The sequence below is a fragment of the Acomys minous genome, assembly GCF_964271855.1.
Source record: "Acomys minous genome assembly, chromosome: 6".
NCBI classification, from domain to species: Eukaryota; Metazoa; Chordata; class Mammalia; order Rodentia; family Muridae; genus Acomys; species Acomys minous.
In genome coordinates this window covers 40,211,555-40,278,031 of record NC_140487.1, presented here as the reverse complement: position 1 = coordinate 40,278,031, position 66,477 = coordinate 40,211,555, and the positions used below count along the sequence as shown (strand labels likewise).

At 46.8% G+C, this 66,477-nt stretch overlaps 1 protein-coding gene across 1 annotated transcript; it reads left to right on the top strand.

The window, feature by feature from the left end:
- Nucleotides 1–27,958: 27,958 nt before the first annotated feature.
- On the top strand, nucleotides 27,959–44,295 carry XRCC2 (X-ray repair cross complementing 2). Its single transcript, XM_084784984.1, has 3 exons — nucleotides 27,959–28,122; nucleotides 36,280–36,361; nucleotides 43,361–44,295. The coding sequence occupies exons 1-3, from the start codon at nucleotides 28,084–28,086 to the stop codon at nucleotides 44,065–44,067; spliced, it is 828 nt and encodes a 275-aa protein (XP_084641110.1). The 5' UTR covers nucleotides 27,959–28,083; the 3' UTR covers nucleotides 44,068–44,295.
- The last annotated feature ends 22,182 nt before the right edge of the window (nucleotides 44,296–66,477 follow it).

Genomic DNA, 66,477 nt, shown 5'->3' with positions numbered 1-66,477 from the left:
AAAAGTTTGATCTAGAGATCAAACTCAGGTCTTAGAAGGCAAGTGTTTTGCCAACTGAGTCATCTCATGTTGCGAGCGAGAAGGTAGACATACAGTTAGTAGAGCCAAAAGTTCTATCTTATTATGCTGAGGGTCATCGCACAAGGCTCACACTCTAAATTCCTACCTACGGTCCTAATCCTATCTCCCCAAGGCTGCTCACCTATGTGATGTATCTTAGCTCGAAGGTCAGGTCTGGTCTCTAACAGAAATCTCTGATTGAGGGTCAGGATTGTGGGGGAGGCTCTCCAGCAGCAGGGCAGATCAAGATGACATCTCTCCAAATGTGCAGAACAGAGCATCGCTCTTGGTCTCTGCGTATACACTGTCCAGTGGGGCCATGGGGTTCTAGGACTGTGCTTGGTTATCTTGAGTGAGTGATGTCTCTGAGTTCTGGTTATCAGGTGCAGCCTCGGGGGTAGTGGGGATCCTGACTAAGCTATTTTTACACGGATAAAAGGCATTCTTTTTTTTTTTTTTTTTTTTTTTTTTTTTTTTTACTGTGCTCATTACGTCCCACCAGTGGTTCTCAACCTTCCTAACGCCAAGACCCTTTAGTACAGTCCCTTGTGTTGTGGTACTGCTTCCGTAACTATCCAGTGGTTTTTAAGCAACCCCCATGAAAGGGTCAGGCCACCATAAAGGGGTCGCGACCCACAGGTTGAGAATCTCAGCTCTAGCCCCCCCTCTTCAGGGTCACCAGCTTTGTTTGTATTTTCAGTCTGGTCTTGCTTACGCTCCTGCTGTGACATATGGTTGTACAACCCCGGGACCCGGAAGAAGTGAAAGACAAGCTCCATCCCACCTGATGAAGAGCCTGATTACTTTATTCTTTGCATAAAGAGAAATTTGCTTCAGGGAACAAACACATAACTGGTGGAAATGGGATTGCCCTTCCACCCCGCGGCTGCTCGGCTGCTCAGGCTAATCTGCTGAGTGTTTCTTTCATCTCCATTGTTCACGTTAACTGTGCAGTTTGTGGGTCGCCCATCTTTTCCCTTTATCCACACTGGCCATCTGCCTCACTCCTCAGTCATTTAGAAAGTACTTTAACAACATCTTTGCCAATAAAAAAAAAATAAACAGCAAGTGGCATTGCTCTTTCTAAAAGCCTACATCTTGTTTACCATGTTTATCTTACAGGAATAAAATTTTAATAGGACCTGAGTTATACAACTTCTGAAAGTGGCAGAACCACTCCAAAAGTAGAAACAATTGGAAAAACGACAAAATGTAAGGAAATTTTCTTCGATGGTACTGAAGGGGATTATAACACCATAAAAAAAAAGTACAGGGCTAGGCTGGGGAGATGGCTGAGGTTTGTGCCTGCCGCACACACATGAGGACCTGACTTAGACCCCAAGAACCTACCAGAAAAGTACTGAGCACGATGCTCCCAACACTGGGGAGACAGGCAGGAACTCCACCTCTTGGGTAGTGACCAAGGAAGGCACTGAGGTTGACCTCTGGCCTGCACAAGCATGTGCACACAGAATTAAAATCTGGAGTACAAACCATAAAAGCAATGTCATGTCTGACTTTAAGGTCACTGTTTTTCCAGAGTGTCTTCTAATTCCTACTGAGGGTCACCAAAGGTCAAAAAGCTGAGAGGATGTTTTGACAGTCTCATTGAACCTACAATGAGAAGAAGCCTGAAAAATCCAAGCCTTTATTTATGCACTCAGCCAATGTTTTATTTATTTATTGTTATGTAAGTGTGCATGATGGGGGTTGCACATGGCACGACTCACCTGTGGAGGTCAAAGGACAACTTTGTGGCATCCATTCTCTCCTGCCACCTTTATGTAGGTTCCAGGGATTGAACTCAGGACGCCAGGCTTTCAGGACAGTCACCTGCCCCCAGTGAGCCATCTCCAAGGCCTTCAACCAGTATTTACTGCACAGCTGTTACATTCTAGACACTGCTAGGCAGGGGATTCAGGGGGAAAGGGGAGGGGTATTGTACTGCTTGGCTCACAAAACTCAGTAATAGTGCTCAACCTCAGTCATTTGTACCGGATGTACTCAGTCGAACATCCCTGTGTTGCTGAAGAGTTTCCCTAGAGAACCCCCCCCCCCAAGGGCAGTGGGCATGGAAGGTACCATTTCCAAAGTCATGCTGTCTTCCCTCTAGCCATGGAGGACTGGCAACCTGCTGATGTAATAAAAAAGGAAACCGTTGCCCCATGGGATAGCAAGGGAGGCTATAGGCAATGGTTTTGCCCATTCATTTGGCACAGTGGTATGGAAACAAAGCCAGGTTATTTTCTGAGATCACACAAATGGCCTCTAGCCCAGTTGCTAACATTGTCTCTCTTCTCATAAACTGGCCTTCTACCATCTGCATGATTCTTCGGCACCACTGTCTTCCAGGCTCTTACCAGAACAGCCCTTCCGCTTATGGCACTTAGCCACTTTTCCAGTCCACAGTTCCAAAGTCTCCCACATCCCACAAAGGCGGCAAGGTCAGGCTCCTCAGAGCAGCGGCCCATTCTCTGCCATGAACTGCTGTGTGTATTATGGTCATTTTCCTGTTGCCGTGATAAAAACACATGACCAAGAGCCACGTACGAAATAAAGAGTGTATTTTGGCCATCACATGCAGAGAGGCCCACAGCCAAACATTAGGTGGAACTCAGTGAGTCCCGGGGAAGAGGGGGAGGAAGGCTTGTAGGAGCCAGGAGGGGTCAAGGACACCGCGAGAAAACTCACAGAATCAACAAACTTGTTCTCATAGTGGATCACTGAGACTGAACAGGGCCATCAGGGAGTCTACAGGGGTCCAGCCTAGGCTCTCTGCATATATGTTATGTTGTGTAGCTTGATGTTTTTGTGGGACTCCTAACCGAGGGGGGCAGGGACTGTTTCTGGTGCTCTTTGCCTGTTTTGGGGCGCCTTTTTCCTGCTACTGGGGTTGCTGCATCCAGCCTTACTATGAGGGGAGGTGCCTAGTCTTGTTGAAACTTGATATGCCATGTTTGGCTGATGTCCCTGAGAGGCCTGCATGTTTCTGAAGGGAAATTGACAAGGGGATGGGGAGGGGTGGGGGGCGGGGTGGGGGAGGGACTGGGAGGAGAGGAGGGATGGGAAACTGCTGCTGGGATATATTATATGAGAAAATAAGTTAATAAAAATATTTTGTAAAAGGGAGCCCATCACAGTAAGGCAGATATGGTGGAAGGAGTGGGCAGCTGAAAGATCACACCTCAGGCACAAAACAGGGACTCTCAAGTCTCCGCCTCCAGTGACGTATTTCCTCCAGCCAAACCTTCTAACTGCCCAGCCCCCCAAACAACACCAGCCGCTAGAGACCATCAAACCATGGCAATGACTAAGCCGTGGTCTCCGATCTTAAGAAAACCAGATCCTGCCGGGCAGGGCAGCGGTAGCACACACCTTTAATTCCAGAGGGAGGCAGAGGCAGGCAGCTCTCTGTGAGTTCGAGGCCTGCCTGGTCTACAGGACGAGCTCCAGGACAGCCAAGGCTACACAGAGAACAAAAACAAAAACAAAACAAAAAGTCAACAAACAAACAAACAAACAAAACAGATCCTAAAGGAAAGAAGCCCATTTAGTTCCTGGTTCTAGATGCTGGACTCCCAAGACAGGGCAAGCACTTTGGCAAGGCTGTGTACTGCACCAAGGGCAGCAGAAAAGCAGAAGGCCAAGCAGCTGTTCTCCAACAGGACAAAGGTCATGGAGTGACCTCACTTTATAACAACTCACTTCTCAGCACCTGATGCAACCCAGGGGAGGGGGGGCCCTCTGCTCCCTCTGAACAAGCCAATCTCATTGGAAAGGTCCCACCCTCAACACCGCCCACAGTGGCCATCCACTGTCTGCAAGCACTCCAAAGGGGCACATCCTACTCAGAGCCAAGCAGGAGCAGAATGAAAGCTGGTCATGGTGGGGTGTGCTTGTCATACGGGACTCTGGAGGCAGAGACACAGCATCAGTTTAAGACCATAGTCGACTACATAGGGATGTCCAAGCTGGCCTCCGAGTCAGTCATCAGGAAAGCATAACTTTTCTTTTTTCACTTTTCCAAGTACGCTTTCCTTAAGACTTTGTGCTCCCTGCCTCCAATATTCCAGGCTTCCTTATTTTCCCCCTAAAGCTTCCCTGCCTGCCGTGTGGCTTCTTGTTCACCTTGTGTCTGACCTCCATGACAAGTTGTGGCCTTTTCCTCTCTCTCTCCTCGACGGCCCTCCTCAGCATCACTGCTGAAGCTTTACAGCTTGCTCGCTCCAAGGTTTTTCTTTTAAATGCTGGTAAAATGGCCCCTGTGCTTCTGACAACAACAGTAAAAACGCAACAAGTACATTAGCTTCCTTTTCTGTTGCTGTGGTAAAACAACAGGACCTAAAGCAACTGTGGAAGGAACTGTTTATTTTGGCTTATGGTTCCGGAGTGAGAATCCTTAACAGCAAAGGAGGCATGGCGGCAGATGGCTGGAGTGGAGAGCAAGCTGAGAGACCACATCTTCAGTTCCAAACTCAAAGCAGAGGAGTGGTGGGGAAAACCTGCTCTGTCCCAGTGACGTATTTCCTCTAGCCAGGAAATCTCTTAATAGTGCCCCAACCAAGGCCCAGGTATTGAGATATGTGAGTTCAGATACGCGGGGGACAGTTCCCATCCTGACTACCTCAGCAAGCAGCAAGCGTTTCCAAGTGGTGAGTAAGACACTGAGAGAAATTCCTAAGTTCAGCACAGAACTTTCTAGCTAATACTTGAGACTCAGAATAACAAAGAAGATGCTCTCAAACTGTGGAAGGCTTCCACATCTCAAAGTGAAAGTTTAAAGGCATACAAGAAAAACAGTGCACCCCAGAGGCCTGGCGTATTGAGTGACTGCTTAATAATAAATGCTGCCTATCTGATTTCAAGTGCTAAAAGTCAGGCTTCTGGAAGCTGAGTGCGCCCGCCAAGAGGGACTCTTATAAAGACCCTGGCATGGGCCAAAGGACTGTAGCCATCTATCTAAGCAATAAAAAGGAAGAAAAACAGCCTCAGGAAAATGGCTGTTAGGCCTCCTCGAGAATGACCTGTGTTTCTCTAAGGTTCTGGTTTTTGAAACCTTCCAAACCACTCTATCTTCTTTTCCAAGCACAAGGGCACTCTCTCCACTCCTTCCCTGAATCCATGACTTACGGTCAAGCCACACACAAGGCACAGAGTGGTCCCCACACAGAGCTAAGAAGCCCCAGGTGGGTCAGTCAGTCATTACAGTCTGATAGAGTCCGTGCAGAGGTGGAGATCGGTTAGAACAAATACAGTTGCTATAGCATCCCTACTGCTACTCACAGAGCAGGTTCGGAGAAGGGGACATGACTCAAGGTGTCACAGTCACTGTGAGGGAGGACAGCTCTGGGGGACAGACATGGACCATGGTGCTGTGCGTGTACCTCAGAGGTCCTCCAGCCTTCTCTGAACAGACTGCACCCAAAGTGCCCGGCTCTGAATGTATTGATCTGTCACGATTGTCCCTTAGACCTGTGTCTGTATAGGCTCCAAGTTACTGAAGGACAGAAAGCAGTTTCCAATCTTGTTTAAAGCCCCAGGTGGCCAAAGAGGTCCTACACATGACAGGCTAACGTTAGTTGATACTTGTCTCCTTGGTGTGACAAAACAGCTAGACAAAGAAACAGTGTTTAAGTCAGGGTCACTGTTGCTGTCATGAAACATGATGACCAAGAGCAGGTTGGGAAGGGAAGGGTTTATCTGACTTACGCTTCCCAAATCACAGTCCCTTGATGGAAATAATAACAGGAACTCCAACAGGACAGGAACCTGGAGGCAGGAGCTGATGCAGAGCCCAGGGAGGGGTCCTGCTTACTGGCTTGCTCCTCATGGCTTGCTCAGTCTGCTTGCTTATAGAAGCCAGGACCACCAGGCCAAGTGTGCCACCACCCGCCATGGGTTGGACCCTCCCACATCAATCACTAATTAAGAAAATACCTACAGCCGGATCTTATGGAGACATTTTCTCAATTCTCTCTTTTTCTCTATGACTCTAACTTGTTCCAGTTGACACAAGAGTAACCAGCACACTTAGGAAGGGAGGTTTATTTTGGCTACAGTTCCAGAGTGCAGTCTGTCAGAGAAGAGACGGTATTGTAGGCTTTGGCCTTTTTAAAAAAAAAAAAACTACTTTATTTGGAGTTCTTTAAAGCCTACACCTCTCTTCCAACCCAGCTACTCTAGCTAGGAGAGAAAGAAGGTTAGAAGGGACAGGGGAAGTAGACCTTTCTTAGACTCCGTTCCTTGGGGCAATTCCACTTTTCTTCATCAGGATTCCAGCAGACGGGTTAAACAGCAAACCAGAAATTCAGCAAAAGCCACCGCAACTGCAGCCGCCCAAGCCCAGGACCTCGAAGCATCCTCTGGAACATTTCCCTATACAGCATCTTGAAGTGAAGCGCTGAACAGGCAAGCAATGCAAAGCAATGAAAAAAGTGAGTGTTCTGCATTATTTGGACTATTTATACTCTCCTGGAGTCCATACAGGGCGTTTTACAACTGGCAAAGATCATGCCTCCGCATGTCTATCGGACAAACATCATGCACCCTCTCACAAGTCTGTTTCCAGGGGACAAACACCACAGGCCCTCACGCAAAGTCTGTTTTATCATATCCCACAATTGGGATCCAAACAAAAAACATATTTACATCCACTACAAGGCATGACGGCAGGAACCCGAGCCATCTGTCCACACACTGCATAGTCAAGAAGCAGAAAGACACGAAGGCTGGTGGGCAGTCTGCGTTCTCCTTTCTGTTCAGTTTGGGACCCCTGTGCCATGCAGCGGTGATGCCCACCACTTTAGTTAAGCTAATCTAGATAAGCCCTTACAGGCTAGAGCCTGTCTTGTTGACAATCGACTCGTGCAGGCCGCTGGCGAGAGCTAGCCACCCTCTCCTTTGTATAAGCAGAAAGTAAAACTTTGCTTTAGGTACAACGTGGTCTCTTCCTCAAAAGCTGGTACCAGAGTGACAGCAAAGGAAGCCCTCTATCTAGTTAAGTTTCTTGCAACCTCCTTGCTCCTTAGGACATAGCACATCCCAAGTCCCACCTGGCCCTCCCAGCATCAAGGAGCTCATCTGGCTGCTCCCAATGACACCTTATTGGCATGTGCCAGGCTAGCCAGAGGTTTGGTCTGCAGGGCCTGTGTGATGCAGAGGGTGGGGCACTCGGCTACCTAGGAAGAACAGCCAAAAACATCTCCGGCCACCTTGGGCTGAGAAGGGAACCCCAAGAGCAGAGGTTCTCAACAGGCCATATAAAACTCTAGCAAAGAAATCCATAGCCCTGGAAGCTGGCTGACTACTACACAGAAAGGCTGAGACTTTTACCCCTACACCTGTGTGGGTGTTTGAAGAAGAAACGGCCCCTATGGTACAAATAGTCTAGCTACCAGGGCACAGCGCTATTCGAAAGGATTAAAAATATTAGGAGGTATAGCCTTGTTGGAGGAAGGGCATCACTTGGGGTGAGCTTTGAGGTCTCAAAAGGCCACATCAGGCCCAGAGTCTCTCTTTCTTCCTGCCGTCTGCAGATCCGGATGTAGACCTCTCAGCTACCTCTCCAGCACCATGTCTGCCTGCGTGCCTCCATGCTCCCTACTCTAATGATAATGGACTAAATCTGTGAAACTGTAAGCCAGCCCCAACTAAATGCTTTCTTTTACAAGGGTGGCCATGGGGGCTGGAGAGATGGCTCATCAGTTAAGAGCACTGGCTGCTCTCCCAGAGGTCCTGAGTTCAACTCCCAGCAACCACATGGTGGCCCACCACCGTCTATAATATGATCGGATGCCCTCTTCTGGTATGCAGGTGTACATGAAGATAGAGCACTTATACACATACATAAAATAATTAATTAAGTCTCTTTTTTTTTAAGGGTTGTCATGGTCATGGTGTCTCTTCTCAGCAATAGGACAATGGCTAAGCCACTCTGTGCCCTTGACTTCAGAGGGCTCCATATCACTTCCTCGTGACAATATACCTAGGCCCCTGCCAAGCTGCAATCTCATCAGGGCATCAGTAGCGAGGGCAGGGCACAATCCCTCAGTGAGGAAGCTGGGCACAGATCCTAAGTGAACTTACACTGGGATAGCTGTGTGATAAAACCACTGTGCACAGCCAGACATGCCTGGGGAACGTGCTGCCAAAGAAGCTGTTTTGCTCTTGGGCGGTGCTTATAGAGGAGGCTGCATTGACCCATGGGTAACTGGGAGCAGAGGCACCTTCTGTTCCAGTTCTGCCCTGAGTCTGCATGAAATGTTTCATTTATTCTCTCACAGACACAGCCAAGCCTGCACTAGCAGGGGGGCTGAACTCTGAAGTATCCTTAGGCACTTTTCTTATGCTGCGGCAGCAAAATTCTTACACAAAGCTTTACCGTGCAATTTTCCCCACATCTAGGCCACATGGTATACACTGTATATCCAGCCCATCACTGAGAGATCATGCTGTGAGTGCCTTTATGAGGAAACCTGAATGTTACAAAGTAATCTCTTCAGAAGCCATGGGCTATCCATTGAAGATCTCAGAGCCAGGGTATGGGATACCTCTTTCTATGAGCTACTGGTTGAGGAGGGCCCAGGTGCACCCACAACAACGTAGGCTATTGCTGTTGCTCATGGTTGTCCACAAGAACTCCATGTTGACGTCATAACACGTCAAGCTGAACCTGACATGAAAACTACCTCTTTCTTGCCAACTTTTATTGTGCTGGAAGGGGCCATGAAGGCCACCAGGGAAAGGGGGGCAGGTAGTCACCAATGCTACCATCCAGATGCAAACAGTGAGTGTTAAACCCAACCTGCCAGGCATGATGTGCCAACAAGGGGACATAGTGGCATGAAGGTTATGGGGACAATGAACTAATTTTTTTTTTATTTGAGGCCTGCCTGCCAGGCTCCAGGAATATCTAGATTAGGTCAATTGAAGTGTGGAGACCCACCATAAATTTAGGTGGCACTGTGCCATGGCCTGGGGTCCTGAACTGAATAAAAAGGGGCAAGTGCACCAAGCGCCAGCACTCATTTCTCTCCGCTTCCTGACGTTGCGTACAACGTGATCGGTTCCCTCACGCTCTTGTCACCGTTCCTCGTCTGTCACCTGGAGCCCTGCGTCCAAACAAATGCCTCCTTCCTTCACTTTCTTTTGTCAGGTATTTGTCACAGCCACAAGACAAGTAACTGATAAGGTGAGGTATCTAAACTACTCAAAGGATCAGAACAGAATGGTGCCCAGCAAGGGGTGGGTGGGTCTAAGGGAAATAGGAAGTTATTAATTAATAATTATGACGTCTCAATTGTGCAAAGAATGGCTGTGTAATGCTGTCCTAGCAGGTAATGCTGAGTAGTATTTTACATTATAATAAGAGGCTAGACCTCATGTTAAATATTTTTACCCCATTGGAGTATAAGGTCTCACGTAACCCAAGCTGGCCTTAAGCTCTTTATACCGTCGGGTAACTTTGACTTTGATATTCTTGTTCCCACCTTCAAAATACTAGGATTACAGGCATTGCATCACCACACCCAGGTCACAATAGAATCATATGTGTGTGTGTGCATATGTGTGTGTGTGTGTGTGTGTATGTATGTATGTAAGTATGTATGCATGTATGTACATACAGTGCATTATTTGTCTTTTGCATATGTATAGGTATGGAATACGCATGTGTGAATGTGTTTATATGTTAGAGTTTGGCCACCTGGGCCCTGGCACGTGTGTGGAGGTCAGTCAGTGGACAACCTCTGGTGCTCATCTTTACCATTTACAGTTTTTTGGGGCAGGCTCTCTTTTGGTATTCACTGCTGTGTGCACCAGGCAAGCTGTCCCAGGAGTTTCTGGAGATTCTTCTGTCTCAGGCTCCCATTTCCCCATAAGATTACAGATGGGCACTGCCACCTCTGGCTTTATGTGGGTGCTGAGGATTTGAACTCAGGTCCTCACGTTTGTGCATGCAAGTGATTTGCCCCCTGAGCCAGGCCTACAACAAAAATTTAAATATTTAAATTATAATTTTTTCTTCAGCTTAATTTTGAAGTTTCTGTTCCTAGTTGAGATCTGTTGAAATTGAGAAGATTTTGTCCTGAAAGAGATTATGGTTTCATGAGAGACACATATATGGGATTTTTTTAAAAAATTATTATTTTATTTTATTTTATGTGCATTAGTGTAAAGGTGTCAGATCGCTTGGAACTGGAGTTACAGACCGTTGTGAGCTGCCATGTGGATGCTGGGAATTGAAGCCAGGACCTTACGAAGAACAGACAGTGCTCTTAACCACTGAGCCATCTCCATAGCCCCATATATGGGATTTTTTTTAAACACAAAGCAGACCACCTCTTCAAGCAGTGATGAAACTGACAGCTGCCAGTGCTGGCATGGCGTTCCACGGCTCATGATCCTCATGCAGGCCTGTCACTTCACTTCTCAGTTTGCAGCTGACAGCCTTTGGATGGGCATTCTGGGCGGATGCCTGAGGACATTTAAAAATAGTGCAGTGCTGAGCAGAAGCTAAGTACATTGCCAGAATTCCTATGTTGATCAATTATTTATCCATCACAGATGCTAAGATCAAACAAGAAAAGAAGTTACCTATTTCAACTTGACAGGAGGTCAGGGGAGACTAGCAGGAACTTCAAACTTTCAAGCCTAACATGAGCCAAATGGGTAAAAAACGAGTTTCCTGGTTCTGTTATGAGGTTTCTAAACAAGGAGAATAATAGTCTTTTGCCACCAATGGTTAAAATGTATAATGTGTATAAGGATTTTATAATTTATATGGAAGGAATGCTTTAGTCATTTAACAGGAGCATCATCAGGAGTCTCCAACACAGCCATAAATGCACCATGGCCTCCGTCACACGTGCCCGACTTCTGTTTAGTACAAAGGATGAAAAATACACTAAACTGTCGCTATAAGCAGCATCTTCATATTCCTAAACTCCCTATATTTACATGCACACTTTTGGAATGCGGTTGATTTGTTTGTTTGTTTGTTTCATTGGGTGTTCCTAAAGCTTTGTTTTTATATTTTAATCAACAAAGCTGGAGTTTCAGGCAGTTATGAGTTGCCCCACATGCATGCTGAGAACTGAACTCATGTCCCTTGCAAAAGCCATGCTCAGTGTTAAGCCCTGAATCATCTTACATTGTTTCAGACAGCATTTCCTGTTGCTCAGGCCGGCCACAAAGTTGCTATATATCTGAGGCTAACCTTGAACTACTGATCCGCTTGTCACTTGCTCTCAAGCTCTGGCACTGCAGGTGAGTGGCACCACACCCAAGTCCTTTGTTTTTATTCTTGGCTTCTCGAGTCAGGGTTGGTTTCTACAGCACAGGCTGACCTCCAACTTGTTGTGTAGCTGTGGAGAGCCTAGCTTCTCTCGCCTCCGTGTCGCTAGTGCTGGAATCACCGTGCTCCTTATGTGTCTACATTATTCTACGCTTTATTTGTCATATGTGTGTGATGGACATGTGTGTGTACATGTTAGGATGGGTGTGGGCACACACATGGGGGAGCAAGTGCAAAGTAGGCCCAAGTCTGCTGTTGAGAACAATCCTCAAGTGTTCTACCTTGTTTATTAAGCTAGAGCCCCAATCAAACCCAGAACTTCATGATAAACTTTACCTAGGGAGCAGTTTTATGGGCCAATCACAAGGATGGCCCAGTGGTTAAAAATATTAGCTGCTCTGGCAGAGGACCTGGGTTCTATTTCTAGCATGCACATGGCAGCTCACACCCATCTGGAACTCCAGTCCTGAGGGATTTGATGCCCTCTTCTGGCTTCATGGTACACATACATAAAGGCAAAATACCCACACATATAAACTAAAACTAAAGAGTAAAAATTAAAAATAAAGGGGCTGGAGAGATAGCTCAGGGGTTAAGAGCACTGGCCGCTCTCCCAGAGGTCCTGAGTTTAATTCCCAGCATCCACCTGGTAGCTCACAACCACCTATAATGAGACCTAGTGTCCTCTTCTGGTGTGCCCTCTCTTCCAGCATGCAGCCATACATGCAAATAGAGCATACATACACATAGGATACATACGTAAATAAATCTTTTTATTAGGCTGTGGTGGTGCAAGCCTTTAATCCCATCACTCAGGAAGCAGAGGCAGGCAGATCCTCATGAATTCCAGGCCAGCCTGGTCTATAAAGCTTGTCCAAGATAGCCAGGGCTATTACACAGAGAAACCCTGTCTCGAAAAGCTTAAATAAAGAAATAAATATTTTTAATTAAAAATAAATAATAAAAACAAATTGCATTCAAAGAAAAACTTAGAAAACAGCACAAAGCAATCCCATATATCAAGCACCCAGTTTCATTTATTAATATCTTTGTATGGTATATTTGTTGCATTTAATTCACAAATATTAATACCTTTTCCTTGAGACAAAGTCTTACAACGCAGCTTAAACTGGCCAGGCCCCTGCCTGAGGCCCCTGTGTGCACTGCCACACCTACCTCGTTATTGTTACCAAAGTCTGTTCTTTATTCTGAGTCCCCTGGCTTCCTCCTAATGGCTCTGTGTCTGTTACAGGCTGCTAGCCAACAAATCATGACAAATTGTGTTATATAGTCTCCTCCGTCTTCTCTTGGCTGTGATGCATACAAAGACTTTGCCCCATTTTTGTGTTTGTTTGTTTTGAGATAGGTTTTGTGGTACTTGCAATGTAGCTTAGAGCAGGTCTCAGGGTCACCGAGTGGTGAAAGCTGAGGCTACAGGAGCACACTATTCCTGTCCAGATTTCCCTCTACAGAGAGTCTGCACAGCACTGCCAGGTGTTTTGTAGGATGACCCTTCCCTGGAATGTGTCTGAGTTTTGTCTCATGATTAGACTGGGGTCATGAGCATGGAGAAGCAGCCCATTGAGGTTGCTCTGAATTCCCAGCCCATCTCATCAAGGATCCACACATCAGCATGGCTTCCTGCCATGACCCTGGTGATGATCCCTGTAGACGCTGGTTTTTAAACTATATTTTATTTGGGGTTTTGAAGCGTCTACCTCTCTTCCACCAACCCCTTAACCTGGGTATGAGAAAGAAGGTTAGTAGACAGAGGGGGTACAGATCCCTTTACTTCTCCTGGCTGTTTGGGGTCAGTTGGGCTCTTTGGGGGCAATACCCATCTCTGTCAACAGCAAACACAACAAGCAGTCTCCTCCAAGCTGCTGCATTGAAGTGTTTCTTTCCTATCTCCAAGCTGCCACACTGTTCAGTCCTTCTTTGGTCTCTCTGAATGGCTACCCACCACACACCACCACCACACATCACGCCTTCTCTCTCTGTGCTCTCCTATTTATCTCCCTCAGAGTCCTAGACCACGCCCTTCCCCATGCCACTCAAGGCAGGCCGTTACCTGGCAAAGATCACGCCCTGGAGGAGACAATTATCATCTGTAGACATACTAAAGCCCCAACGAAAATCACACACTTGGGATTAAAACAAAAACATATTTATATAACATAACTGAGTTTACAAAGAAACCAAACTTCCATTACAGAGCAACCACTGCTTTTCAGGTGTGGTAGTTTACATGGGACAGTCCCACATGGGCTCTTGTAAACACTCTGTCCCTAGTTGGTAGCACTGTTTGAGAACATTATGGAACCTTTAGGACATGCAGCACTTTGGTGGAGGAAGTATGACAATAAAACAGGCTTGAAGGGTGCATAGTCAAGTGCCACTTCCTGTGCTCTCTGCTTCCTAAGTGGATGAAAATGTGATCACCCACCTTCCTGGTGCTGCTTTCATGCAATGTCTTCCCCAGAATGATGAACAAAGTAATCTTCTTATCTTCTATGAAATGCCTCTGGTCATTGTCTTTTTTTTTTTTTTTTTAACAGCCACAGAATAGGAATTAATACAGCAGGTTTCCTCTGTAATGTGGCTCGCTCTTCATTCATTCTGCACTGAGCTCTTTGGAAGGAAATCATGATGTGCACCACACACAGAAGCAGAAGGGAGCTACTCCCAACTCATGTAAGAACCTACATTAACTGTAGAAAGCCTTCTGTGAGGATTTGTCAATCACTGCAATTATTCATTTATTCAGCCATGTATATTTATTTTACCCTTTGGGCCATAATCCAGCACACACGTGCTGATCAAGTCATCCAAGCTCTGGCACTTGGGGCCATGTTGACTGGCTCCTGGGTGCTGCTGCTGTACCTCCATCAATGTGAAGCTTTGGTTGTTGGGGTTTTTTTTCTGCTTTGTTTTGCTTTGTTTGCTTTGTTTTACATGATTCATCATATTTTATCACCAGAAGATGCTCTGGGCTCCTTTTTCATACTTCCTGGTATAGTCTATAAATCACACTAGACTGGTTTTCATCTTTATTATACACATACATCATAATGTCAAAAAAAAATCCTGAATCACAGTTCTAAGGGCTTGCCAGTAAGTTGTTAAACAGGAAATGAGACTTTAGCTCCAGAAGGGGCTGGGTCTTTCACTAACCTTCAGGCCAAGTTATAGCATATGCAAGCAGCCAGATAAAGGCAGTGACCATGTGGAATGTGTATGTGTATACTGAGGGAGTTGGTTTTGGTTTGTTTGTTTGGTTGGTTGGTTGGTTGGTTGGTTTTGAGACAGGCTTTTACAAAGTAACCCAGACTGATCTGGCACTCACGGAGATCTACTTGCCTCTGCTTCATGAGCATTGAGATGAAAGGTGCACCCTATGGTACCCAGCCTGAGTTTTTTTTCCCACATTGTATACATCTATTGACACATTATACTGTATGTACCATGTATAATGTGTATAACATGTATAATCTGTTAAAGTTATTTTTATAAAACTGTGTTTGTTTCTCTTAGCTTATTTCTTAACCTGGATATCACAGAAATAATTGAGACTCTTTTATAACACAAGGCTTCACAAGACAATCTGAGCAGTTCAGTCTGTTGTTAACCTTCTGTGCTATTGTGTCTCACTCTCAGCAAACATCCCAGTGATGCTTGCACTTTGTAGCTTTTCTCAGCTCCAGCTCTGTCCTCCTCTTCCTTGGACCTCTCCTGGCCCACTCCTCTGGGTTCCCTCCCTGACTCCTCCTCCCCTGGCTGGCAGGAAGTCCAGCTCTATTCCCTCCCCTGCTCACTGATTGGCTGTAAGCTGCTTTATTGCCATAACAGGGGAAGAACTGGGGAGCAGAGTTTACACAACATTTAGACAGGAAATCAGAATTCAAACTACACAATAACATAATGCCTGCCATAATCACTATGTATAAGTTAAAAACAAAACATATATGTGTGTATATGTATTGTTTATTTTAAGATTATATTCATCTGTTGTTTTATTTATTACGTATGTATGTTAAGGGCATATGTAAATGTGTGAACACGAGCGTGGGCTTCAGAGATCAAATGTAGTTCTTTAGGAGCAAGGGTCCCACCCGATTACCAGCCTACTAACCTATGGATTGTTTGGTTGTAAACTTTTGGGGCTTTGATCTTTGTAGACAGTATCTACACAGTGTATAGCCAAGGATGAACTCCTATACCCTCCTACCTTTACCTCCCAAGTCTGAGACTAAAGAGGCATACTCTACCATACTTAGCCTAAATGTTTCCTTTAGTTTTGACTGACAATTAAAAGCAAAGCAAGTTTATGTTGGCTGCTCGCGTGAGAGCTGAGGCTCAGACACTGATTACCTCTGGGCTTCTGCAGTGCTGATTTCTGTCTCAGACTCGCTTCCGGCGAAGCCACGCCCCTTATCCTGAGCTGTTTCAGGGCGTGGTCACAGTCGCTCGTCTCAGGGCTCAGTGTTCCTGGGGCTGCACGCTGCTGATGAGTATTTGTTTCACTCAACAACGCTGCTTCTGTTTTCAGCTGCATGCATCGATCCACCTTCTACAGCGGGTGCTAGACCATATTCAGATGCACAGTCGCCACAAAATAGTAAGCAAGCCAATCAACAATTTAGGGGCATTTGGCTTCACATTTCTAAATTACGTTTATTCATTCATTCATTCACTGCTTGTTTGTCTGTTTGTATGTTTGCATGTCAGAGGACACCTTGGAGGAGTTAGTCCTCTCTGTCCACCGTGTGGGTTCAATGTATCAAACTTAGATCTTTGGGCTGGGCTGCAGGTGCCTTTGACCACCCGAACTATCTTGTCACACCCTATATTTCTTTTTATCTTTTTGTTGTTGTTGTTGTTGTTGTTCACATAAAATGTCTAATACATACCACGTGCATCCATGTGCGCGCACATGTGTGTGTATGTGTGGGTGTGCATGTGTACATGTGTGTGGGTGGTATGAATGAGAATGGTCCCCACATACTCATTTGTTTGAACATTTGGTCCCCAGTTGGTATAACTTGGGGAGATTAGGAGGTGTGGCCTTGTGCGAGGAGCTGTGTCCCTGGGAATGGACTTGGAGGTATCAAAAGACCCATGTCCCTCCCAGTGTGCTTCCTGCCTCCTGCGTGAGGATCAGGATGTGAGCTCCCAGCTGTTCCTGCCACCACACCTTTGCTCTGCCACCGTGGACTCTAAGCCCAACAGATGCTTTCTTTTATAAGTTGTCTCGGTCATGCTGTTTTGTCCTAACAATAGAGAAGTAATTAAGGTTGAGAGAAGCATGTATGGAGGTCAGCGGACAACTTTTGAGATGTTTTAGATATCAACTTAAGTCCCGTTATCTGCTGAGCCATTTCACTGGCCCCCACTCATCTCTAATCACATACAGTTTTTTAGGATACAAAATATTCTGTAGGCGCTTTTTTTTTTTTTTTTTTTGGCTTTTTGAGTCAGGGTCTCTCTGTGTAGCCTTGGCTGTCCTAGACTTAATTTGTAGACCAGGCTGGCCTCTAACTCACAGCGATCCACCAGCCTCTGCCTCCCGAGTGCTGGGATTAAAGGCGTGCACCACCACGCCCAGCCCCAGGCGCTATTTTTTTAATTTTAGTTATTTTGATTTTTTTTAACTTATTTATTTATTGTATATGAGTGCTTTGTCTGCAGAAGAGGGCATCAGGTCACATTATAGATGGTCGTGAGCTGCCATGTGGTTGCTGGGAATTGAACTCAGAACCCCTGGTACAGCACTCTTAACCACTGAGCCATCTCTCCAGCCTGGGGCTATTTCTTATTATCTATTTGAATTTAATTTCTTATGCCTCTTCCTTCCTCCTCCACCCCAATCCCTTCCAACACCCAACACAAGGTAGGGGAGAAGTTTAATGGGAAGAAGGGGCGGAGTCCTCTTTGGCTACTTCCTGCTGTTTAGGGTCATCCGGGTTCTTTGGATCAATACCAATCTCCATTTCGGGATATCTCTAAATTCTTCTTGTCACAGTACATCAATAGCAAGCGGGAGCTGCGGGGGAAGGCACCAGCAGCCTCCTTCTTTCTCCAAGCCTCCAGGCTTTCTCTAGGCCTCGCACTTATTTCCTCCCCCAGAGTCCTCAGAATTAAACTATCTGCAACCGGCAAAGAGCCCCTCGCAAAGGCAGCAAGAGGCAAATAGTTGGCTGCTGTGGACAATCCCGTATCCCACACCTGGGATTAAAACAAAAACATGTTTACGTGACATAACTGAGAAACCAACACTTCCATAACAATATCCCGTTATTTTAGTCACACACACCCGCAAAACCCTATGTCCCTGATTCTCTGTGGCTTTTGCAAGGTCATGTGCTCCAGAGTCACGTGTCCAAGCATCACTTTGTTAAGGGCCGCGTTTTTTGATTTGGTCATATCCATTGAACAGCAAGGTGGATCCATTCAGACCCTGGTGAACAGAATGGCTATGGACAGGGTTACTCCTGTCCTTCCACGTCAGAACCTGTGGGCTAGCCTGAGGCTGCCTCTTTCCTCCTGCCTTGGAGTTTCTCACCAAGCCATCCAGTGGTCATCTTCTTCAGAGCCTCTCAGTCACTGTGGCCTGTGCCACCCCCAGGAGATGACGTTCACAATGAATGTGAGCTGCACTCAGAATCACAGCCTTCAAGCCCATTGGATCATCTTGAAGGGTTATCATTTCTTTCTTGCTGGCCGTTCCTCCTTTTCCTAAAGCAGATCTCATATTTACACAATATAAAAATGAGTTTTTAATTTTGATTCATGTTTTATTATGTAATCTATCCTTGCATGCATACCTCGACAAATGAGCTCATTTGTCTTGTATGTAACTACTAAGTGATGAGTCTTATTAAGGTGAAAGGTGAGTCATCACTACAAGGATTTCTCCAGATCAGAGCCGCCACCATTGCAGTGGAGATAGCCCAGAGCCACAGCACTGAGCCTAACACCACCTCCATCACCCCCTGCTGCCTAGGCAAAAGCCGTGGTGTCCTGCCTGGGAGACAGCAATAGTAGTCTGCCCCAAAGCCGTTGCAGTCTATCCCCAAGCTGCGGCAGCCCACCTCCAAGCTGTGGTGACCTGCTGCTATCCCCTGTTCCCAGCCCTGTGACATGATACTGCTCACCCTTACCCCCCGTCCTTCAGCCCCACTACCCCAAGAGCTATGTCTAGCTCTTGAGCAACGGGCCACTAAAATTTAAGTGGCTTGCTGTCAGTCCTCCTTTCTGCCTCAGGGCAGTTAGTCCCTTCCCCGAGCCTCCTCTCCCCACCCCCTACCCAACCCCCAACCCATCCCCACCCGCGCCCAGGGACTGTGGAGAAGGGAGACAAAATTGTGGTGGCTCCTGTCAGCTCCTCAGCGGGAGCTGTCCGTGGTGACTATTCCTGCCTCAGCCGACTGTTACTGCTGCCTCCGTAGGAGCTGTCCATGGTGACCGTTCCTGCTGTAGCCGACTGCCTTCACAGGGGACTCTAAATTTCGGGTACGTTGTAAACTTTATTACCCCTCAAGGCAGAAAAATGGCCAGACCTCTGCCTGAGAAAGCTCCAGCAGCCCAGCTCCGCCCCACCTCTCTAATTGCCATCTCCACCCCCTCAGTAGGACTCATCCCAGATTATGCTAATTTGGGATGAGAAATCTAGACAAAAATTAACCAAACCTAGCCGGGCGATGGTGGTGCACGCATTTAATGCCGGCATTTGGGAGGCAGAGGCAGGCAAATCGCTGTGAGTTCGAGGCCAGCCTGGTCTACAAAGTGAGTCCAGGACAGCCAGGGCTGCACAGAGGAAACCCTGTCTTGAAAAACAAAACAAAACAAAACAAAAATTTACCAATCCCTGAGATTTCCCCAGCTCAGGTTTGAAATCCCACCAATCCACACTCTGGAAATCCCTGCCCCCTCCCCAGAAAGCTCCACCCCCTAAGAAACCCTATATAAAGGCTGTGTCTGCCCAGTTCCCTGCTGCCTTCTCCTGGGAGCAGAAGCATCCACTCCTGCATTCTTTCCCTCCTCTCCTGGATTCATCCCTCCAATAAATCTCTTTTAAGAGGTTTACTGCCTGCTGTGACTCTCTTGTCAGAAGAGGAAGAGAAATGAAGGAGTGGAGCTCAGGCTCTAAGGCTCCTCAGCTCCTCAGGTGTTTGGGGCAACCCTGCCCTGGCAGCCTCATTGTCTCTATTGAGGAAGCTGCCTCTCAGAGCTGTGAGGTTCCAGGGCTCCTGTGCCTCAGGGACACTGTCCCACCTCAGGGCTGAAATACCTTCCCAGCCCTCAGAGTTGGAGACACCCTTCCACCTGAGTACCAGAAGGCAGGCCACTCTCACAACAACAGTCACTAGCAGAACACATCTGTGATTCCACTTACTATTGGGAGCTGAGGCAGGAGGACTGCTAGGAACTGGAGATCAGCCTTGGCACCTGAGCTGTGGGATGAGGCCCTACTGTGACCAAGTACAAGATTGGGTTACAAAGCTGGACAAATGGGACCAAAAGGTAATGTGAAGTCCCAGTCAGCATGGGCTGCACAGTGAGAGCTTATCCAATGATAAATAAGTAAAGTAAGCAAGCAATTGGAGACGTTACAGCAGAGTTCTAGCTGGGAATACTGAAAGAATGTTGAGCCAGAGAACAACTATTTGGGGACCCCAGGAGAATACTTTAGGAAAGCCATCATCCACAGAGGCTAAAGTGACTGGGCAAGAGTGGCAAAATGCTACCTAAAGTATTGCCCTAAAATACGCTCACTATTATATAGAGAGAAATATTAACTACCTTGAAGAAATCCAAGTCAGCATCAGAAGTGGGAGGCAGGGCAAAAAAATCAAGACCACATGTCTCCTCATGGGGTGCCCTGGAGGCTTTCCTCCCACAGATGCAGCCTCACTAAATCTGTCAGGGTGATGGATGGGTAAGAATGGCCCCATGGGCTCATACATTTAATGCTCAGTCATCAGAGAGTGGTACTACTTGAGAAGGACTAGGAGGTGTGGCCTTGTTGAAGGAAGTGTGTCACTAGGGGGCGGGATTTGAGGTTTCAAATGCCCATGCCTGACCCACATCTTTATCTTCCTGCTGCCTGCAGATCTGGATATAGAACTCTCAGCTACTTTTCTTTTCTTTTCTTTCTTTCTTTCTTTCTTTTCTGTTTTTGTTTTTCAAGACTGGGTTTCTCTGTGTAGCCTTGGCTGTCCTGGACTCACTTTGTAGACCAGGCTGGCCTCGAATTCACAGCAATCCACCTCATGTGCCACCACACCAGGCTTTGTAGACCAGGCTGGCCTTGAACTCACAGCAATCTGCCTGCCTCTGCCTCCCGAGTGCTGGGATTAGGGATGTGTGCCACCACACTCGGCTCTCAGCTACCTTTCTGGCACCATGTCTGCCCATGTGCCACCATTCTCCCTGCCATGGTGATAATGGGCTAAGCCTCTGAAACTCTAAGACAGCTCCACTTAACTGCTTTCTTCTATGTGACTTGCTTGGGTTGTGCTGTCTCTTCACTGCTATGAACACAGACTAAGACAGTCAGGCTAACCTCAAAGGAGGCACATTGTGAAATATCACTCACCAATATTTGTGCAAAGCATCTAGGTCATGGGAAAAAAACCCTGTAAGATGGAAGGCGACTGAAGTGATGACACACCTAAAGTGAATGCATGATCTCCCGTCTGATTCTTGGAGATGACTCAGTGGGTAAAAGGCTAGTGGAGGCCTCAGTTCTCCTACAGTAAGGCAGTGTTGGAGCTTAAAGAATCTCTGGGAGCTGTGGACCAGCCAGGCATACACAGCAGTGGTAACAAAAAGACCTGTGTCAAAGTGGAAGGTAAGGACACACATATTGTAGCATACAAGTCCACACTCACATGAACAACATGTATGTGCACACCGACTTTTTTTTTAAAAAAAGGTAATAGTGGGAAAGTTTTCTATAAGCATGTAGTTAACATTTTAATTGCTCTGTAATTATTTGTGTATTTGTATTCGTGTGCAAGGAGTACGCATCCAAGCCACTGTGCACAAGTGGTTGAAGGCAGGAGAGAGAGAGAAGGATAGAGGGGAAAGAAGGAGTCATTATCCTTAGACGACTTCCTGCTGATTAGAGGCATCGAGTTCCTTGGGGCAAGTTTGATCTTTGTAGTAAGGATGTCTAATTTCTTCTTCTCAACCACTTGACAAACCGCAACAAACCACAACAGCAGCAAACAGCAGCAGCAGCAGGAGGTGCAGCAGCCTCCGCAGCCTCTCTCAGGGCTTGCGCATTTATACACCCTCTCAAGAGTCCCCAGAATTCCAAATGTCATTCGCTTGCAGAAACTATCTGCAGCTGACAAAATCACACCCCTGCCAGAGCACAAGGCAAATCATAGTCAGCTGTTGAGAACAGTCTCATCTGGGATTAAAAACAAAAACATAAACAAAAACAAACACATTCCCATAACATTTCTGTGTTTTAAAAGAAACCAAAAATTCTCACTACTTAGGTGTGAAATTTAAATATTTTGTCAGTGTTTTCTAAATTTTATAAGAGGAAACTCTAAGTGTGGTGGTGCACAACTTTAGTCTACTCAGGAGGTAGTAGAGTTTGAGGCCAGCCTGCTGTACAGAAAGAGTTCCAGGACAGTCAGGTCTACACAGAAAAACTTTGTCTCAAAAAAGAAAAAGAAACAAACAAAGATTATGAGAGGAAGTCTTTGATTCAAGGAAATATATACTGACAACTTTAGAGATTTCCCCCTGCCTAAGGATATTTTCATTAGTATGAGAAGATGATTCCAAGTTAATTTATTCAAATTCATGAGAAAGGAATGAAAGGTCAACCCAAAGCTTTGCCTAAGGTGTCACCGAATGTTAGGTGTTAGCTGTTTATTAACAATTAAACTTTATTAAACAACCCAACTAGCATATACAAGAAGGAAAAAAAGGTTAAAGGGACAGAAGAGTAAACCTTCTGGAATCCGTTTTTCAGGATGGGTCCTTAGGTGTCTCTGTCCCTCCAGCTGGTCTGGTCCCTTCCTCTCTCCGCATGCCCAGCTCACCTCTTCTCCCTTCGAGGGTCAATTAGGAAAACAATAGCCACGGTGGGGTTCCCAGGTCGGCTTCCTGAATTCCAAGCCCAGGAAGGCTCCAAACAGTCTGTCACAAGGTATTCATGGCTTGCCCCAAGGGTAAAGCCTCCTAAGACTGCTTCCACCTGTGACAAAGCTTAATCTTTCCCACAGTTAGGCTTTATATCTGTAAGATTCGAAGCAATCAGATCAACAGGAGCGGTGCTATAGGGGCAAGATGATCCTGGAATTAGCCAGAAGATTTGCTATCAACTCAGCCCTCCCTCTGTGAATCTGGGCTTGGTGACAAACATCTGGGATGCCAAAATAAAAATGTCTCCCAAAGGTTCTAGCACTTGCACATTTGGCTTCCAGTTTGGCTGCACTGTTTGATGGAGAGAGCAGTGGGATGGAGGTGGGACTTGGGGTCTAAAAGCCTTACAACTTTTTTTATGATTTATTTATTCTCATTTTACGTGCATTGGTATTTTGCCTGTGTTGCATGTACGTATGTGAGGGTGTCAGATGCCTTGGAACTGGAGTCGCCACAGACGGCTGTGAGCTGCCATGTGGGTGCTGGGAACTGAACCCAGGTCCCCTGGAAGAGCAGTGAGTGCTCTTAACTACAGATCCGTCTCCAGCCCCCCAAACTCTTCACGTCTTAAGAGCACTTGTTGCTCTTGCAAGGGATCCAGGTGTGATTCTCACCACCCTGTATGGTGGTTCACAAACATCTGTAACCCCAGTTCCATGGATCCAATGGCACACACAGTATGCGTACACACACACAGGCAAAACATTTATACATACACAGTAGCATAATAACAAAAAAACAAACAAAGCCCACACTCTGCTTCTTGCTTATTTCGAGACCTGGGTCCTCAGCTTCCTGGTCCAGCTGCCACGCCTTTGATCCAGCATCACGGACAGGAGCTCTCTGGGATCAGGAGTAAGCTCTTTCTCCTGTAAGTTTCCTTGGCCACGGTGTTTTATCACAGCAATAGAAAAGCAATACGACTTCATTTTCTCCTCTGTGAAGTGAGACATTTGGACTTACATTTGGATGGCAGCTGCCATTTTTGAAAGTGAACCATATGCCAGACACTGTGTCTTTTGTCTCTGCCCTTCCTGCCTGGGTATTCAGAGTTTCTGTTTTATTTTGTTTTGTTTTGTTTAATTTTAAAAAGTATCCCATGTATGATGTGTGGGCATTGCCATCCTCCAGACAGCACACCTTTGTGGAGTTGGTTCTCTTCTTCTGTCTTTATGTGGTTTCTGGAGAATGACCTCAGGTCCCTGGGCTTGCAGTGCAGGTGTCCCCCCAGCCAAAGCCACTTCAATGGCTTATTTTTATGGGTCACCCTCGTTTTGTGACAATACTATATCTCCAAGAATGTCAGCTCTCATACAATTTCACCTCTGAGGAGAACTCAGATCTAGTGGGGTGTCATCATAAAAGCCTATAGTGTCTCTCTATTCAGGAGGCAAGGACAGCAAGGTCATCATAGACTGAGGCCATCCTGGGCTACAAAGTAAGACCCTGTCTCAAAACCAAGCAAACATGCCGGGCATGGTGGCACTCCCTTTTAATCCCAGCACCCAGGGAGGCAGAGGCAGGTGGATCGCTGTGAGTTCGAGGCCAGCCTAGTCTACAAAATGAGTCTAGGACAGCCAAGGCTAGATGGAGAAACCCTGTCTCAAAAAAACTAGAAAACAAACCAAAACAAACAAAAAACCAAGCAAGCACATCTTCAGTCTACCTCGCTGCTGACCTTGGCCTCCTAACATGCTGCCTTGCTTCCAGACAAGTCAAAGGGGCAAAGGCTTTTGCAAGTCTGTAGTCTGTGATTACTTCCATTTTGCTTTGTTTTGTTTTCTGAGTCGGGACCTTGTTATGTGGCCCTGTTTGTCTACCTGAGCTTCTCATTGGTTAACTCTAAACCTGCCTTATTCTGGACTTTCCTCTATGTGACTCAGAAAGTCCCATTGTTCCAGAGCTATTAAATTATTTGTGTGTGCACGAGTGTTTTACCTCTGTGTATGTCTGTGCTCACAGAGCCCAGAAGCTGCTGAACACCCTGGAACTGTAGTTACAGTTGTGAGCTGCCGTGTGAGAGCTGGGAATGGAATCCAGGTTCTCAGGAAGTGCAGTGTATGCTCTTAAGTGCTATCCCAGCACATTTATTATTAAATTAAACAAAAGTGACATATTCTGTAACTTGCCACCAAGCCCACTGTGATGTATTTATGGAGCAGCCTTATATTGACTATGAAAACCATAAGCCCATGCTATTCCACAGGCCTCTAATGAAAATGGAAAGAGAGACAGATGAAGCATATGACCTAGGCTTTTCTGACCTGGAAGTTGTTTTGTCATCTTGATGCTGATGGCCAGAGCTACTGCAGTCACACACCACCTAGCTCCGGGGACACAGTCTGAGGAATGTATGATAAGATTTTGTTGCTGTGTAAATACCAGTGTCTTCACGCAAGCTCAAGAGAGGAGAAAAGATGTGCAATGGGATAGTACGTGTATGAAATAGTACCACGGATGACAAGGGCAGTGGGAAGGCCTCCTAGGGAAATAACTTCTGCCACACTGCAGTAGCCTAACACTTTAGGTCTTTCTTAACTTACTAAATGGACCAAGAATGGCCTGGAAGGTCTGGAGAGATGGCTCAGTCATTAAGACAGAATGTTGCTCTTTCAGAGAACTGAGGGGTTCAATTCCCAGCACACACGGCGGCTTATAGCCATCTGTATATCTAGCGCCAGTGCATCCAATGCCCTTTTGTGGCTTCTGCAAACATCAGACATGCATGTCGTGCAGAGACATACATGCAGGCAAACACTCATACAAATAAAATTTAAGATTTTTTTTTAAAAAAGAGAGTAATCTTTTTCCCCCTCTCCCTTCCTTTTAAAATGATTGTTACATCCGTGTGTGTGTGTGTGTGTGTGTGTGTGTGTGTGTGTGTGTGCGCGCGCGCACGCGCGCGCTTGTGCACATGCACCACGGCACACATGTCGAGGTCAGAGGACAACTCTTGGAACTGGTTCTCTCCTTTTACCAGGTGAGTCCTGAGATTGAACTCAGGTCATCAACCCTTACACTTCGCCCCCCTCCCCCATACCGTGCAATTGGTTGGTTGGTTTTGGTTTTCGGCTTTCAAGACAGGGTTCCTCTGTGTAGCTTTGGCTGTCCTGGACTCATTTGTAAACCAGGCTGGCCTCGAACTCACAGAGATCCACCTGCCTCTGCCTCCACGAATGCTGGGGGCCTGACTCATCAGGCCCCCTTCTAAATTTGTTTTAGCAAGTGTCTGGCATTATTGTCCAGAATTGTTTTGGTTTTTTCCTCAAACTTCCAAATGCTAGGATTACATATATATGCCACGATGCCCAGGCATTAGGCCAATATGCAAACACACACACACACACACACACACACACACACACCCCTACCTACCTATCCACCTCTCTCCCCAGAGCTTCTGTATATTAAGACATGTCTCCTTCCTTCACATCAAGGCTTTCCAAGCAGCTGTTTGTACATGTGGTATTTCCTTCCAGTTTAGTGTTATTCTGTCAACCCGTTACAGTATCATCGTAAAGTAACAGGGGCTAAAGTTGTGCTCATTCTGCTTGTACTGTGTGTGCAGGACAACAGCACCTGCTCCACAGGACTCAGGAGTGGGTCGGGTCGGTATCTAGAGCGCTTAGGACAGCAACTGGCATCTAGGAGGCACCCTCAGGTCTCTGTTAGGGCCCCTCCTGCTGTGATGAACCACCATGACCAAAAGCAACTTGAGAAGAAAGCAGTTCATTTCATTCACTCTTCCGGGTAGCAGTCCATCACTGAAAGCCCTTGAAGGCAGGAACTCAAGCAGGGCAGGAACCTGGAGGCAGGCGCTGATGCAGGAGCCATGGAGAGTGCTGCTCACAGGCTTGCTCCCCATGCCTTGCTCAGCCTGCTTTCTTATAGAACCCAAGACCACCAACCCAGGTGGCTCCACCCACAATGGGCTGAGCCCTCCCCCATCAATCACTAATAAAGAAATGCCCTAGCCAGGTGGTGGTAACACTGTGCTGCACTCAAGAGGCAGAGGCTAGAGGATCTCTTGAGTTTGAGGTCAGCATGCTCAACAGAATGAGTTCCAGGACAGCCAGGACTCCAAAGAGAAATCCTGTCTCATAAAACCAAAACAGGAAGAGAGAGAGAGACAGACAGACAGACAGACAGACAGACAGACAGAAATGTCCTATAGCCAGATCTCATGGAGGTGTTTTCTCAGTTGTCAGGTTTACATGAAACTAGCCAGCACAGATAAGTAGCTTATTACACAGCTTCAAGAATATGACAAGAAGCAGTGGTGGCGCACGCCTTTAATCCCAGCACTCGGGAGGCAGAGGCAGGCGGAACACTGTGAGTTCGAGGCCAGCCTGGTCTACAAAACGAGTCCAGGACAGCCAAGGCTACACAGGGAAACCCTGTCTCAAACAAAACGAAACGAAACAACAACAACAAGTATGACAAGAGACACCTGCTAGAAAGTGAAGTGAATTTTCAGACGAGTCCCAGTTACTGACCTAACAGGTTGTAAAGTCCAGTCAGGCGTCTCTCCTGTGGCATGTTCCTAGAAAATACAAATCTGAAGTGTGGTAAATAGTGCATCTATACAGATATTACATTCATGGATACTGTGTACATAAGATTTGTACTTGTGGATATACAAAGTATAAATATTCTATATTATTTAATCAATGAGCATTTGACAGCAATAATAATAAAATTATTCTATGCCCCACTCCCTCCTTGGCCCAAGAACTTACCAAAATGACTGCCTAACCAGCATGCATTAAAGGTGTTGCTACCTAGAACCACATACAGAGTGTGGCTGGCCTGTACTTCTAGCACTCCAAGAAAAAACAAGAGAGGGGGCAAGGGAGAGAGGGAGAGAGAGCAAAATTGTGTTCTCCTGTGCTCAAACGACCATCCTGCCTCAGCCTGACACGTTGTTGAGGGCAATCAGGCACCAGCAGCCCAAATTAGTAAACTTTCATCCTAGTGTTTTTGAGACACTATCTCATGCTATACCCCGAGGCTAATCTCGGACTCTGCATGATCCTCCTGCCTCAGCCTCCCAGAGTGAGAAGATCAGAAGGCTACAACATCATGGTAGGAAAATGTACTTTTAATAGTTTTTAAAAACAAGTAGGCACCGAAAATGGTGGCACAGGAGTTTAATCCCAGCACTCAGGAGGAAGAGGCAAGAGTATCTCTGTGAGTTTGAGGTCAGCCTGGTCTACAAAGTGAGTTCCAGAACAGTCAGGAACACATGGGAAGTCTGTCTGTGGAAAATAAAAATAAAATTTAATTTAATTATCAGGTACACGTTGTTGACTTTGCCTAATAAAAACAAGTCGAGGCTAATAACAGAGAAGAAAACGAAAGGACTATAGGAGGCGCGTGAGACCACCGTCACCAAGAGGGCGCCGCAGCTTTACTGCGCATGCTCCAGGCCTCTGCGGCGCAGAGCCCGCACAGTGCGCACGCGCACACGGGGCCCGCAGGTCTGACTGAGTGCTCTCTGTTGCGCTACTGCTAAATGGCGTTGCTGGCGGGAAAGTTGAACCCGAGGAGCTGGCAGGGCGATGTGCAGCGACTTTCGCAGGGCCGAATCCGGGACGGAGGTGAGAGCCGCGGGGCAGCGGGAAGGCTGGACACCACAAGGGGAGGTCGCGTGGCGGCCCTGGCGCCCAGGGCCACCGTGGGGACCGCGCGACACTCGCCAGGGAACCTGTCAGCGTTGGCGAGCTGGGCTGCAGGGGCTGAGGAAAGAAAGGGAGGGCCGCCTGCTGAGGCTTCCGTAGACGTTTTATGGACTAGGTGATAGTTAGGTACCTGCTTGTGGCATCCGACCCTCTCCCAGAATACCTTTGTGGCGAGCCCGTTGAGAGCCACGCAAGCCGTTTGTTTCACTCCGGAATGGAACCATTAACTGTGTGTGTTACTGGTTCAAGCACTGTGTCAGCCGAGAGTTAGTAAGGAACAACAGAAAGTGAACAGGGGTGACGGGGCACCCCTCTAGTCCCAGGACTGAAGAGGCAGAGGCAGGCAGAGCTCCACGAGTTGGAAGTTAGCCTGGTTTACATAGGTAGCACCAGGCCAGCCAGGGCTACTTAGTGAGACCCTCTCTCAAACAAACAACAATAATAATCGGAACTGCCGTAAAATGTGGAGTATATGGTAAAAGCATGCCTTTCCAGAAGAGGATCTGTAGGAGGAGTTGACTTAAATGTGTCCTGACAGGATCAAAGTAGACCATGCTGGCCTTGAACTTGCTGTGCAACTGAGGACAACCTTGAACTTTTATTTATTTAAATAAACGCATTCGTGTCTGTGGGTTGGTGTGTGCCCATGAGCACAGATGAGTCTGGAGGCCAGACAGAGGACAGGCAAATGTGTCAGATCATCAGGTGCTGGAGTCACCTGAGCCACACTCCTGTTCTCTGTCTGAGCAGTATCCATTAACAGCCGAGCCATGTCTCCATGTCTTCCACTTCTGATTGTCCTCTCTCCCGAGTGCTGGCGTTACACGTGTGTGCCGCCGTGCCTGCTTCTGCACGGCCAAGGAGAGGATCTGGGATTTCATGAATACAGAGAAACCCTGTCTCAAAAAAAAAAAAAAATTAGTTTTGTGTAATCGCAGACTACAAACTTTTAAATTAAAAAAATTATAGGAATGTTTTGCCTCATGTACATATGTATATCTCATACATGCCTGGGCCTACAGAACCCAGAACAGTCAATCATCAAATTCCCTGAAAATGAGTTACAGATAGTTGTGAGTTACCATTGGGTAAGAAGAGCAGTGCATGAGCTCCAGCCCCTGAAATACACTTATTGGTGGTTTTGTTTTGTTTTGTTTTGCTTTGTGTTTGGTTTCTTTGAGACAGGGTTTCTCTGTGTAGCCCTGGCTGTCCTGGAACTTGCTCTGTAGACCAGGCTGGCTACAAACTCCTAGAGGCCCCCCTGCCTCTGCCTCCCAAGTGCAGGGATTGAAGGCATGCAGTACCACTGCTGGGCTGAAATACACCTTTTAAAAATGAATAGGAAAGGATTTCACCATGCTATTCCTATGGCCGTTTTCTTTTGCACTTCATTTTATTGTGGTTTTTGTTATATTGAGACAGGGTCTCATTTAGTGCAGGCTGCCCTTGAACTATCTGCTGAAGATGTCTTGGAACTCATGATGCCTCTGTCTCCTGAGCACAGCCATGGTTGGTGTCTGCAGTTTTCCCCCTTCTGGTCTTTTATGCCAGAATCACAACTTAAAACAAGATAAAAGCAAAACTGAGCTGTTGCCCTGCTGTGCTCCTTCCTCCAGTCCCACTTCTTTGCTTGTTACAGAGTGGCCTGTGCCCTCTGCCTCCGTCACTGAACTCTGCCACCAGCATCATCAGTGACTTTACTCTGCCGGACACAGTGGAGGATTCCCTGCTCTTACAGTGCCCGTTACAAGGCCTGTATCCAAGCCAGTGCTGCATGGCTGAGGCCCCAGCATGGGAGGCCAGCCTATGCTACATATTGAGGTCCAGGACACCTGCGGGTGCATAACCTTGTCTCAGAACAAACCATGTGGGAGTGGGGAGCATATGCAAACGAACTTTTCTTCCTTAGGATCTTGAGGGTTTATCCTGATTGTCAACTCCATGGGATTTAAAATCACCATGAGTACAAATCCCTGGTCACGTGTACAAAGGATTTTCTAGGTTGGGTTAGTTGAGGTGGGGAGACCCATCTAAATTCAGGGTCTGCCCATGGGCTGGGGTCCCAAGCAGAACACAAGTATTCATCACCCTCAGCTTCCTGACTGGAGATGCCATGTGAGCAGCCACCGTACCTCTCTGTCACTCACACTTTCACTGTCTCCTAGAACTGTTAGACAAAATAAAGCCAGCCTGTCTCCCTCCCTTCCCTCCCCCTCTTCCCTCCCCTCCCTCTTCTTCTCTTCCCTCGCCTCCCTCCCTTCCCTCCCCTACCTCCCCTTCTCTTCTTTCCCTCCCTCCCTCCCTCCCCTTCCCTTCCCTCCCTCCCCTTCTCTTCTTTCCCTCCCTCCCTCCCCTTCCCTTCTCTCCCTCCCTTCCTTCCCTCCATTTCCCTCCTTCCCTTCCTCCCTCCCTCTCTCCCTTCTAGCTGCTTTTGTCAAGTGTTTTAGTTTTAGCAACGGACAAGTAACTAATAGAGAGAAGATGAGAGAATGTGTCCAAACTTTATCTGTAATGAAAGTGGTCAGCATTCTGCCATCAAAACTTCCTGCAAAGCCGCTGCTGTAGCTCAGTCAGTCAGTAGAGTGCTAGCCTAGCATGCTTGGGTTTGATCTCCAGCGCCACATTAAACCAAGCGTGATGGCAAGAGTTCGAGGCTAGCCTGTCACAGAGTGAGCTTTTTGAGGCCAGCGTGGGCTACATGAGACCTTGTCTCAAAAAAGGAGGGGAGAGGCTAGCAAGACCTTTAGTGGGTAATTTAGTGACCTTTGGTTCCTAGACAGAGCTGGCTTATTTTCCATGGGATTCTCCATCAAGTAAAACCTGAAATGGCCTCAGCAAGAATACAAGATGGGGAAACTTCCACACTGCCTAACCCCGTCACAGTGTAATTGCTCAGTGTGACTCAGACAGCGCTGCCTAGAATCTTGCTTTTCTATTTGCTGGGATGAAACACCATGGCAAAGCAACTGGAAGGAAAGAGATTGTTTGGCATCCACTTCACAATAAGAGCCCATCGTTGAGGGAAACCAGGGCAGGAACCAAAGTAGAAGCATGGAGGAATGCCTCCTAGGACTGCTGGGTGGGGTGGGGTAGGTGCCACCCACAGTGGGGTAGGCCCTCCCTCATTAACCAAGAAAAAATGCCTCACAGACTTGCCTACTAGAGACACTCCTTAGTTGAAGCTTCTCAGTGGGTCCTAGATTGGTCAGGTTGACAACACACCTAGCATGCCCCAGGCCCTGGGTTCAGTAATCAGCAATGGGGTTTTTTAAAATTGAAGCCGTATTTTCCCAGGTCTTTCTAAGATCCTGTAGACATTGCTTCCTGACTGAAATTGTGAAACATAGTCTGGTGTAACTGCCCAGAAACATCTGTGTGTTTGTGTGTGCATGTACCTATTCCCTGCTGCATGCAGAAGATGGGCCAGCAATCTACAGAGATCCTCCTGTGTCTACATATGTACACCACTGTACCCGCCTGGCTTGACACAGGTCTGGGGATCTGGATTGCAGTCTCATGCTTGCACAGCAGGCACTTTACCTACTGAGCCATCTCTGAAGGGCCCTTCTCGATTAAAACTTAATCATATACCTAATAAAATAGTAATTTATTAAGTTTAAATTTTAGTCTCCATAAATTGCTTTTGAAAGTAATGTTTAAATAGGCATATCTTATAGTTTCATTTGACTTTTATGCATTTGTCTTTTGCTCTTATAGAATGATTGCTTTTTTTAAAAAAAAAGTAATTATAAAGCAGCAGCCCTCCTGGGAATAAATTTAGAGTCCGTAGATTAACCATATCATACTGGAGTAACAGTTGTCTTTCTATGTAATGTAGACGAACGCTTTGTTCAAGAGCCAAGCCTGGGTCTATGCCCTGAAGGGCAATTGAATTTTGGAAGTAGCTGAGGAGTTTAATTTCACATGTGGAAAGAATTAGTCTTCTGATTTTATTACATTATATTTTACATTTTTGAGATGGAATTTCACTGTATTGTCCAGGCAACACTGGAAACTTGAGATCCCCCAGCCTAACCCTCCCTAGCGTCAGAAACTGTAGTCATGGGCCACCATGCCTAGCTCTAGGTTCTGTCCTAGGACAAAACTATACCCAAAAGCAACTTGGAAAGAGAAGGTTTATTTCATCGAATAACTCATAGCCCATCATCCAGGGAAGTCAAGGCAGGAAAAGCACAGGCCACTGTGCAGCTCACTGGCTTACTCCTCATGGCTTACTCAGCTTTCTTACAACACTCAGGACCACCCACCCAGGCATGGTACCCTTTATAATGGCCTGGGCCCTCCCACGTCAATCACTAATTAAGAAAATGGCCCCATAGGCTTGCTTTACAGGCGAATCTGGTGGTAACATTTTCTTATTTGAGGTTCCTTTTCCCAGGCGAGTCTAGGCAATGTCAAGGTGACATAAGAACGAACCAGCACATCCTCTGATTTTAGGAAATATGGTGATAAAGCCAGACTTCCGCACTGATCATGTGCACGTCAGGACAGCTGCTTCTCATCCTCGCCAACTGTCCACTCCAGCCGCCTGCCTGCCTTCCCTCCCTTTCTTTCAATGAGTACGTTCTTGCCTGTGGACACAAAAGGTTGCCTTCAGGTCCTGCTCCTCAGGAGCTGTCCACGTTGGTCTTTTAGACAAGGTCTGTCACTGAGACCTGGCGCTTTCCCATTAGGAAATGCTGGCTGGCCACCATGGGCAACACAGATTAGGGTGGCCTGCGCTGCTACCTGGGCCCATGGTGCCATGGTGCCACCCCTGAGGCTGGGTCTGTGTCCGGGTGACCACTGAAGGCAAGGCGGACGTCTGTGGTCTGTGCTGCAGCCTGAAGCCATGTTGATATCCACGGGCCATGCTGTGGCCGGGCTCCATACTGATCCGAAAGGCCCACACTGCCACGATGTCCAGGTGTGTCCTGCTGCAGAGGGCCATGGCTGGGTCTGCGGTCTGTTGATGTCTGTGAACTGCACTGCCACTGAATGCCAGGCAGATGTCTATGGCTTATGCTGCAGCCGGACACTAGAAACCGTGTGGAAATCCGTAATCCATGCTCTCGTAGTCTGTAAAGAGCAAATAAGCTACTTTTGAAGTGGCACCAAAGACTGGAGCACAGTATGGGAAAGATCAAACCAAAGCGAGACTGAACCAGCTCTGCAAGGGTTAAACCCTGCAGCTCCATAGTGAGCACCTGGAACTCTTGGTGGAATAGGCTCTGTTGTGGCATTTGAGTCCTCTGGGAGAAACCAAAGACAGGCTCGGTTCAAATTTAGATGAAATGAATTTATTCTTACTGCTAGCAGAAGGACAGCAGCCTTAGAGGCAAATGGCATGCTGTGCAGGAGGGTTGAGCGCACGGCATTAGAGCATTACGGCTACCCATGGAGTCCACAGCTGGGCAGGAAAATGCTTTTACTTCCCCAGTTGTTTTAATCTTTCCCGGTATATAGTAATAATAGCCTTATCTACCCACCCCACAGTCCCCCAACCCCCACTCCACCCCCGCTTGAGGCAGGGTTTCTCTGTGTAGCCCTGTCTGTCCTGGAACTGGATCAGCACACCATGCGGGGCAGCAAGTCAGAGATCCGCCTGCCTCTGCCTCCCCAAGTGCTGGGATTAAAGGTGTCTATCACCAGTCATTTTCCTATTCTTAACTCGCCTGCAGGCCACTAGGATCTCCCAGGCATTCCAGAGCAAAAGGTCAGTGGCCCTTCAGGGATGGCTGGCTCCATATTAAGTAAATTATTACTCAAGTCTGAGTACTCGGGATAGAGAAGTCACTTCTGCGCAGGCGAAAACACAGTGCTATCAGGTTAGTGCTGCCTGTCAACATCCCCACAGCTCCAAAGGCTGTGGGAACGCCCCATCCATTTCAGCTCTGGCCTGCAGCACACAGTGCTTCTCTCTTGCCACAGGGATGGCTGACGGTCCAGAGGCTCCTGAGGGCTCTGCCTAAGCGCAGCCTCATCATCACACGTCACATACTGACCTCCAAACCTGCCACCACTGCTGGGCTCCTCAGCTTTCTGGACACATGGCATAAAACTCCATGACCCCTGCACTTTGGCAGGACATGGCCTGAACGTTGTCCTGGCTTGAATTTCCGCCACCGCGCAGATAAATTCATTACTTTTTAGTTCAGCCCTACCCAAGTTCAGAACGCAGCCAGATTCTTTGCTAGAATGTAGCCTGAATGGCCTCTCACTGCGCTTCCAGTGGGACCTGGGCTTTGGCTGCCTGTATTTCTCTCTGCGTTCTGGCCTTCCGAGCTCCCCCCAGCACGACCCATTAAGCTCTGCATACGGCTTTCTAGAGCTCTTCTGCCCATTGCTGTAAGCTCTTCCACATGCCTCTTGCAAAGCAATCGCAAAGGTGCAGGCTTACCGCAGCACAGCCACTGCTTGGCTCCCGTGTTAGCTGCTCTTCTCATGGCTGTGACCAGATACCCAACAAAAGCGAAGAAAGGGGTTTATTTTGACTTTTTTGTAGAGGGAACGCCTGACAGCAGGAGTTTGGTCACACTGCAGGAAGTAAACATTCAAGGCGGTTACCATAGTAAGCTTTCATTGTCATGTGACACAGCCTGGAATCTGAGAGGTAAGCTTCAATTGAGGAATTGCGTAGGTCCTATAGGCATGTCTGTGGAGGGCTGTCCCGTTTGCTAATGGATGCTATAGGGCCCAGCCCACTATGATGGCACCACCCATCCGGGCTGGACTGGGCTGTTTAAGAAAGCTAGCTAAACACGAAGCAGAGAGCAACCCTCAAGCAGTGTTCCCCCGTGGCTTCTGTTTCTGGTTTCTGCTTTTCCAGTGCTGATTTCTCCCACTGATGCACTGCTACTTGGGAGTGTAAACCAATGAAAGCCTTTCCTCCTCTAAGTTGGTTTTGTTCAGAGTGTTTTATCACAGCTTGCTTTCCTTTATTCAGTCTGATACGCCAGCCCCTGTGATGGCACCTCACACACTGATGGTAAACCTCTCTGGAACACTCTCAGAGACACACCAAGCCGAGTATGTCTTTGTGGTTCTAAAGTCAACCAAGTGTCCTGCCTGTTTCATGCAACAAACTCCTGCAATTGAAGTCAGGCTCTACTTTGCCTGCACTTTGCTCTTTATGCATTGTGGCTGCACCCATCTCCCCTGCCTGCTACACCTGCCTGGGGCCCATCCGCTTGTACCCCTGCTTACTTTTAAAATACAGCTAAGCCTAGAGCTCCCTAGGGAGCCTTTCCTCTGCCTTTCCCCTTCGACCCTTCCTCATCTAGATAAAATGGAACAAATTAAATCAGCACTGTGTAACTGATGAAAGTACAAAAAAATATTATTGTAAAGTGCACCAGTGGTAAAGAGCTTGCCTTTAGAAATGTGGCCTTACACCTTACAATTGCTAACCATTCCTTTGGTTTTACATCAGTAGATCTGATATCTAAATAAAGAGTTAAATATTTTAAAAATAAATGAGCAGGGCTGGGTGTGGTGGCATGAGCCTTGAAAACCAGCACCTGGGGAGCCGAGGACAGGTGGATCCCTGAGCTTTGGGGGCCAGCATGATTTATATAGTGAGTCCCAGGCCAGCCAAGGCTACATAGGAAGACTCTGTCTTCTTGTTGTTGTTGTTGGTGGTGGTGGTGGTGGTGGTTGGTTATGTGTGTGAGTGTTTTTCAAGACAGGGTTTCTCTGTGTAACAGCGGAAGACTCTGTCTTAAAAACAAAAACAAAAAACAGGGGCTGGAGAGATGGCTCAGCAGTTAAAAGTGTGTGCTGCTCCTGCAGAGGACCCAGGAGGCTCCCAGCTCTCACACTGGTGCTCACCACCGCCATAACTCCAAATCCAGCATATCCAGCACCCTCCCCCAGCCTCGCATGGCTGATCCGCACATACACATAAATAACAAAATATTTTAAACAAACTATTTCTCCTAGTTTGTATGTCCCTTTAATATTTCCTATAAATCTTCAAAATTATGGTCTTAAAGCTTTTCGAAACTTGCGTGAATATGATTTTTAGGCTGTTGTGTCCTTTTGAGTAATGTTTTTTCTCTCTTTTTCTTTTGGAAGCTCCTTGCCCGACTTGAAGGCAGAAGCTCGCTGAAAGAACTAGAGCCCAACCTGTTTGCTGATGAAGACTCACCAGGGCATGGTAAAGCACAGCACTTAACAGAAGCTAGGCGAGGAGGTTCTGTGAGACCAGTTGCCATGCGTGTCCACCTGTGTGCCTGCAGATCCATGTCCACATACAGTCCTAAAAGGAGGCCCCCAGGGCAGGGAGCTCCAAGCCTTCCTGGTCTGACCAGGTGACCTCATCTTCAGCACACACACTGGCCTTTTGCCCAGCGCACAGTGTTCATGGGAATTTCTCCTTGGCTTATTTTTCATTCTTTCTCCTTAGAAGTTTGCAGAGTTTCAAGGAGGCACTGAGGTTCCCAGTTGTCCTGTTAATATCACTCCAGCAGGAAAAGCTTGTTTGATACTAGAAAAGTCCACAAGGAAACTTGAATACTCAGGCTTAGTTTCAGTGTGATGCATAGAATTTAGGTGTATATTGAGTTGTTTTTCGTATAGTCACACAGTTGTGTAACTGGCACCCAGAAAGAAGCCCAGTACTAGTCGGCAGCCCTAGGCCGCTGCAGGCACCTTTCTCTGTAGATTTGCTCTTGCTGGAGGTCTTGTGTAGTTAAGGTGGGCCTTCATATCTCTCTCTGTAGCATGGATCAGTAGCACACCCCTCCCCCTTAAGATTTATTTATGTGTGTGCTTGTGTATGTCTGTGAACCGCCAGGTGCCTGGTGCCTGCCAAGGTCAGAAGACGCATGGGATCCCCTGGAACTGGAGTTACAGATGGCTGTGAGCCACGCTGTGGGCTCTGGGAACGGAACCCAGGTCCTTTGCAAGAGCAGGCAGGGCTCTTAACCACTGAGCCATCGCTCCAGCCCACGAGCCAGTTCTGTAGCGCCGAATAGTCTCAGGGTGTGAGTGCACCATCACCTAACAGTGCTGCCGTGGTTGTCATACGTCGTTCTGTGGGTAGCTGGGCCTTGGGTTCCTTGGGTGACACCCATGAGGGAGACTGTAGGTTGTAAGACAACTATGTATTGTTCCTCTTAGGAGAAACAGCCAAAATGGCTTCTAAAGTCACTTCAGGTTTTTCTTGTGACCATCAGTGATGTGTTGGCTACAAATTTGCCACCTCCCAGGACTCACTGTCAGCCAGTCTTTGTGCGTACAGCACCCTGCTCAGCTTGGAGTGACGCCCTACTGTGCTTCTGCCTTACCTTTCCATGGTGGCTGCTGCTGCTGCCTGTCCTACCGGAGCTCGCTCACGGTTTGCCTGTCTTTTTAGGAGAACTGTCAGATATTTGCTCATTCTAAACCAAGTTCCCTTTGTAGTATCGCATTGTAGTGGCCTTTACATGCTTTAGAACAAAGGTGCCTCTCCAGTACTTGAAGCTGCAGTGCCCTGTCTAGCTGTTGGCGTCCTGTGTTGATCCCTCTGAAGCCCAGGGCTGTTAACTTGGTTAAGGTCCTAATGTCTCTTCTTGGCTCATATTTTAGTATCATGTACAAGACCCTTAGTCCCTATTCCAAGGTCAGAAGATTTGCAGCCAGGCATGCTGGTACACTGTAATAGGCCAGCACTCAGGAGGTTGAAGCAGGAAACTCAAAGTGTGAGGCCAGCTTGTATGTGGCAAGATCCTGTCTCAAGAAATCAAAAAGAACCATAGCTCATCATTGGGTTGTTTTCGTTTTCTGATTGGAAATGCATGCTCCTTTGACTTCAGGCTTTTACATTTACAGAGACTCCTGCCATGGCCTAACCGTGGCTTATTAATCTAGAGAATCTCTGTTTGCTGTAGAAGACAGTTGGCTTCCTGTGCCTGGCCAAGTGCTCCCTTGATAACTCTTGCTCTAGTGCCACCGTCGGCCTCCTGGCTGCACTCGTGTGTGGCTGTTCTAGCCATATCCATTTTCTAGAATAAGCTATTGACATTTCTGGCTCCTATCTACTTCTCCCTTCAGTTCTGTCTATCTGGCTTCCTGTGTTGAGGGCTTGCAGTGCTATGCGTATAAAAGGTTGTTATTGTTAAGTCTTACTGCTGGCTGACCCATTCATCGTTACAAAATGTCCTTTTCACCTCATACACATTATGATGACATTATTTAAAACAAAGGCAAAAAACAAAGTGTTGGCAAGGCCGTGAGGAGACCAGAGCTACCCTGTGCCTCTGAGAAGACAGGAGAACGATGCAGTCAGCACTGAGTACAGTATAGAACTTCTACAGAAGTTCATGGAACTGCCACATGACACCAAAGCCCGAAACAGCCATGCGCTGGAAGCGAGCAAATGTCTTCTGATGACCGAAGGGACCAGAGAGATAGCTCAACTGCTGTCCCACAGGGCCAGAGTTTGTTCCCAGCACCCATAGGAGGCAGTTCTGAACCTCAGCTCAAGAAGAGCCGACAGGCCTGGGCTGGCGGGCACGTGCTCTCACATGCACATTCCTCCTCCTACACATAGTTAATTTTGTTTAAACCTGGGAATGATATGCTGAGTGGACTAAGACAAAGCACGTGAGTCTCCTGACCTGGGGTACTGGATACAGAGTAGCAGCTCTGCCAGGCCTGGAGTTCACTAGGTAGCCCAGGCTGACCTTGAACTTGTGTCAGTCCTGCCTCAGCATTCTGGGATTATAAGTACCCAGCACATCCAGTTTATTTCATATATTTTTAGCCTACGTACACACACTATCTCAAATAATAACTTTTATTTTAAAAGTTCACTGTGTGTGATACTTTTACAATCTTCTTGTGGTGCACACCCCAAGTATTAACTCTTGGGAGGCCGAAGCAGGAAGATCAGGAGTTCAAGGCTAGCCTTAGCTTTATAGAGTCTTCAGAACCACCCAGGCTATCTAATGCTATCTCAAGAAATCACAGACAATAACAACAGTGGCAATAATGAAAATGATGGAAAAAACAAAAATGCTTGGCTGCTCTTTACATAGTGTCTTTTTCTTTTATTTGTCATTTGTTTATAAAGTGTGTAGGTGGTAGGATACTCTCGGTTGGATCCTGGCCTTTTTCCATTTTTCCTATCTGCTTTGTGGCTGGAATATTTAATTCATCTAAGTAGTGTAACTACTGATGAGATAAAGTTTTGACCATTTCACTGTTTTGTGTCTGATGTCTTTCCTCCTTTTCTGGTTGTTTTGTTTTGTTTTCACAGACTATGCTCTTGCACACTATTTGTTTTCTAAGGATTGTTTCTTTTATATCACATGTTCTGCCTCCCACATGTGTGTGCCCGAGGAGGCCAGAAGAAGGCGTTGAATCCCGTGGAGCTGGAGTTCCAGGTGGTTGTGAGCCTCCCTCTGGGTCCTGGGTCCTCTGGAAGAGCAGCTAGTGCTCTAGACCACTGAGCCACCTCTCCAGCCCCTCTGCTATACTAGTTTGATTTCCTTGCCATTCTTCTTGTCATAGTTAATATTCTAATTTATAGCAGTCTAGTTTGGATTAACATCACCTTAATTTGAGTAGCTTGTTAAGCCTTCACTACTGTGGGGGTCTCGTTACACCTTTGTGCGCTACGCAGTGTGTGCCCACCAAAACATTTCACTTTACTGAATGAAAGTAATTGGAAATAGTAATGTAGGTTTTGGGGTTGTGTGCATTTGTCTGTTTGAGTACAGGCCTCTTATAAACTTAAGAATCTCGAACTCTTTAATCCCAGCACTCGGGAGGCAGAGGCAGGTGGATCGCTGTGAGTTCGAGGCCAGCCTGGTCTACAAAGCGAGTCCAGGACAGCCAAGGCTGCACAGAGAAACCCTGTCTCAAAACACCAAAAAAAAAAAAAAAAAAAAAAAAAGAATCTCGAACTCACAGTGTAGCTGAGCTTAACTCCTAGGAGTGCCGGGGTTACAGGTGTCTGTCACCACACACAGCTTGAGGGTGTTTGTGGCTTTCATTTTTGAATGTGGATATTTGAAAAGGGACTTCATGTTAGGAGTCTCAGTGTCCAAACTGTGCTTGGTGAATGGAAACGTGTGATGGGATGCTAAGTTTCCTGAAAAGAAAAATAGTTTAGTAGCTAAGGCAAAGAAACAACTGATTTGTTGTTTGATTGTCCAACTGTTCCCAAATGTCATCACGTTAAGTGTCCCATCCTCCTAAAGCCCAGGGGCTCCAATGGGCACAGCTACTGACCAGTTACCAGATAGAGGAGTGACAGACATAGACACACTCCTACCCTTTTCTGCCATCTGCCATCTCACATTTCCTGTGCTGATTCAACTGTCTGCCCTTGCACCTTGTCTACTGCCGCTTCCTTCAGCCTGAAGGACTCTGGGGTTGCTGGCACAGCAGGTCAGCTGTCCCTGCACTTTATAAGAAAGCGTGTCATTTTACATGTGTTTGTAGTCATGAGGTGGGCCTTAGGAAACCAACCATGTATTAGGCCAAGGGTTTATAGCGTAGCTTTGCATTCAAATATAGAAACGCTGAGAAACACCATCATGTCTAGTCACTACCAAAAGCGTGTGCTTTCATTTACATTTGCTGTAAAACTAAACAGGAGCTCAGTTGGCAGACTAGCACACCCAAGGCTGGGGTTCTGTTGGTTACACCCCAACATCTATTATAGGAAATTTATGTTGCAGTAAGATCTTTGGGCTCTGCGCTGTAGAAGCATATTTTATACATTTGCAGATGGGGGCTATTTACCACAGTGCCCAGTTTCTAAGTCCTTAGAACTAGGATTTGTGATCTACATATTCAGTGTGTTGTCTATACAGGCTGGTATCAAGGTGATTGCTTTGGCTTTTTTCTTACGTATTCTAAAAGCTTTTGCCTCCATCTGTTAGCTCTGACTCCTCCCAGCATTCAAGAGGAGCTGTCAGGGCCAAACCATCCAGATTTCCCCAGCTGAGTCAGTTTTCAAGCGCCAAACTCCAAAATTTTTGTTTTCTCTTTTTTCTTTTTTCTTTTTTCTATCTCCTCCCGTCCCCTCCTCCTCTTCTTCTTCTTCTCCTCCTCCTCCTCCTCCTCTCCTCCCCTTCTCTAAACTTCAAGTTGCCATGTTCAGGACTTTGGCTGGACAAGGGTGCTAGCTTTTTTTTGTAACAGCTCACAAACATGAGATCATAACTTCATATAAAGTTACAAGAACTGTCCCATTTAGGATACTATTTGAACATGTTTTAATATTAAGGAACAAATAGTACATGTTTATAAGATCAGATCTGAATTCATCATGAAACACATCTGCAGGGACTTTGCTTGGAAGACCTTAGTGACAGCATTCACATGTAATGTTTGTTAGGAACAGCCACTCTGTACCTGCCTACGTGGCTGCTGGTCTATAACAGAGAAGTGACGTGATCTATGAACTTGAACTCTCAGCTAAGGCGTTAACCTTCAACTTAAAAAAGCAAGAGTCTGTGGAATGTATATACTTACACCAGGTGCTACCCCACCACTACACTACACGTTGTTTTTTGGACACAAGGTTTCTATATACAGCTCTGGTTGTGCTAGAACTTGCTCTGTAGACCAGGCTAGCCTAGAACTCACAGAGATTCGCCAGCCTATGTCTCCCAAGTGCTGGAAACAAAGGCGTGTACCACCGTGTCCAGCTGGATTTCTTTTTCTATTACCCTCCCTATTTTATTTTATGTGTATGAGTGTTTTGCCTGCATGAATGTCTGCATTATGTGTGTGCAGTGCCCATGGAGGTCAGCAGGGGGCGTTGGATTCCCTAGGACTGGAGTTACAGTTATGAACTGCCATGTGGGTGCTGGTTATCAAACTTGGGTGCTCTGCCAGAGCAACTCTTAACCACTGAGCCTTCACATTCCTTAATGTGTGGTCATAGGGAACCTTGTGAGCCCATTCGCAGAAGTACTTTCCAGTGCTGAGTCTATGAGTTATGCTGAAGGGCGGCTGTGATCTGTCCTCTTCAAGGAAACGCTTGGAGAGGTCTTAGAAAAGCAGTCTGCTGAAGTATTGTAGGAAGGCACGTTGTCTGTGTTGAGGTTAGGAAACTCAAGTGCCAACCTTAGAGAAGGCACAGGAAATGCAGTCAGATGATTATCAGCTACTCTCACATCACTAAGACACAACTTAAAGGAGGAAACATTCACTTTGGCTCATGGCTTAAGAGGGCTCCATCCATGGTCACTTGACTTCAGCACAACCATCGTGGTGAGAACATGTGGAAAGACAGTTCTTCTCTTCAGGAGGTCAGGAAGTGGCCAAGGACACACCTCCAGGGACTTGCTTCCTCCAGCTAGGTCCCACCTTCCTCTTTTCTCATCCCTAATAATGGCATCATATGAGGTCATCAGGGATTGACCATCACGATAGCAGATCTTCCCAGACACGCCCTAAGGTGTTACTCACTGACCAGGCACTTCCGAATGCAATCAGTGATGCTCACCATTGCCCATCAGTTACATGACTGCTACCGTGACCTTTCCTGTAAGTGTTAGTTAGGCTCCTGAGAGTAAGGAGCCCTGCTGTCAGTCTGTACCTGTGCTTTTGTGTGGTCAACTGTGTCCTTCAAACTGGTTTTATATTAATCAGTATATGTATGCACTTGCACCACAAAGCACACGTAGTCAGAGGAGAGTCTTGGGTGTTGGTGCTCACCTTTGGCTTTAAGACAGCTTCTCATCAACACAGTACAGCAGGCTGGTTGGACTGTGAGCTTCTGCGGGTTCTTCTGTCTGTACCCCACTTTCAGCACAGGAGTGCTGCTGCATCAGCATTATCTGGACGCTGGGACCTGAACTCAGGTTCAGCCATGGCCCTGAGTCACATGGGCCCAACTGTGCCATTTCCCCCGGTGCCACTTCAGCCCTGTCCCTCCTTTTTATCTTGACCTCTCACAGCTGAGGGCCTGGATTTCTCCTCGGCACCAACCAAAACAAAACATGACAACAGCAAAAAGACTTCTTTAAACTGGGTCCTTTCTCAGAGATGCTGTGTGAATTTCCTTATTTATCTGCATTTGCCTATGCTGGTCCATTTAACAAGTGGATTTAGAGTTTTAGCTCAGAATCCAGTAACCCTCCCTGTAAAGACTTGTTCTGTGGCCCACTGTTTCATGGCTGTATCTTGACTGACACTTTTGAACTTTGCCCAGGTGATATTCTTGAATTTCACGGTCCAGAAGGAACAGGAAAAACAGAAATGCTTTACCACTTAACAGCCCGATGTATACTTCCGAAATCAGAGGGTGGACTGCAGATAGAAGTCTTATTTATTGATACGGACTACCACTTTGACATGCTCCGGCTTGTGACGGTTCTGGAGCACAGACTGTCGCAGAGCTCCGAGGAAGCCATCAAGCTGTGCCTCGGGAGGTTCTTCCTGGCCTACTGCAGCAGCAGCATGCAGTTGCTGCTCACGCTGCACTCGCTGGAGGCGCTGTTCTGCAGTCACCCCTCTCTCTGCCTCCTCATCGTGGACAGCCTGTCGGCTTTTTACTGGACGGACCGCGTCAACGGAGGAGACAGTGTGGCCCTTCAGGAGACTACTCTGAAGAGGTGTTCTCAGCTCCTGGAGAGACTGGTCGCGGAGTACCGCCTGCTGCTCTTTGCCACGACGCAGAGTCTAATGCAGAAGGCCCCGGACGCTGCGGAGTCCTCCAAGCAGCCCTGTGATGGGGACCTGGACTACAGGGCCTATCTCTGCAGGGCCTGGCAGCGGGTGGTCAAGCACAGGGTCGTCTTCTCCAGAGAGGACGAGTCTAAGGGCAGCCGGTTCGCATTAGTTTCACGTCATTTAAAAAGTAACAGTTTAAAAAGACACATTTTCATGATCAGGGAAAGTGGGGTGGAGTTTTGTTGATCTCTTTCACCAAAAGGGCTTTTGGGAGCACTAAGGCAAGTCTTTAAAAGTCTTTTATAGGCTAAAGTGGTTTGGTTTTAAAGTTTTTAATTCTGGGGAAATTAATATAAATAGTACAGTAAAACTTGAAGCTGCTCAGTTCCTCCAGGCTGTGGAAGCTCACCAGAACATACTGAACTCCACTGAGCTTGTTTTGAAACTCAATAAATGATACACGTTTCAGACTAAGTCACTTTCTGTGTGCTTTAGGGAGGTTCCACTGCCAGTGCCGTGGCCTCCTTGAAGCTGGGGCTGGAGAGGGCGAACAAGTCTGGTATTCCAGTCAAAGGAAGGGGCACAGTGGCGCACGCCTTTAATCCCAGCACTGAGGAGGCAGAGGCAGGTGGATCGCTGTGAGTTCAAGGCCAACCTGGTCTACAGAGTGAGTCCAGGACAGCCAGGACTACCTAATGAGGTTCTGTCTCAAAAAGTCAATAAGCAAACAAGTCAGTACATAGGAGGCACTGGAATGTTTGATAGATGAGCTCAGAGTGTCCCTTCTGACCTCCTCCTCTTCCTCTCCTCTACCTGTCCCCCAGTGGTGACACTATGTTCCTTTACAGCTCTGGCTGGTCTTCATTCACAATTGTGCCCTGACGTACCTGGGACATCTGGCACACAGTGATGTTCCTTACAGCCAGAATCTAGGTCTGACTTACACTTGAATTCAAGATGGGTCCCCATTATTCTTGGGGCTCTGTAAATTCTCAAACACAGGAAGTAGCGTACTCATTTCAGAATTCTGAAGTGTATTCTGGAATGTCCATCCCGTGAATTGATAGATTCCAGAACTGTTGGATATTACTAGTGTTTGCTTCCCTATTTAAAATAGTCAGACATACCTTGGAACAGGCTGAGTCATTACCAGCTGTGGCTGAGGGAAACTCTGGGTGAGCAGAGGCCATGGAGGGGTGCTGCTCACTGGCTTGCTCCCCATGGCTTGCTCAGCCCGCTCTCTTAAAGAACCCAGGACCACAGCCCAGGTTGGCCCCACCTACAGTGGGCTGAGCCCTCCCCTGTCAGCTGGATCTCCCGGAGGCAATAGCTCCCCCAGGCTTCCCCTCTGTGAGACTGTAGCTCTCTTCCCGTTGACATTAGACCAGCCAGCACAGAAGTGTGGGGAGAAGGCTTTAGAAGATTCCACACCCGACGTTCAGACTGACTATCACCCTCAAATCTGCTAATGGTGCATGCTACAAAAATACCTTGATTTCCCTGTGGTGAAATGTTGCGTTCTTGCGGGTCTGTTTAGTCCTATGATGCGTTAAGAGGCATCCTGTAGAGAAACCTGAATTTCTTCACCAGGAAGGCATGGCTGGCCATGCAGCCTGCTCTCTGTGTCCTGCCGCTGTCCCCAGGCTTCTGAGGCTGTCTTCTGTGTCTACAGCCTGTGGGCCAGGCTAGACAGTCCTTCAGCAGGGGCAACAGGGGCTGAAATAGGACTGTTCCAACCTTCCTCCGGCCACTGCGGGGAGCACAGCCAGTGACTTGCAGTAGTGCCTCCCTCAGGGTCACGGTCCTCAGTTGACTTTTGTCACACAGCCTGGTAGGATCAGTTCCCTGTCAGGGAAAGAGCTGCTGTTGAAGATGCAGACCACTGCGCCTGGCTCATGAACATAATTTTAAAGATATTTTGTAACTAAAATAAAATTATGTAATTTTCACCTTCCCTTTCCTTCTCCCTCAACCCCTCCCATGTACACCAACCTCCTTTCTCTCTCAAATTCATTCATGGCTTCTGGCCTTTATATATATATTTCCTAAATATACAGCCTTTTGGTTCTTACATTTCTTGTATGGATGTTTTTAGGGCTGACCACTTGGTATTAGAAAGCCAACTGGAGTGCTCTTTCCTGGGGAGACTATGTCTTCTGCTGTCAGCATTCCTTAGTTACCCAGAGTGTTTTGTCTAGGGTTGGGGCCTAGACAACCTTCCGTGTTAGCATGTCTACTGGTGCTGTCATTGTTCAGGTCTTGTGTAGGCAGCCAAGGTGTTGAGCGTGCATGGGTGTGGCTTCCCTGACAGTTCTAGGAGACACACTTTCCCAACAGACATCCCGGTCCTCTGACTCTTCCAGTCCTTGTACCCTCTCCGCTGGGATGTTCCTGGGGCCTTGGGTGCAGGAGTCGTGTTGTAGGTGGATCGGCTGGAGCAGGGCACCACAGGGTCACTTGTTCTCTTCATTTTGACCCTCTGTGGTTTTCTACAATGTTCTCTGATGCAAAGAGAAGGTTCTTTGTTGAGGGATGAGAGGTGTATTTACGTCTGTGTGTTTACAGTGCAGGGAGGAAGTATGCTGGCTTAATAAAGTGGTAGGTTATTAATATAACTTTAAACATTTCAGTATTTTATATTTCCATTTTTATTTATATATTTTTTTTAATTAAAAAACATCTTGTGTGTTTGGGCAAGGCTGTGGAGTTCACAGGACAGCTCTCAGGATTGTGTCTCTCCTGCCGTTTTGTGTGATGCAGGGATCAAACTCAGCCTGTCAGACCTACATAAGCACCTCTACACGTTACACAGAAGTACTTTTCTTTCAAGATTTATTTAGTGTGAGTACCCTATCTGCATGTGTGCCTTCACGCCAGAAGAGGGCACCAGATCCCATTATAGAAGATTGTGAGCCACCATGTAGTTGCTGGGAATTAAACTCAGAACCTCTGGAAGAGCAGGCGGTGTTCTTAACCGCTGAGCCATCTCTCTAGCCCAGAAGTAATTTATTAATCTTTATAATTCCCTTCTGTGGTCAGGTCCTGTGAGCAATGGAATCCGTCACTTTGGAGTGCTATTTAGCTCATAGAGGATGTGCAAACCTAGTCTCCTCCCTCTGTAATCCAGTAAAGTGTATGACAAGCCTATAAGAGCAGCTTTGCAAGTCGTGGCCAAGTTGTGTCCTTGACTGTGATAGGATTTTCCTTTCCTTTAATGGACCTTTATTCAGGAACATAATTTTAAAACAATGAGCTTCTGTATTAACCTTAATTATCAATTGTATATTAATGTGCCAGACCAAAGATTGCTGCCTGACCTGATGAGTGAAATTAAGAATACTGGTTGGGAGCCAGGCATAGTGGCACACGCCTTTAATCGCAGCACTCGGGGAGGCAGAAGCAGAGGCAGGCAGAACTCTGTGAGTTCAAGGCCAGCCTGGTCTTCAAAGTGAGTCCAGGACAGCCAAGGCTACACCGAGAAACCCTGTCTCAAAAAAACAAAAATAAATAAATAAATAAATACTGGTTGGTATAAATATATATATTAAATATTAATTATATATGAATTATATATTGATATTAAGCTAAACGCTATACTAATGGGACTCCGTAATCACCATAGAAGTTCCAGGACCTGTGGGGGACATGGGCTTTAAAGAGGAGGAAGTGGTGTGTTATAAATTCTGTAGGTAACGGATGCAGGGTGTTAGATAGGACCAAAAGAAGAATATGAGTGAGTGGTTACAGGTCTTAAAATATTGATTCTATTGGGGAGGGGGTTCGCGGCATACTGTCCTCACAAACAAGTTCTAAGGGTCACACAGTAAGCACCTAGTTACAAAACACATGTTTGGTTCAGATGTCCCTTTGGGAGATGCTTATAGAACTAAGGTAGCACTTAGCTGTGTGCTGAGGCAGCTGTCATGTAGCCCAGGCTAGCCTCCCACCCACCCATGTCTTGTTTTCAGCCCTTAACTGTAAAGCCCACGTTCACACCCACCCACTGGTGGGAATGAACCTTGGACCTTGTGCACGCTAGGCGAGCGCCCTACTGCCGAGCTATTTCCAGCATTGCCGGAGGGAGAGAAACTATGCCAGAAGTCGAGGCTAGGTTGGTGTCTTAGTTGGTATAGTACATGCTGTGCAGGCCTGAGGGCCTGGAGGCCATCCCTAGAACCCACATAAAGCAGCCAGGAGTGATGGTGCGCACTTGTAACCCCAGGCCTGGGAAGGTGGAGACAGGCAGAGCCCCACACCCATGAGAGAGATCCCGTCTCAAAACACAAGGTGACAGCACCTGAGGAATAATACCTAAGGTTGACCTCTGACCTCTACACATGCGCTCATGCACCTACCTGTACACATGTACACACAGATACACAAGAAACCTAAGGTGTAGAGTCAACGGAAAACACATCCTTACTAGGAAATTAATAATAAAAACAGTCACTATTACCCCAAAATACCCACTGAAAATCATTAATACTATCATTACAAGGCTTATGTTGCTTATTTGAACTCTTCCCTATGGGTGTTTAGGGAGAATTACATCTCCAATAGCTGAATATGTACTTGTAGGGTTTCGTTTGGGTCTGTTTGTTTGTTTGTTTGTTTGTTTGTTTGAGATAGGGTCTCACTACGTAGCCTTAGCTGGCCTAGAGCTTGTAGGCCAGACCAGGCTGGCCTGGAACTCACAGAGATCCACCTGCTTCTGCCTCCAAGTGTTGGGATTAAAGGTGTGCGCCACCACACCACACTCAGAGAATATGGAGGTTTTGGTGGTTTGGTTTGGTTTGGTTTGTTTGATTAATGGAACACAAGGTCTTGTGCATGCTGTGCAAATACTAGGTGACAGGCATGCACCACCATGTCCTGAACCCTCAACTGTGGTGCCCTAGAGGTCAAGGAAAGTCAGAACTTACCCAGACTGTTGAAGCTGCCATCTGCTACATGGAACAGTCACAAACCTTGAAAAATTATTTTTTTATTTTTGGTTTTTCAAGACAGGGTTTCTCTGTGTAGCCCTGGCTGTCCAGGAACTTAACTCTGTAGGCCAGGCTGGCCTCAAACTCACAGAGATCTGCCTGCCTCTGGGATTATAGGTGTATGCCATCATACCTAGCTGAAAAAAAAGATACTTTTTTTTTTAACTTTTTTTTTATTTAAAGTTTGGGGACAGATATATGAAACAGGAATGGAAAATACTGCTAACTTAAATCTGAGTGATGTGAAGGCGACCTCAAATTGTTAGCTCTACCTTCATACAACGAAAGATCTGTTGGTTGTCCTGGTTTGTCCCTGTAATCCCTGCACTCGGAAAGTGGAAGCAGGAAAATCAAGACCTAGAAACCAATGTGGGGTAACTTTGACCTCTGACCCTTGTGTATGCTTGCACGTTAAATATGGGGAGATTTTAAATTGTCTCAGGTAGTTTTTGAGTTACAGTTTTTATCTTACAAAAAAAAATGTAAGTTGCCATGAAATTAAAGATAATTTCTTAGAACTGATCAAAGGTATATTTAAAAAGATCCTACAGTAACCATTATTTAGTGTTAGATATATCCCTTTTAAAACTGCCTCCGCTTGGCCGGTATGTTGGTGCAGGCCTTCAATCCAGCACTTGAGAAGCCGAGGCAGGCAGATCTCTGATTTTTAGGCTAGCCTGGTCTACAGAGTGAGTCCCAGGGCAGCCAGGGCTACACAGAGGAATGTAATCATTTACAAAGCTCAGCGTTTGCTCACTCCACTCCTACTAATGGACTCTTAATTTGTTTATGTTTTCCCTAAGTCCCTACATATGTCTTAGTGATAATCCAATTATGTCTCCTAAATTAAAAAGTGGGGCTCTTAGTTGGTTAAAGGACGCTGGCGGCTTTGTCTTCTCAATTAAAGGTTGTAAGAAAAAGAGGTAACAACCATTATAAAGGCTGAGCTTGGGGAGCATCCAGGAATCTGAAGGATTCAGTCTGCAGGCATTTAATTTGTGTGAACTGACAAATTCGTATTTTTGCCTAGTGTAGCAAAACTTGTTACTGTGATTTGGAATCCTCCCCAAAGTGAGTCACTTGCCCACGCCTCTGTTAACGCTTCAGGATGAGAGGCTTGGCTTCCAGCTGCGGCTTCCGTGGGTGCCAGCAAGTCACCCAGAACCTGGGCCGTGAGCCTCCGACCTGGGCAGGTTTGTCTAAATTAAGAACACAGGCTAATATTTTGCGTATCTTCAGTCTGGCGCTTTATATCAGGTTTCATCTGAAGTCGCAAATTGACACACATTAACCTATACGTCTTCAAGCCTTTTCAGAATCGCATTTGCTATGAGTTTGATACTAAGCCACCTTATTACAGTGCAGAAGCTGGCAAGAGTAGTAAGTGTTTCCATGGAAACCTTAATGTAATATTCCCTTGCTTTCATTTAAATTTCGTTTTTAATATTGCATTAACATTTTTGCATCTAATGGGTAGATATTTGAATTAATATTGAAGTGCCCACTGTAATATAAATAATATATAAGAAATGAAAATGTGATTTCTCTTCTGAGGGACAAATGAGCATGTAATCCAAGATGATGTAGAAATAGCAGGACTTGGGTTTTAAATTCCTGGGTTCCTTTTATTTACTTCAGGACTTTTTTTGGGGGGGGGTTGGTTTTTTGAGACAGGGTTTTTCTGTGTAGCCTTGACTATCCTGGACTCACTTTGTAGACCAGGCTGGCCTCGAACTCGCAGCGATCTGCCTGCCTCTGCCTCCCAAGTGCTGGGATTAAAGGGTTGTACCACCACTGGCAGGCTTAAAATAACACTTTCTTTTTCCCCAGAGCTGAGGATGTAGCCCAGGGCCTTGCACTTGCTAAGCATCTAATGGGTAGGCATCTACCACTGAGCTAAATCCCCAACCCCTACTTCAGGACTTCTTAAGGGATCCCTGTGAAACATGAAGGGATGTTTGTGGGTGGCTTTAAGATCTCCCATATGATGCTAATTCCTGGAGCCCAGTTGGAAGGTAACTCACTGTCCCCTGATTTATTCTTCTGCATTCTGATTAGATGCTCCTTTCCTCTGTGAGTCTTTATTGGTGTCGTTTACAGGGAGATACACCCTGTCTGTTTATAACAGCAGTTATAATACTGAGTAAGGCTCATCTGTTTGAATCCATTATATAAACCACAGGATACTACACATTTCAGGGTACACATGGGATGCCTGCACAAGGTTGTAAATACAGTATTAAAAATCTAAATAGGGGTCTGGAGAGACGGCTCAGAGGTTAAGGGCACTGGCTGCTCTTTAGAAGTCCTGAGTTCCAAGACCCAGCTATTCCACTCCTTGGAATATACCCAGAGGATGCACTACCACACAACAGGGACATATGCTCAACTATGTTCATAGCTGCCTTATTCATAATAGCCAGAACTTGGAAACAACCTACGTGTCCCTCAATAGAAGAATGGATAAAGAAACTGTGGTACATTTACACTATGGAATACTACTCAGCTATTAAAAACAAGGAATTTCCAAAATTTGTGGACAAATGGATTGAACTAGAAATTGTCATAATGAATGAGTTCACACAGAAGCAAAAAGAGCTAAATGGTATATATTCACTTATATCGAGACACTAGTCCAAGGTGTACGTCCCCATGAAAAACTGTACCTACCAGGATAGTGGGTAAGAGGGGAGGACATCCTATTGAGACTTTAGGTGTGAGAAGCCTGGGAGAAAGAGGAAATAGAAGGATCCAACGGGTCCTGGAAAACTACAGGCAAGTCTGGGTCCTGGGGTCCTCTGCAAACTATGGCAACAGCCAAGGAAAAAATAGGCAGTAAACCTTGAACCCCTACCCGGACTAGCCAATGGACATTCTCCACTGTTGAGTGGAGAAGGAGATCTAACTTTCACACAAACTCTGGTGCCCCATATTTGAACATGTCCCTTGGATGGAGATGCCTGGTGACACTCAGAGGAAAGATAATAGGTCACCAAGGAGAGACTTGATACCGTATGAGCATATATAGGGGGAGGAGGTCCCCCTCAGACACAGACTTAGGGGAGGGGAGGGGAGTAGGGGGGAAGTGGGAGGATACATGGCATGGGCTAACAACTGAGATGTAATATGGATAAATTAATTTTAAAAAATTCCCAAAAGGAAAAAAAAAAAAAAAAGAAGTCCTGAGATCAATTCCCAGCACCCACATGGGGGCTCACAGCCATCTATGATGGGTTCCAATGCCCTTTCTGTAATGTAGGCACACTTGAAAATAGAGAGCTTATATAAATAAGTGAATCTTATAATAATTAATAATAAAAAATAAGTTAAAAAAGAAAGGAAGCAGGCTGAGCAAGCCACTGGGAGCAAGCCAGTAAGCAGCACTCCCCCACCGCCTCTGCATCAGCCCTTCCTGCCCTGACTCTGCTCAGTGCCGGAGTGTGACATGAAGTGTAAGGTGACGATCATGGGGTTTCATCCTACTCCCATTCTCCCTAAAAGGAATTTGGAAGAGTATACATCCATTCAAAGCTTTGACCTCTTCAATTTTTTAAATTAAATTAATGGCAAACATTTCATTTCTATCATATCTGCATTTTAAGTTTATTTATTTATTTACTTCTGTGACTGAGTCTCTTCGTACACACACATGTGTATACCTGTGCCTCTGCACCCGGAGGCCAGAAAAAGGTACCGTTGTCCTCTTCCATCACTCTCCACCTAGTTCTTTGAAGCAACGTCACTCCCTGAATCTGTGGCGTGCATTTTCTCTGCTAGGCTGGGAGCCAGCACACCCTTTGGAGCTGCAGGGTGTAGAAGATGCCAGGCTTGCAATGTGGGTGCTAGAATCCAAACTCCGGGTTTACTGGTTGTGAAGCAAGCACTCTTAACCATGGGGCCATGCCTCTAGCACCCATACCAACATTTTTAAATAAAAATACATATTAAATATGCCCAGCAAGACCTGCATTCCTGAAGTAGAAAACAAGGGTCACTGCCACGGTCTGGAGGAGGCCAAGTAAGGGACTGTTTGATGGGAGTACACTTCCAGCTTCACAAGATGAAAAGATTCTTAAGTTGTTTGCGCAATGATGTGCGTGTGCTTACAAATTTAAGATGGTTAACAAGATAAACACACATGTATATTGCCACATTAGAAAAAAGTTCAAGCCTGGTGGTGGTGGTGGCACACGCCTTTAATCCCAGCACTCAGGAGGCAGAGGCAGGTGGATTGCCGTGAGTTCAAGGCCAGCCTGGTCTACAAAGCCAGTCCAGGACAGCCAAGGCTACACAGAGAAACCCTGTCTCAAAAAACAAAAAATAAAAATTCAAAGTAAAATTTAAAAGTAAGGCTTGTGTTTAACAGAATTTTGTATTAGTTCTAGTTTTTTATTTCTGTTCTTCCCCCATGAAATTATAATCTCATCTATTATACTACTTCTTGGATTATATTTTATTGACCTTTGCCATATCACATGTCTGTAACAAATATGTGAATGTAAGTTTCCATTTGAGACCGCTTTCCCCTGTGACCTCACAGCACCAAGTATACTAATTAATTTAGAAAGTCCTGAGGATCGGCAAGGGTCTGGCTCTGTTGTAGAGCGACTGCCTAGCACGCACAAAGCCCTGGGTTCTGAGTGTGCCTGTGTTACACTTCCATAATCCCAGCACAATGAAGACACCGGCAGGGACGTCAGGAGTTCCGTGTCATCCTTGGCTACATGACAAGTTCAGGTGAGACCATGTCTCAAATAAAGAAAAGTTATGATTGCATCACTGTTGTTGAAAGCAACCTAAATATTTAAGTTGTTGCTAAAAATAGAGAGGTGATGGTCGGTTTTGATTTTGTCACCTTGGTAGGATTTCGAATCCTAGAACTTGGTAGAATGTAGCAGAACCACCTCAGAACTGCAGTGTGGCAGCAAAGGAGTGTACGCTTCAAGTGGCAGACAGGACAGATGCAGGTCAAGTGCTGGGACCATAGCAAAGACTCCCACCCATGACCCTACTGGTAAAAATGCACACTCACCCAAAAGGGGGACCCAACTGTAAATGCCACTGAAGGCATTCCCTGCTTGAAAGCAACTGTTTCTGGATGTGTCTCTAGGTTGGCCACCAATCAATCACACAAAGGCCACCCCAGCTGTGATGGGTAGGGCCTAGACCACATCTGAAGCTTGCTGAGACCAGGGCATATTTTCTTGGCACCCAACTTGGTTGACATGTTATCCATGCCTCTAATTTTGTTTTGTTTTGTTTTGTTTTTTTGAGACAGGGTTTCTCTGTGTAGCCCTGGTTGTCCTAGACTTTCATTGTAGACCAGGCTGGTCTCTAATTCACAGAGATCTGCCTGTCTCTGCCTCCCGACTGCTGGCTTTTAAATTTAATTTAATTTAAAATTAGACAGAGTTCCAAGTAGAAAGCTGGGAACACTGAGCTCCTGTGGGGCTATGAGGCTGTGAGCCACACGCTACAGCCTGGGACTGAAAAAAGCTCGTGCAGGTGGCCGGCCCGCTGAGCTAGGCTCACCAGGTGCTGCCAACGGGATGTAACGTCACAACCTGCTACAACCCATGTCCTCCTTGGACCGTAGGTAGGCTAAGGCGAACAAAGATTTGGACACTTTGCTCCCACCAGGGAGATAGAGTTTCTAGCTAAGCAGGAGGCTAATGGAGCAGAGCAAAACCAGCAGCCTTCTAGACTGAGCTGAGGAGAGGAGTTAACCACCTAGATTAAAAGATGGAGGCAGAGGCTCTGGAGAGATAGCTCAGAGGTTAAGAGCATTGGCTGCTCTTCCTAGAGGTCCTAAGTTCAATTCCCAACAACCACATGGTGGCTCACAGACATCTGTAATGGAATCTGAATCCCTCTTCAGGTGTGTATGAAAACAGAGCACTCATATACATAAAAAATAAATAAATAAATCTTTTTTTTTTTTTTTTTTTTTTGGTTTTTCGAAACAGGGCTTCTCTGTGTAGCCTTGGCTATCTTAGACTTGCTTTGCAGACCAGGCTTGCCTCAAACTCACAGCAATCTGCCTGCCTCTGTCTCCCCAGTACTGGAATTAAAGGTGTGGGCCACTATGCCCAGCCAATATATCCTTTTTTCAAAAGATGAAACTAAAACAAACTTAGAAAAGAAGAGAGCTGAGAGGTGAATTGCTGGACTGGAGACCATAGAAAAGAGATTAGAAAAAAATAATTCCAGATAAACAGCCGATTGAGATACTGGATAAAAAGGCTTTGTTGATAGGCTAACATAGTCAAGATAAGTATTATATTGTCAAGATTCAATTCAATATATGCTAAATTAAAAATACAGATCCTGCTTGATGTTGCCTTGGAACAAGGCAATGCGATGGCTTATATGCTTCATGTTGCAGAGTCTAAAGAGCTAAAATATATGTACCATGCCATAGGTTCATATTCAGAATTCCAAGATCCATCTGCCTATGCCTCCTGAGTGCTGGGACTAAAGGCGTGCACCACCACACCCAGCTGTGATTGGCTTTTATGTGGGGTTTAAAGGTACTAGGATTAGAATACTCAGAATATGCCCAACATTGTGCTTACAGCTTAATAATAAATAATAGTCTCTCTGTGTCAATCATTGAGGAACTAGTTGGTTAAAGAAAACTGCTGCCATAGTAATTTGCTGTATGAATTAATATATGCATAATAATTAATTTGTTATACAGAACCTGGCAATAGAACTTGGAAGCTTCATCCATATGGTGCTATTTTTTTTTTTCAAGTTATGGAGTCGTGGAGGCTTGCACCAAGGTTCTAGAAAGCCTCTGAAGCTGGCCAGATATGGCAGGGTTGCTTTGCTTTCTCCTGCTGAAGGGGTTGCCCCTAGATGAAGCTTTATGCAAACTCTGTCCCTTCTCTCCTGTGCCTCCACTTTCCATCTCAAAAGTTGTTCACATGGAAGCATCTCATGCTCTTTCTGGAGGTCATAGGTCAAGACAACTCATATGTAAACAATTTTTTCATACAGCTATGTTTAATTCCTTAAACTATCAAAACTTGTTTTTAGCACAGCACAGTGCCACGTGCCTGTAGTTTTAGCACTTGGGAGAGGACACAAGGGGATTGACACAAATTTGAGTCTACACTGGGCTACACAGTGAGACCCTGTCTTAAATGAACAAAGACCTTTTTTTCCCCAATTTGTAAATAACTGTGTATTTTATATTCTGGTAATACATGTTAATTGCAGGCATTTTACAGAACAAAGAAAATTTGAAATGATATTAACTCTATTGTTGCACCTCCTTTCAGGTTTTCTTAAGCATTATAATGCTTTAAACACTCTGGGGAGGGCTGGTGAAAGCGCACACTGCTCTTGCAGGCATCCAAGTTCAGACCCCAGCACCTAGGTCAGGCAGCTCACTGCTGCCTGTTACACCAGCCCCAGGAGGTGTGATGCCCTGGCCTCCAGAGGCACCCCACACACGCACACCAACCCACACAGAGCCACATAATTACAAATTACAGTTTTAGAAATATTTTTAAAAAACAATTATTCCACTGGCTGTCTCTAGAATTTGTCACAAGAGAACAAAACAGTAAGTCAAGTCCAGTTCTGTCATATCCTAACAGGACATTAGCTGTCTGCTGTAAGGCCACTCATCTCTCTGTGATAACTTAATGTTATAGGGAGCTTTGTATTAGCCTAGAATTGTATCAGTGTTCGACACAGAGACGGGCTGTAGGTGCACACACGCATGGGCACACATGCCTGCGTGCTTGAATTTTCAAAATATTTTATCAGGTTTGTCGAGGTTTGAATGAAAATGGCCCCCATGGGGCCCATAAGGAGTGGCATTACTCGGAGAGCTGGCCTTGCTGGAAGAAGTGTGTCACTGGGGGAGAGCTTTGAGGTCTCAGATGCTCCAGCAGGGCCCGGTGTCCAGTTCATTCTCTTCCTGTGCCTACTGACTCAGATGTAGAGCTCTCAGCTCCTCCTCCAGCACCATGTCTGCCCGCACACTGCCGTGCTTCCCGCCATGATGAAAGTGAACTAAACCTCTGAACTGTAAGCCAGCCCCAATTGGATGTTTTCCTTTATAAGAGTCGCTCTGGTCGTGGCGTCTCTTCACAGCAGTGAAACCTAAGTACGACAAGACTGGTGGTGTGGTAGAAGCCATATCTAGCGTGCTCAGGGCCTTGAGCTCACTCTCCAACACAGCCTAACGCAGGCGCAGTAGCACACCCCTGCAACCCCAACGCTCCGGAGGAGGAAGCAAGAAGGTTCAGGCCAACCTGGGTTATGTGAGTCTTGTCTTAGTAAACAAACAAACTAACAAACAAAAAATACTCAGTCTAACACGTTTTATAATTTAGCATATACTTTTACCTAAATGGAACCATTTTAAGAAAAGCATCTGACATCAGCCCTTCATTTATTTAAGAAGTTTTCCAGTCAAAGCTATAAATCCTTTAAGACCCAGCTCTCATGTCCCTTTCTCCCAGGAGCCATTCCTGGCTTCCCCTAACTCAAGCCTGACACAGTCATCTTTCCTCTGTGTCCCCGTATGTACACTTGGCTTTCCATGCACATCTTCTTGTATTAATTATTTCACATTGGACCTGCAAGATAGTTTACCAGCCAAGCCAAATTACCTGTATCTGATCCCCAGGGCCCATGGTGGAAGAAGAGACCCAATTCCCTCAGGTTGTCCTCTGACCACCACACGTGCATGGTGGGTCACACCTACACAACACACACACACACACACACACACACACACAGTAAATGTAGTATAAAAAAAGCTTAAAGGTATGTTCACAGGTTGGAGAGCTGGCTCAGTGGTTAACAGCACTTGCTCTTGCAAAGAACCTGGGTTCAAGTCCCACAACCACAGATGGTCCATAGCCGTCTGAAAACTCCTACTCTAGAGGATCCAGTACTCTCTTCTGGCCTCTAGGCACTGCATTCATATAATGACAGACACACATGCAGGCAAGATGCCCATACACATAAAATTGAAAATAAATAATTACCTGAGTATGATGGCACACACCTTTAATCTCAGCACTCAGGAGGCTGAGGCAGACAGATATCTATGAGTTTGAGGCCAGCCTGGTCTGTATAGTGAGTTCCAGGACACCCAAGACTTCATAGTGAGGCCCTGTCTCAAAAAAGACCAAAAGTAAATTAGTGGGGGGGAGGGCATGAAAAACACAGAATTATTCTTTTAACCCTTATTTTGACTTTCGCTTCCAAGTCAGGTTGGTACTAAACAACAGCAAAAGATTCTACCTTTACAGCTGTGACTAAGCTAGCTGTTCCTGAATCTCTATTTTTCCTCTTTGACTGTTGTGTATTTCATTAGTAACCTAGAAAAAGATGGGTCAGAGAGCTTTGCCTGGCAGTTCTTTTAGATAGCCCGTCAGACAGCAGCATTTATCAAGACCTCTTCGTGAAGAGCAGTGCCCCAGAGGGAACAGTGACCCCGTAATGATGTGGGGAGTGGTCAGCACAGCTCCATGTCAATTTCAACTAGCACACGTCTTGGCCAAAGCAGCAAGGGAAGATCCTAGGGTTGAGGGAGTGAAGTGAACTCACTAGCATCTCGCCAGGTAAGCACCAAAACTCCCCTGGAGTAAATGACTTATCACCCAAATGCAATAGCTCGTTCTTCACGTGGTGGCTAATGCCTGAGTAAGACATTGACGGGTCTAGACCTCAGACACACTGAACTCACAAGAAACCGTGTCTCTAAGGGAAGGCACCATGAGAAGAACTACACTGAGGAAGACGCTCTCACTCAGGACTGACATTGATCCTATCGATTTATTAACCTCTGCTGAGCTGTTCAAGGTTGACTCATCTGGGAGTACAGTTGAACACCCAGAATCCCAGCACCTAGGAGGTAGAGGTGGGGAGAGCTGGTGTTCAAGGTCATCCTCTTGTCTTGTCCGGTACACGGCAAGTTCAAGAACAGCCTGAGCGACATGAGTGACATCTCAAAAAAACAAAAATGAATGAATGGCCTGGCTTCGCTAATCCTCTATGGCCAAAGTTAACGTCTGCAGACTTCCGTCAGCCTTCGTTGGAGGCTTCTGAACTATCTCAGCTAGACCCCCGGCCCCAGAGAACTAGTGTTGAATCCTGTGTTTTTATAGCTTCTGGTCTGGTGCTCAGTAGGTGATGGCTGTCCGTTGGAGCATTAGAAAGCAGATTGTCCCTGGCCAGTGCAGATAGAAAACAACTGTAATGTGACGGTGGCAGTTGAGCTTACTGGCGAGTGGTACCTTGCTTCTCCTGAGGTCGTGACTGGGTCCCCCAAAGCAGCAGCTTTCCCATGATGCCCACGCCCATCATTGCTGTTTTCCTTATGCTCAGCATTGTGCTTACAACTGTAGTTGCGTCCACTTAGCAGAGAGCTTCTGGAACTGTTCCTAAACGCTCAATGTGCTGCTTAAATTGGACTCATCTAATGAAGACCAGGGTGTGCGAGGAGAAAGAACAAGCCTAGTTTCGTATGGGAACATGCATTTTACATTTGGGTGACTGAGGGGCTTATTAAAGCAACATGTTCTATTCTTCATGCTAAAATCTAATAAGCTCTATTAAATTAAAGTATTAAGGGCCAGGGCTATGACTCAGTGGTCGAGCCCTTGCCCAGTGTTCAGGAGGCCCTGGGTTCAGTCCTCAGCATGCAGAGGAGGCAGGCATGGGGTGGGGTGGGGGGCACCATGGCACCATGTGCCCAGCTGTGCAGGAGGAGTACACCACCACATCCAGAGCCATTTCCTCTCTCCCAGCTGGCCTGTCTCCCAGTCATAGAAATTGAAGCTAAAGTACTTTTTTATTTTTGGTTTTTAGAGACAGGGTTTCTCTGTGTAGCCCTGCCTGTCCTGGACTTGCTTTATAGCCCAAGCTGGCCTCGAACTCACAGAGATCTGCCTGCCTCTGCCTCCCCAAGTACTGGGATTACAGGTATACACCACCTCATCTGGCTAAAATACATATCTTTGCATATGTAATATGTATGTGTCTTGGAACCTGGCTCAGAAGAATGCTGGTGTTGCATGCAAGGGTCCTGGTTCAATCCCCAGCACTGCACAAACTAGGCATGGTCCTGTGTGCCTCCTAATCTCACCCATGAGGAGATGAAGGCAAAAGTATCCAAAACCCAGGGTCATCCTGTTACATAGCACATGTGAGGTGACCTGGAATAAATGAGACTGTCTCAGAGTGGCGGAGGGGAAGATGGCACGTTAAAAGTATTGAGGCAAATCACAAAGACTTACACTTATATGGAGTGTCCCAGCCAGAGAAGTCAGGAGAGAGAAAGTAGGTTAGTATCTGACTGGAAATGACTCTAGAGGAAATGGAAAAGTGGGTGCCACTGCATATGGGATTTTTTTTTTTTTTTTTTTTTTGCTGGGGGTGATGAAAATGAAAATTTAGACATGGCTTCCCAACTGTGAAAACCTCCATCTCCTAGAGCTGTATGCTTTATTTACTTATCTGCATTATTTTTGGTACTGAGGACGGAATCCAAGCAGAGCCAACCGCCTTGAGACTGGTGAGCTCTGTCTCCGCCAGGCTCCTGAAACGTGAGCATCTCACAAGAGCAAGAGGAGACAGTGCCTGGCTTTCAGAGGTACCTGGTGTTAAGTGACTGGCTGCTGAGCCAAATAACTGCCATCTTGGGGCATAGTTACAGCTGTGCCCCTTTACCAACATCATGCCAGCTGTAGGAACCAGGCCTGACTGGGCTGCCTGCCTGTCTTGCTATTTCATGTCCTGTTTCTAGCAGCTTCTATGTCTGTGTTTATCTTGGTTAGCTAGTCATGTTTACTGCTCTGAGAAAGCACCCCTCCCTTCCTCGAGACTTTTCCTCCTGTGTGCAATCACCTCTTGAGGGATTTCACCTAGGAGGAGGATTCCTGTTTTGCTGCCTATAAGAAGGCTTTTTGGAACTCCGAATGAAGGAGAAGAATAAACTGCTGCTGTGGCTGCGGCTGCTGCTCTCTTAGCACGAAGGACTCGCTGTGTTTTGTGTGTGTGTGTGTGTGTGTGTGTGTGTGTGTGTGTGTGTGTGTGTGTGTGTGTTAAATCCGCAGTTCCTCCCCTCAACCTCGGTACCAGGGTGGCCTGGGCGCCACAAGTGGAGGCTTCACCAAGATCAGGGAAAGAAAGGAAGCTGACGGATTGGATCGCCCAGGGAAGCTGGCCAGCGCCTCAGGGAGGTAGGAAATGGGCCTATTGGAAATAGGTGCCACAGGTTCGTCCACGGTTCTGGTGGATCAAGTAGTGAGATTGTTAGAGGATCAAGGCACCAGAATTAAGCAGGAGAGTGTTAAAGATTTTATAAAAACAATAGAATTGAGCAGTCCTTGGTTCATGGTACCGGGAGAGCTAAACATCCAAGATTGGGATCAGGTGAAGTCTGATCTCCAGAGGACTTTACGAAATGAAGGGTCCAACAGTGTTCCTATCGCTACCTTTTCGTTATGGCGTCTTGTTAGAGATGCGCTTAGGAGCAAGGACGAGAAAATAAGAGAGCAGCTAGGAAGTTGGAACTTGCCGTAAATGAAGTGCAGGAGGAGCAATCTGTAAAATCTTTGACCCCGTCTGAGATTGCCTCTGATACATCTTCTTCTAATTCTGAGGAGGAAGAGGCAACTTTAACCTCTGAGATACGAGGCCCTAAAGAAGAAGAATAAACCATGCCTCGGCTGCTGCTGTGGCTGCTGCTCTCTTAGCACGAAGGACTCGTGTGTTATTGTGTGTGTGCACGCACGCATGTATGTGTGTGTGTGCATGAGTTAAATCCACAGTCCCTCGCCCTTGACCTCGGTACCAGGGTGGCGCGGTCGCCACAGCCAGCGGGGTGCATTGACTATTCTCTCCTGGAGAAGTGGCAAGGATCGCAAATTCCTTGCCTGAGTATCCAGCCACTTGGTGTGACCTCAGGGAAGGTCCAGAGTACTCAGGCTGGGAGGCCTGGCTGAGGGGCTTCTGTGCATGGCCTCTGTGGGGAAGTCCTCATCTCTGCTGGGTAAAGACCTCAGTGTCACCTCTACAGGGAGGAGCCCACACAGGAACCTGGAAGTAACCCCTCACCTGTGCTTTGTTAGGAAGCCTAGTAAATGCTTGGTTCCCCAACGTGAATTTTTTGGGGTGAGTGGGGGACCTGGGAAGGAATTTTTGTAACAGCTTCAGTCAAGTGTAGAGGAGTCCTGTGCAAGATTTAAATAATTGAGTTTTGGACGAGAGTGGTGGTGCACACACCTTTAATCCCAGTACTGGGGAAGCAGAGGCAGGCAGATCTCTGTGAGTTCAAGGCCAGCCTGGTCTAGAAAGTGAGTCTAGGACAGCCAAGACTACACAGAGAAACCCTGTCTCAAAAAACAAAAAAGAAAAAATTTTGTGTGTGTTTTGAAGTTGTCCTCCAGGAAAAATGAAGTCCTCTCTCTCTAAGGACCTCTGAGCATGCCTAGGGCTCCCTAATTTCTCTGCTTTGCCACTTAAGCCAGGCTCGCTGTCTCTCTCTCTCTCCCCACCCTCTCTCTCTCTCGTGTGTGTGTGTGTGTGTGTGTGTGTGTGTGTGTGTGTGTGTGTGCGCATACTCCTGTGGTAAGGTGTTCCTGTGTGAGATGAAGGCAAGAGCTCAAGTCATTCCTCCTCAGGAGCCTTTATCCTGTTTGTTTGGTGTCTTTCTGAGAGGACAACAGGGCATCTGAGTGGGTCTCACTGACTAGTTGAGGCTGCCCAGCTAGAGATCCATGCTCCTGTCTCTGCCTCCAGTACTGGAATTACAATAACACGCTGCCACGCCCAGCTCTTTAACATGGGTTCTGGGATCTGACTTCAGGCCCTCTGCATCCCTAGTCCCAGCCCTCTTATGATGCAAGGTGTTAGAACACTGTAGTCCAAGCTGGCCTGAAACTCATTATGTGGCCCAGTCTTGCCTCAGATTTGTAGTGATCCTCCTGCCTCTGCTTCTCAAAAATCTGTGCATGTGTGCACATATGTGTGTATACATGGTGTATGAGTGTACATGTGTGTGTGTATGGTGTATGTGTGTATACATCGTGTATATCTGTGCATGTATGTGTGTACATGATGTATATGTGCATGTGTAAGAGAGAAATGTGTGTGCAGGGTGTGTATGTATGGGCTCATTCCTGTGTGAATGTGGCAACACACATGCCCTCAGACCTCTATGGAGATCCGAGGACAACCTTCCATCTTGTTTGAGACAGGTTGGTTTCAAGCTGGCCCTGTGTCTTCTGAGGAGTGTCCTCCTCTGGCCTCCCGTCTCCCCACAGGAACACTGGGATTGCAGATGCTCTTGTACAGCATTCAGCTTTTTAGTGGCCCTGGGTATTTGAACTCAGGTTTCCAGGCTTGCACAGCAAATGCTTCTGTTTACTGAGCCCTCACCCCCCTTGGTTCCTTTTCATATGTTTACCACCAGTTCTCCAGTCTGTTGGCATTTCTCCTCACATAGTGGGTTGAACTTTTGAAATCTAGAATCCTCTTCACTGCAAAAGGAGACCATCTTGTTGTTGTTGTTGTTGTTGTTGTTTGTTGTTTTAATTTCCTTTCGTATGCGTATTAATGTTTTACCTTCATATATGTATATGCATAGCTGTGCCATGTTTGTGCCTGATGCCAGAAGAGGCGGTCAGATCCCCTGGAACTGGAGTTAGGATGGTCGTGAGCCACAATGTGGGCGCCCGAGCAACTAGTGCTCTTAACCACGAAGCCTTCACCTCAGCCTGAAACCACGGCTTTAGGAAGAGTGAACCGCCTGCCGCTTCAGAGTCCCCTGTGTGGTGTTGTCTCACTGCCAGAGCTCTGCATGCAGGAATTCTTGTAAAGTGAAAATACATGGTTTTTGAACTTTCAAGATCTCTGAGGGTCTGGGCGTTTAGAATTCTGCCATATTAATTGGAGAAAGCGTAAGAGCAGCCATATCAAGCCTAAGTCGTTCTGCTGGCTGGCCGAGACTGAATACGGAACTTCCTGTGCTGCTGGGCTTGACCTAGACACCTAGGAAGCGGGAACCTGAGCTGAGTACCCGCCCCCAACAGAAAGCCTGTGGGCGTGTCTCAGAAGGCCTGTGGGCGTGTCTCCCGGGCATTTTCTTGATTGTTAATTGATTCAGAAGGGGCCATCCCTGGGTAGATGGGCGTGCTCTGTATGTGAAAAGCTCTTGAGCAAGCCAGGGAGGAGGGCAAGCCAGTAAGCAGAGTCCCTCCATGGTCTCTGCCTTCAGGCTCCTGCCTTGACTTCTGTCCCGGTTAGTTGTCAGTCAAGTTGACCCAAGCTGGGGTCTTCTGGGAAGAGGGAGCCTCAACTGAGAAAACATCTCCATCAGAGTGGCCTGTAGAAAAGTGTGTGTGACATTTTCACAACTGAGGTGGAGGGCCCAGCCACTGTGTGTGGTGCCTCCCTGGGTTGGTGGTTCTGGTTTGTCTGTGAAAGCAGGCTGAGCAAGCCAGTATTCCTCCAGGACTTCTGCCTCCGTTCCTGCCTTGACTTCCCTTCATGGTGGACTGTACACTCTTAGTCCTAATAACCCCCTTTCTTTCCTCCCCAAGTTACCTTGAGTCACTGTTTCATCACAGCAGCACAGATAAAACTGGAACATTTACCTTTAAGTTCCTGGGCATCGTTGGCACCGTTCCCTCCTACTCAAGAGTTCCATTTGGGGGAAATGAATGAGTTACACCTGGCTTGTGTGGAATTTGCTAAGCTGGAAACAGATGAGAAGAGAAACACAGAAAAGTGGCTGGGTGGAAAGAAAGTGATGGTGTAATTACTTGGCGAGTGGCATGAAGAAGCAGCTGGCAAGGAGAGGGTTTGCTTTTGCTTTTGCTCAGGGCTGCAGGGGGTCCAGTCCGCCATGAAGGCAGGGGCAGGAGCAGTTTGCTTATAGCTCTGGGGACCAGGGCTGACAGGTCAGGCAGCCTGTAAACCTCAGGGCCAGCAGCACCTTAGTCACCCACCACCCATTTCCTTCAGGGAGGCTCCACCTTCTTCTTCTTCTCCTTCTCCTTCTCCTTCTCCTTCTCCTTTGTTTTTTTGTTTGTTTTTTTGTTTTGTTTTTTTGGTTTTTTTCCGAGACAGAGTTTCTCTAAGTTATCTTGGTTTTCCTGGACTCGCTTTGTAGACCATGCTGGCTCGAACTCACAGAGATCCACCTGCCTCTGCCTCCCGAGCGATGGGATTAAAGGCGTGCGTCACCACGCCCGGCTGAGGCTCCACCTTCTAAGGGTTCTAAACCCATCACCAGCTGGAAGCAGCATTTCAAACACACTGGCCCCCGCCAGGCGTGGTGGCGCACACCTTTAATCCCAGCACTTGGGAGGCAGAGGCAGGTGGATTGCTGTGAGTTCAAGGCCAGCCTGGTCTACAAAGCGAGTCCAGAACAGCCAGGGCTACACAGAAAAACCCTATCTTAAAAACAAAACAAAACACTGGCCCCAACTAGCAGGAAGAAAGATAAAGATAGCTGGATTGAGTCACTGGCGGATTCTTCTCGAAGGCTTCCTGAGATCAGTCGCTAATTTCTGGGTCTTGTGGCTTCCACCTTTTTGCACATCCTCAGTCCACACTGGTAAGAACCTCTCCCAAGCACCTTCCAGACACAGCAGGGAAGTGGCCACTCCAGGGTGCTCCTGCAGCCTGCACCCCAGGGCTGCCACTCCAGGGTGCTCCTGCAGCCTGCACCCCAGGGCTGCCACTCCAGGGTGCTCCTGCAGCCTGCACCCCAGGGCTGCCACTCCAGGGTGCTCCTGCAACCTGCACCCCAGGGCTGCCACTCCAGGGTGCTCCTGCAGCCTGCATCCCAGGGCTGCCACTCCAGGGTGCTCCTGCAGCCTGCACCCCAGGGCTGTCACTCCAGGGTGCTCCTGCAGCCTGCACCCCAGGGCTGTCACTCCAGGGTGCTCCTGCAACCTGCACCCCAGGGCTGCCACTCCAGGGTGCTCCTGCAGCCTGCATCCCAGGGCTGCCACTCCAGGGTGCTCCTGCAGCCTGCACCCCAGGGCTGCCACTCCAGGGTGCTCCTGCAGCCTACACCCCAGGGCTGCCACTCCAGGGTACTCCTGCAGCCTGAATCCCAGGGGAAAGTTCTCTCGGAGTCTAAGGAGTTCCCTGCAAAGCTTTCAAGTCATCACAAGTCTAAATTGGACAGTAGTAACTTGGGGGAAATATAAATTAGAACATTTAACAAAAATTCAGTTTAATGAGGCTGGGTGTGGTGGTGCACACCTGTAGTTCTAGCATTTAGGCTAAGACTGGAAGGTCAGGAGTTGAAGGCTAGCCTGGGCTACACAAGCCCCTGCCTCAGGAGGGCAAGAGGGAGTGGTGCCATGAAGCCATCTTTGCACCTGCGGTTAATCTTGCCCCCTGCCACATTCCAGCACTCAGGAGGCGGAGGCAAAAGAATTACTGCAAATTTGAGGCCAAGCCGAACTATATAGCAAGACTCTATTAAAAATGGGGACCTGGAGAGATGGCTCAGCAGTTAAAAGCACTGGCTACTCTTCCAGAGGACCTGGGTCCAATTCTCAGCACCCACATGATGTCTCACAGCCATCTGTAAACTCCAGGCCCAGGGGATCCTATGCCATCTTTTGGCCTCTGCACAGATCTATATGCAGACAAAATACCAAAAAGTATACACATAAAA

Bases quoted from the DNA above. Each gene is read 5' to 3' on its own strand.
- XRCC2 (XM_084784984.1), top strand. From the start codon at position 28,084: ATGTGCAGCGACTTTCGCAGGGCCGAATCCGGGACGGAG. The intron at 28,123-36,279 runs GTGAGAGCCGCG...TTCTTTTGGAAG, and splicing joins GGGCCGAATCCGGGACGGAG to CTCCTTGCCCGACTTGAAGG. The intron at 36,362-43,360 runs GTAAAGCACAGC...AACTTTGCCCAG, and splicing joins TGAAGACTCACCAGGGCATG to GTGATATTCTTGAATTTCAC.